The 55,428-nt window shown below is 41.5% G+C and overlaps 6 protein-coding genes across 8 annotated transcripts; 3 read left to right on the forward strand and 3 right to left on the reverse strand.

Moving 5' to 3' along the window:
• Nucleotides 1-17,758: 17,758 nt before the first annotated feature.
• Nucleotides 17,759-37,515, forward strand: LOC107227733 (glucose dehydrogenase [FAD, quinone]). 2 transcript variants are annotated; one of them, XM_015668952.2, is made up of 10 exons: nucleotides 17,759-17,790; nucleotides 19,506-19,686; nucleotides 19,944-20,066; nucleotides 20,204-20,447; nucleotides 20,769-20,932; nucleotides 25,682-25,933; nucleotides 26,145-26,325; nucleotides 35,408-35,723; nucleotides 36,635-36,960; nucleotides 37,063-37,515. In XM_015668952.2, exons 1-10 carry the CDS (start codon nucleotides 17,774-17,776, stop codon nucleotides 37,242-37,244), a joined length of 1,986 nt encoding a protein of 661 aa, XP_015524438.2. In that variant the 5' UTR covers nucleotides 17,759-17,773; the 3' UTR covers nucleotides 37,245-37,515. The 2 variants fall into 2 exon arrangements, with proteins under 2 accessions (XP_015524438.2, XP_046589485.1); XM_046733529.1 differs by lacking the exon at nucleotides 17,759-17,790 and having other exon boundaries at nucleotides 19,620-19,748.
• Nucleotides 37,516-38,157: 642 nt separating this feature from the next.
• LOC124293464 (trypsin-3-like) lies at nucleotides 38,158-39,938 on the reverse strand. Its single transcript, XM_046734340.1, has 4 exons — nucleotides 39,675-39,938; nucleotides 39,443-39,583; nucleotides 39,161-39,310; nucleotides 38,158-38,259 (listed from the first exon to the last, which is right to left on the reverse strand). The coding sequence occupies exons 1-4, from the start codon at nucleotides 39,936-39,938 to the stop codon at nucleotides 38,158-38,160; spliced, it is 657 nt and encodes a 218-aa protein (XP_046590296.1).
• A 1,049-nt stretch (nucleotides 39,939-40,987) lies between these two features.
• Nucleotides 40,988-42,680, reverse strand: LOC107227726 (prefoldin subunit 5). Its single transcript, XM_015668944.2, has 2 exons — nucleotides 42,351-42,680; nucleotides 40,988-41,823 (listed from the first exon to the last, which is right to left on the reverse strand). The coding sequence occupies exons 1-2, from the start codon at nucleotides 42,553-42,555 to the stop codon at nucleotides 41,537-41,539; spliced, it is 492 nt and encodes a 163-aa protein (XP_015524430.1). The 5' UTR covers nucleotides 42,556-42,680; the 3' UTR covers nucleotides 40,988-41,536.
• Nucleotides 42,681-44,066: 1,386 nt separating this feature from the next.
• LOC107227732 (AP-3 complex subunit mu-1) lies at nucleotides 44,067-50,114 on the forward strand. 2 transcript variants are annotated; one of them, XM_046733752.1, is made up of 10 exons: nucleotides 44,067-44,286; nucleotides 44,369-44,553; nucleotides 44,692-44,926; nucleotides 45,005-45,164; nucleotides 45,265-45,378; nucleotides 45,451-45,630; nucleotides 45,806-45,964; nucleotides 46,059-46,109; nucleotides 46,212-46,379; nucleotides 49,981-50,114. In XM_046733752.1, the coding sequence occupies exons 1-9, from the start codon at nucleotides 44,252-44,254 to the stop codon at nucleotides 46,344-46,346; spliced, it is 1,254 nt and encodes a 417-aa protein (XP_046589708.1). In that variant the 5' UTR covers nucleotides 44,067-44,251; the 3' UTR covers nucleotides 46,347-46,379; nucleotides 49,981-50,114. The 2 variants fall into 2 exon arrangements, with proteins under 2 accessions (XP_046589708.1, XP_015524437.1); XM_015668951.2 differs by lacking the exon at nucleotides 49,981-50,114 and having other exon boundaries at nucleotides 46,212-46,405.
• LOC107227727 (transcriptional adapter 1) lies at nucleotides 46,464-49,241 on the reverse strand. The gene is made up of 7 exons (XM_015668945.2): nucleotides 49,023-49,241; nucleotides 48,742-48,778; nucleotides 48,419-48,652; nucleotides 47,711-47,914; nucleotides 47,406-47,554; nucleotides 46,978-47,140; nucleotides 46,464-46,707 (listed from the first exon to the last, which is right to left on the reverse strand). The coding sequence occupies exons 1-7, from the start codon at nucleotides 49,091-49,093 to the stop codon at nucleotides 46,576-46,578; spliced, it is 990 nt and encodes a 329-aa protein (XP_015524431.1). The 5' UTR covers nucleotides 49,094-49,241; the 3' UTR covers nucleotides 46,464-46,575.
• LOC107227725 (mediator of RNA polymerase II transcription subunit 18) lies at nucleotides 49,268-51,799 on the forward strand. The gene is made up of 2 exons (XM_015668943.2): nucleotides 49,268-49,735; nucleotides 49,981-51,799. Exons 1-2 carry the CDS (start codon nucleotides 49,530-49,532, stop codon nucleotides 50,429-50,431), a joined length of 657 nt encoding a protein of 218 aa, XP_015524429.1. The 5' UTR covers nucleotides 49,268-49,529; the 3' UTR covers nucleotides 50,432-51,799.
• Nucleotides 51,800-55,428: the final 3,629 nt, after the last annotated feature.

Consider the following 55,428-nt stretch of genomic DNA (forward strand, 5'->3'; position numbering starts at 1 on the left):
GAAAGGACACCGCCGCGAAAGGGTGGATCGCGAGGGAAACCGAAAAAAAAAGAAAAGAAACTAATAAGAGAAAAAACTTTTCATTTCGCGGAAGAATCTTTTTTGTACATCTATTTTTTCCGCGTGTTTTTCTCTCCTCAAAGAGACGTCACTTCGCTTATATACGCATGCATTAATTATGAAGCAAGCATGGAAAAAGCAGCCTCGTCTTCCTTTCAGGTCTATGTAAGAGTCTGCAGGGCAACGATTAGATTTCACGGAAGTGAGTCTTCTTCTCTGGCCTTTGACCCGCGCCTTGCCGAATCTTAATCCCGACTCTTCCCCCGGCAAACCGGAATCGCTATCCTTGTTAATATCTCCTTCCACCCCCTTAAATTCCCGTCGCTCCTTTGCCCCAAAAATTATCCCGCTTCCCGCCTGCCGTAACGATCTCTTTTAATTCGATATACCTGTGTGTTTGCGCTGCAATAACGAACCTGCAGAGTGTGGATATTCTGGGGGCGATTTGCGTTTTGATTAAACCCTGAATCACTCTCCCGCAGGCAATTCCGGGTATTTTTTATTAGATCAGCGTAATTCGACGCTGCCTTGTACAAAGATCAGGGAAAACCATAACTCACGCGCATGTTGAGATTGACGCGGATTTTTTCTTCCTCTTCTTATTCTTCTTCTTCTTCTTCTTCTTCTTCTCCCCACGATTGATGACACTACGTATACTCGAGTATATCGCGGCAACAAATCAGGTTCCTCCGGTGATTTTCTTCCACATTCCTATAGAACGCCGCGGTTTGTCAAATTTCTCGAAAGAATTACAAACAATTCGCGGGCTTCGCGTCGCGGGTGACACGATTTGGCACTTAGGAGCTTGCGAGCCTTCGCTAAAGGTTTTTCCCTGAATTATCGATCGCCGTTCGGAAGTCTGTAATCTCGCTGCATCCCGGCTGACTTGGCTGTAATGTATTTCCGCCGCATAAGCGATCAGTTTGACGCGACGACGCCAGCAGCGAGTGCAGCCTCAAGAATATCGACGAATTGCGTGCAACGATTAATTCTCCGCTGCCGAAAATCGTTGGAAGGAAAAAAAAATTCGCAGGCTACGTCGCCCCGCGCTCAAAGTATTCGTGCGACGTTATATTTCATCAGGATTTTTATTCGCTCGGTGTTATATGCGGGTATGCAAGCACCGAGGTCGGTTTATTTAGCCGCGATAAATCTTTCCGCGAATAACGCCGCGAGGCCAAATCGTGAAACACGCTGGTCTCCGTTCGTCGGGTTCAATAATCCATTACACTCGTCTTCCTTAACCTGCTTTCACGGGACACGAGGTTTAATTCGCTCAAAATCGCGATTTTCCTGTCAGCGACGCGTCTGATCCTGCGACAGGAGATTCGCCTCGAGTATAAAACGAGCCGACGGATACACGCTGATAACCAATCGTAGGATCGATGATCCAGCCGCGAGATAGATAGCGTGCCAAATTCAATTATTATTGCCTTTTCCAACGCCCCGCGTGGCCCGATTAAATTTTCCGTATCCAAACAACCTTTTTAATTCCCTTTTCCCGACTCTTTCACTAACGAGAAAAGGGAGGAACGGTGGCTAAAATATAACCGGCCAAAGGATGTTAACCCGCGCAGGAGAAACGTTGAATAGCGATTGATGCGAAATTTCTTACCTGCGGTTTTATTTCAAGTTACGCGCATGAGAGAAATACGGAAAATCATTAGATTAAATGAAAAAATGAGACGGTTAAAAGCTCAAGCGTGTTGGCGGATTCCGTTTGGTAGCGACAACATTTCCAGCCTAGTTTCACCCCCGTTTCCGCACTCAAAATTGCATCCTATATCCTGACAATGAACTGTTTTAAGATTAACAGATCAAGAAAATACCACGTATAAAATCGTGTAAGAAAAGGGCGAGGATCGTCCCATCAAAATCGCATTTTTTGGCCAGAAAATAAAGTACGCAATAGAAAAAGAAAAAAACTTCGAAACATCAGTCAAGTTGAATCCGACAAACGAGAAATACATGACGGTTTTAATTCTGCGATTCTTTCGCAGCTCGGAAAAGAAATCTTCTACGCGATATTACGTAACGAGAAAGGAGAATAAAAAAGATTGGCGAATCGTAGAGGGAGAGATGAAATGGGCTGTTACCTGGGGAAAACAGAGGATATCGCTCATAAATACGACCCTCCTTATCTTTGGTGTCATTCTTGAAGCAGTTGGACATTACTCGTGCATAAGTGCGCCGCTCTGATACGCACGGAGAGTTGCAGGCAGCAGCCATAAAACGGGTACCTACCCTTACACTCAAAGTTTCCCGCACCCGCAGAATGGAAATTTCAACTTCTATTTCACGCGTTATGCCCGCTTCCTCTGGGGTGATTAGGCGCCTCGGTCGTTAGCGGCGAGGCTCGGCATACAGAGTTATTATCCACTTTTATACGCGGTCTTCCATCCTTTTATCCGCCCACTAGTTCCACGCCTAACGACGAGCAAACCATCCGATTTTTGTTTTTATTATTTTTACTTTATTCATTTTTTCATCCCTGAATTACTCGAAATTCGGCGACCCTTCGGTGACTTTGTGCAATATTTCGCGCAGCGATGATTGATTCGACTTTCTTCACCCAGTGAAACAAAAGGCGTCCTCGTAAACTGGCGAATTTAAGTCGCCCTCGCGGTGCTTGCGGGTCCGTTTTGCTAACAGCACTGCTTTAGTCTTACCCTCTCTGAAAATTCGCCAACCCGAGACCGCGAACTCTGACCCTTCGCACAGTGTCAAAGTTTACGGGCTCGAGGTGACGAAGTGACGCCGTCGCTCTCAGGTGAAGGAAGGGAACTCGGCTTCCGGACGAGCTTTCCTGTTCCTCGAGTCGTAACCCGTTCAAAATGTCACGACCCAAACTTCTTTTTACGACCTTCCCTGTCTCGCAGGGATCTTTCGGCAACAACCCGCCGCGGCAAACATTCCGCCATCTCTTATAGAAGCCGCGCGGAAAACCGCGAAGAAGATACGCCGAGAGTTAATATAACTTCCGCAACGCGTAGGGTTGCAGAAATATAATTCATCTCCTCTTTCCCTTCGCTTATTCGGTTCCCCGTCTCCTGTTTCTCTTAAAACCGGAAACCATCTCGTAACAAAGTCTTGATGGGACTCTTTTCTGACCGATACCCTCGTCATCGTCTTGGATTGCTTTTCACCGTTGGTTCGGTAAAGTATTAACTTCGTGCAATATTCAACTCGAGACACCGTATAAGGATCTTTTTCGAGAAAGCTTGACGTAAAAATTCTTCAATTTATCGCGAAACGATGTATTGCCGGAATATATTTCCGCCTGGGTGAGAACGATCTTTGCAGGTATCCTACGTTTGGAACGGCGCAAAGGCAGGAATGCACTTGAGCAAGGTGAAGTTCATAAAAGGGTAACCTGCATAGCCGCATTCCTCGTTTATAACGGCGAAACTTATGAGTACCATCCTCTGACCTCACGCGTCGCTGATTCCATTTACATAAATGCATACATGCCGCCAAGCAAAGAGTCGGCACTTTCCTCGCACGCCAAACTTAATCCAACGTTTCAAAGTGGAGGCCACACTTTTCGCACTTCAACGATTACTGACTTTTATTGGAAAGTACTCGAATGGCACTAGGAATTCGCTTAGCTGAAAGCTCGCTGGCGTCCGCTTCTCTCCAGCTAGACAAACACCCTGAAATTAAACAGATTTCACAATCTTTCAAACTGGGAAACGCTCCGCTCAACGCGAGTTGTTCCGCGAAGAATATCCGAATGGACATGTAAAAACCGTATCTCCTGTACGAGAGAACTTCCGCATTTACGACGCGCGTAGGTTTACGGCGAATTTTTACGAACGAGTCCTGATATCGAGAAACGGGAAAACAGGCAGAGGGATAACAGTCGAGCAGTGGTTGCAAGGATCATCTTTACCCGCCCGCGTACCTCCTGATGGAATCCTTAGGGTCGGAATTAAGTCGGGTCCGCCCCTCGCTATTTCTTCGCTTTTTACCCTCCTCCTGAGCTTCATCGTTTTCTATTAGTACTTGCGGAGGAACTTGAATATACGGTTTCGGTCTCTGCCGCCTATCGACTGCCAGCTTTGATGCTGCAGACATTTCTATTTCCATTTATGCCGCAGTGAAGCCGAATCAACAAATGACTCGATTCGATCGGATAACCCTTTTGGTTTTTCGGTTTTTGAAGATAGCGGGCACGGGAAACTGGTTTTTGTATTTTCCCAACGACAGAGTGTGTCCAAAATGGCTGAAAAAACGTACCTACATATTTTTGTTATTCAATATTTACGCAACTTGATCATCGATCGTTACACCCTCGGGATATAATTATTATAGGAATGAGGTAAAAAAATTATCACAATTCTCGAAATCCGCACAAAATGGACCGATAATTACTACGGACAAACGTTATTCGTTACACGATACGTAGTGGCAACCATTTCGAGCGTTTGTCAAATTTTCAGAAAAAGAACGTCAAGTGCAGCAATTACACGGGAATTTCTTTTCGCTAAGTGTGATGTCAATCTTTGGCTTTACGTTTCATCACGCGCTCGCTGTCGACAATGAATTTGTGAAATATTAAAACCAAATACCACGTTACCGAATTATCGTTAAACTCTAACAAAAAGAAAGCGTAAAGTGAAAGAATTAAGTGACGCGTGTTTTCCTCGCTGATTCGGCCAAGGGAATACAATATTAACCACATTTTGAAAATAGAGAGTGATTCGAATAAAGTAAAAAAGAGTTGAAACAGAAACGATGTTAATGAAACTGTGTAGCTAGGCGTGAGAGGTATAGTGAATATAATATATTATGTATAAATTAATGAACAAGTTTCCTAATGCAAAACAGTGAACGATCGCAATTGCAAAGCGTCTAAAATTAGTGTGTACAACGTAATATATTCGTAAAGAGGACTGTGTTGCCAAATATGTTTCAATATATATTATATACATAAGTTATACATGAATTATTAAGAAGGCCGTTACTATATTTAAGATGTAATTATATTATTATACTACCTATTAACTCGAGGGTATAGGGTGCAATATTTTACTTCGTAATCAAAAGGGATAAAACAAATAAATAAATGAATAATTGATCAAATCACACGGCGTATAGGCGCCGCCGCCAATTTTCTTATTATACATTGCACATTTCGATATTTTCAAATTCTTCTTCAAACATTCCGCGGCGGCTCCTAATCGCCGTCTTATCAACTCAAATCAATGTTATAGCTCGTAAAGAATAATGTTAAAGTATTTAAAAATTGGTCCGATTTTTAAATATTAATGTTAAGAGAATTTGTAACTGAATATACATAATTTAAATGTCGGACATCAAATGAAGATCTTAACCTGTACCTACGAAGGGAAGAAAAAAAAAAGAAAAATAATTTAAAAACAAGTTGGAAAAATTTGACGTGTAACATGAAAAGTCAGAAAAAAAAAATATCTGAAGATTATATTAAGAAAAATAAATTGAGAAATTGTTAATTAATTGTTATACGAATTCCAATAATTTTACTATTCATTGGATTCATCGTTTATATCACATAATTTTATCATCGCTACGGCCATTATCATCGTTTATTATTATCATCATTACTGTCATCATCATTATTATCATATTATAGTTAATATTGTTGGAGAATGTAAGAAACAAAATACACGTTTCCCTATTAAAGTTTCTCGCCGTGTCCGTCGATTAATCTTAAGTGATCAATAATTTAATACAGAGATAATGAGGTAAAAATCTTCGGTACGAATTAAAATTTTGGATCGTACAAATGACTGCCTATAGTGGTAAGCATTCATTGAAGCAAAAAGCGTCGAGTAACCAAGGAAAATCGGTATTTATAAATTTAACCCGATATTTGCTGCGAAACGCGATAATTTAATCGTTTGAAGTTCGTCGCGAAGTCCAAAAAATCCGACTCCTTGTGAGCTGCTAGTCGCGGAGATGCTGCAATGAAATTCAGAAGGAAGGCAGTCGCCCTTTTTACGTCCCTTCGGCATAATCGACGACGACGAAAGTCGCCGGCTCCGCCGCAGCTGCGAAGGATAGCGCGGGATTTTTATAGACTGTTTTATACTTAATAAGCCCTTATCCCCTGGCTTCCAAGACGAGACCATCGCCTCGCCAAATTAGCTCCGCGATACGGTTTCACCTTTTACCTCGTACCGAGAATAACGAAAGGACGATTCCTGCAGGCACGCCAAAGCCGGGACGCGACTATCGGCGCTCTTCGAACGAATCGATATCCACGACAGCATTGAAACACCAGATATCCTACACCGATGGAATTGTCGCCTCTCAGCAGCGACTACACGTCTAAAAAAGATGCAAAAAAAGGTGTAAAGCTCGTGACGCGCTTGCGTTTCACGATTATCGGTATACGGTATTTTACGTTAGGGTTATCACAGCAGAGCTACCTTCGATTTTACCTTCAGCTGCTGAGGGTACGGTCCCGAGGAAAGAGAGTTAGGAGGTACCGTTAGATCCTCGATGTTATTGAGCTTTCAGTCAACACAATACAGGGCATCGAATGGCCATCAAACCTCAACGAGTTCGGTTTAACCGACCTCACCTACTTGCGAAATGAAGTGGAATTACCGGCAGCGAATGTCGGCTGCAGTAGGCAATTCAAGAGTGATTGTTCGCCACGGTTATGACAGAGTTATAGTCGTATAGATATGTATACTCCCCGATCGAGCCGTCATCTTTATTGAATTGCGGCATCAAACCACACCGTAAAAGATATTTTTAACGCGGGTGATAAAGAGCACGCCAAACTCCGAATCTCACATCCGGTTAAACGGCCGCGTCTCTCCGCTGCAGCTGGCTGCGAAACATCTTGAGCGTGTGTTTATTGCCGGTTTAAAAAAATTCACGGAAACAATCGCACGCAGCTTTAATGCGGACTGTGAAAGTCAGCTCCCCTTCGAATCGTTGCCCGGAGACTTGAGGTAAGCGGTAGATTTCATACTTTTTTGGACAATGTTATAATCAGACGCGTACCTATAATCATGATTGAAAATAGATTTAAGATTTCGACGAGATGATCGGATATACGCACCTTATCTGGACTCTGAACCATCTTTAATCACACTTGCAAAATCTTTCCGAATGCTATAAATTTATTCAAGTATTCTTCGATTTCCAAACAAATTTCCCGACGTTTCAAAGCAGTCGAAACTGTTTTTTACCACATGTGACCACGCCCAAACGTACACGTAATTAATATGTCCGCAACCGAATCAATATAGATGGTCAGATATACGGCGGTCATCCATCTTAGGCGGCTTACATCTCCTCTCGTACGCGCGGATCGCCACTTAATTATGTTTTTTTTTTTCTTCCTTTTCTTTTTACTTCCTTTTTCAATCCTCGCAAAGAACCCTCCGGGCGAGTCCTTCGGTCCTTGCTCCTTGTCGTTAAGCCGGAGTTCGCGAGAGTGGCGGAGAAAACAAGGGTTGAACAAGAGGAGTCCGCGTTCCTTTAGCTCGAGGAAAGTCCTTCGCCGTCGTTACTCGTTCCTTAACGCTTAGATCTCTGATAACCGAGAAACTACATGCGGTATGCTTTAGTTGTTACACCGGTGTTCTTCCTCGTCAAAGTTTTCTCCCAGCCGTCTCGGTCTAACGTCGTTGGTTTCACGAACAGACTTAGCTGGTCCTTGGAGAAGGAACGGGATCGCCTCGGCCAAGTTCTTGATGAGAGCCGCGTTGCCCTCTTTAGGCCCTTTTCTCCGCCATCCTGGAAAGAGAAGACCCGTGTTCGGTGGTGGTGGTGGTGGGCCAATTGCCTACATCGCCGCGGCACATCCGGTGCGTCAGCTTGCTCCCTGCTTTAATTTACCCGACACGGATGCTCCTTGTATAATGTCAAGTGAGCAGCATGCCAATCGGGCCGCTGCTATATGGACAAGCTTGTCTCTGTATACGTAGGAATGTACGCCGGACGGCCAGGACACGGGCTAATCGAGGTGCACCTATGCAGATTCGCGTGCTTCACATTGCACGCGTTAATTATCCCTGCCAAAGTCTTAACGCACTGCCCTCCGCGTCCTTGATTTATGCGCTCTTAATTGCTGCGGACGAGAAGACCGATTTCCACTTTTCGTCAAATTTGGTACTCTCGTGTTGAATGCTGAGAAAAATTTTCATTCGTTTCTATTTGTTTTATTCCATGAAATGTTTTGTTGCAAACACGAAGTAACGAACTACGCAGTCAAATTGAGAAAATTTAAGCGTCAGTGTAATATCGGGTGAGTTTAACGTGTACTTAATAAGCAGGTAAGATTTGTTGAATTTTTCCCTCAATCAAACTAAACACCTTTTTATTTCACAGAAATGTAAGAGAAAAAAAAACAACACTGAGTGAAAAATAGAAATCGTTCAAAGTATACCATTTTAATAAATTGAACGAGTCTTATTTTTCTTTTTCTCATTCATCGTGCGATGCTAGAGTTACACGTTTTTTATACTCGAGGTTTTAATAAGATTGAATTAACGCAACTCTGATGAAAACGGGCGTTTTGATAGTCGGGAATTACGAAAATTTTCCCACTAAGCTCTCCTATTATTGCACTTGGCTAATGCAACAACCTGCAGCTATCATAATTTACAATTAAGAGGGGAAAACTTCGTTTTGTAAAGCACAGGTGGTATCACACCCTGCAACAGCAGCTTGTTTTCGCCGTCTGCTAAGTGCATTTCGCTGTACTCGGGCTTCATTATCATACCACTGATGACGTTCGGTGTGTCAAGCACTGTAGCGAGGGTGATTCCGTCGTAATTTGTGGCCAACTTCCCTCGGCTTTCGCCCTCCAACCACGGTATTAAAACTATCTATCAGTGTGTCGTGACGAGAATCCGTCTTAGGAATGATGGACAAAAGATTTCTTTCCCTTTCGTCACAAAAATATCGAAAACATCGGCAAGGAGAGAATGATTTCTCGCTAATACCCGTTCGAACAAAGCTCGCGGATCGAATCCCCGTTTTCAAACACGAAGAACGATTCGGGCAGGGAAATGTGAAAAAAAAGGGAGGAAGCACTAACGGATAGTGGCATTAGTTCGGGTCGTTTCCCGGAGGCGAAACCGCCTCTTTCACATGACGTATTTTTCAATTTTAAATCTGGATTCCAGACTGGCCGGCGGTCGAACTGCTATTCATATGCAGACGTAAAGACTCCGATATTTTACTGGCTACACGTCGGACTTGTGGAAACTCTTGCAGCCCGCTTAACTATTGGCGATATGTCACGGGAAAACTACTTTGCTATCCATTCCGGGAACTTTTATCCGTATATTTTCAACCTGTTCCTAAAAATCACACACCGAGCGACATTCCTCTTTCCCGACTTTTGTTCAGGTTCTTCCTCCGCGAAGTGACGAAGTGCTGCGGGAATTTTGCCAGGCTGTCATTCGCCGTACCTACAAGAATTTTCCCATTTCCCACAGTTTGCAGCTTCGCGCTCTCTATGGAATCCACATTCGTCATTCCACGTCACGTTCCGAAAAATCAACGACAAAAGTGAATTTCCTGATTCCTGAAATATTTCAATCATCAACAAGTATATTACGACAAGTATATCGACCAGTTGATAATTTGCATCAAGTTTTCCGTTTGCACGGATTTTCAGGAGAAGATAAAAATTCTCCCTATCGTTTTATTGCGTCTCTCTGTTGACGTCTCGGTTTAAAGAAGCGTTATTCCCACACCTGTTTGAACATATTTCACTCCCGCATTCACGGAATTCCGATTCTGAATTAAATATTCGCGGTGTGTCAACGTGGAAAATAAACATTCTGGACAGCGGTAAATTTCTCCCTACCCATTAATTTCCCTTTTCTCGCCTTTGGTACGAAATCGCATCCTAAAATGTACGGGACTCGGATTACCTTCCGTGCAGTTTCGGACCTCAAAATAGCGCCTTTGCCAGCGGAAGAACAAAGCGCTCGCGTATCGCACTCTTCGTTACGCTTTCTCTGATAACGCTTTGAGTTTTACGTGCAAAATTTCGACACCTCGGCCCGGGTCGTTCTCAAACGGCTCTCTGCGCAGCCGCATATTTATCGGAGAATTTTGCTTGTGTCCCAAACCCACCGCCAAGTATCATCCCAGTCCTGCACGCCCTCGGATCAGACGATTGTTTCCACTTAACCGGAAAGCGGGACAGTTTTGCCATCCAAATCGGGAAAAGGCCTGTCGACTCGGTATCGAAATAAAATAACCAAACTTTTAGGCAGCGAAGATATTAAGAGATAAAATTTTTTAAACGTTCCCCCGTGGAACTTGAGACACAAATGCTCACGAGTCTTTTCGGCTCTTTGTTCCCCCGCTCTTTGGCCTGGTTCCGCTTTTTCAATGTCGGAATTTTTCCGACGGTATCGATCCCCTCTTCCATCCCGTTCAAACACCTCGTAATTTAAAATAATCCGGTTCACTGATCTGCGAGTTTATACCAGCGGCTTTTGTCCTTATGTTTCGTTTTTTCCCCCTTGTAACGTTTACCAAAGTATAAAATAGAAAATAAAGCGAATATGTGAGAGTCGGTTTCAGCTTCGTTAACTCTTCTGCGGCGAACTAATTTTCTTTCTCAATTGTCTCCGAAAGTAAAAACGTATACATTCAGACAAATTATTATTCTCTTCCCCGGTCTTCCTGACAATTCTTCCACTTCGGATAGCACGCGAAAAAAAAAAATATCTCGGTGCCCTGATTCAATTTTTTTCCATCATCCGGTAGCACCCAATGATACAGAATAAATGCGGTAGAAACAACTCGCCGGGTTCTCCTTGAACCTGCAGCTTGCAGATTGATCGAGAGGCTCTCGAGAAGAAGAATTGATATACAAATATATATATATATATGTATGTATGTACGAAAAGTGGAATAGGTCGGCACGATTCTTCCGCTATCCGCAGTTTTTTCTTCGTAACTCTGAAACAACAGCTATCACAGATTGCGTGATGCGTTAAAGCGTTTGCTTAGCGAAACGACCGGCAGGAAAAATGAAAATTAAAATATTACAGGCACAAAGATCTTGAAAGACGTGAGACTTTTGGAAAAAGTGATAAGAAGTTGTGATAATAATGATGATGATTGAATTTTACGAAGATTAAAATGAGAGTGAAAAATTATAATTTAGTCGCACTTTGAAAAAGACTGTGAAAGTATTCTGGAAAATTAACAATTATCAAGACGAAGCTGATTAACTCTCAGGCCAAGCCTGAGAGCTTAATTTGCGGGGAATTGCTTCGAGATAATTGAGTGCCTCGATGGAGGAAGCGACGCGGAACAACTTCCGCCACTTTTGACTTCCCCACGAATCGGCGCTGCGCAAAATTGCGCTATTTTAACGTTTGTTCAACGCGTTGCGCGATCGTGCCAGTTTTGGGAAAATAGCGATGCTGGAATTGCAAAATTGGCCAACTCATAGCCCGCAATGACTCCCCTCGTTTATCTGCAGTTACACTTTGAACGAAGCAAATAATCACAAATGCCGCCGCAGTTTGTGAACACTGAAGTTAAACCGATTCGAGTGATTTTTTTCTCCAATCACCGGCTAAATAATTATTTCCCGGAGTAATCCTTCCATTTGAGCAAATTTCCGGCGAACGAGATATATGTAATTGATTCCTGCACTGTTTTAAATTAGGGCAAAGCTTTTTTTGGTGGAAGAATGTCTAAACATTGGTTGTTTCTGGACGAGAATTCCTCCCGAAAGGAGAAAACGAAAAAAAAATATGTTGTTGTTCATATCAGCCAATCAAACTGTCAAACCTTACGATACGATTATTTTGAAAAATTCAGCGAAGGAACTGGAACGATAATATTTTTTCACACTTGTATTTAGGTTTGGATTTGCGGGAAATATGAGATTAGAGGGAATAATATGCTACTTTCGTGCCGCTATTCAGTTCAACAAAGTTAACATTATGATTGAGTCGGGAATAAAACTATAAGCCTTGGAAAAAGAAAGGTTTCTCGTAATCTAAAACACATAATCCGATCAGTATGCGATGGATATCCTAAGGATGCACGTTTTCCCCTGAAGAACACTGGCAGAGAAAAAGTAAATGAAAATGCCGTAACAACAGGTAATGTTCGAAGAGATAGTTGCGTATGGAATGAAACCGATGACCTTCTTTCTCAAAAAATGAACCTACTGGAACGTGAAACGCGACTGCAGGTACGTTATGAGCTAAAATGAAGCAAGCCCGCGTCGATATCAAAAAGGGAATAAACGCGCTTGAGGCAATAACCAGACAGTCAATTTCGACGCAACGCCAATACCGCACAGCGACAGTTTGCTCGTCGCGATAACGTTCCCGTCGTTCAGTGTAACATGGAAATTTATATCGACGCAGTAACTTTCCTCGGGATCTTATTTATCAATCAAGCTTGGAGGTTGCACGCGGCAGCCGCGTGCAAACTCCGCGGACAAAGTCCTGCCCCAATGTCGTTAAACACTCGTAAATATCCGAGTCTTTTCCACAGGAAACTACCACTATCTTTCTCGTTGTTTTGCGTAGGTAACTGCTTGGCGTAGCTAGGAAGCACACTTACGCACGCATGCCTGCCGGGTGCATTATACAGATGTGGCACAAAGTGTCCGCGGAATAATGAATGATCCGCGTGCATCGCGCTCCGACTGACGTTTCGCTTGATCATTTATAATTTCGAATGTAGTTGGGGATTGGAATTATTCGTGTGAAAAAAGTCTTTGCATTCATCCGTGGAGATTCTGTAATGTACGATTCAAATAATGAGCCGTTGATTTTGATTTGTTCGGTTTTTATTGCTCTTCTCGTTACGTAGCTGCTGAGAAGAAGAATGAGGAAAAAACTAGAAAGATAAAAAAACACACCTAATCTATCCTCTGGTACAAGACTTTCGCTCGCTATAACTCATCGCTTACTCCAGAATTTTCCATCCAGCTTGCGTTACAGCCAAGCTCGAATAACATGCTAGAAATGAAAGATTGGGCGAGACGTCACTGACGTTCAGAGGTCGGATTCAGAGCGTTGGGAGAGTGTTTTAAATTACACTTCTGGTCGAGTGTTCGCTCCCCTGATTTGGAAAAATTAATTCTTGTCTCCGCTAAGCGGAGCGTAACGCTGGTAGTGGAAGGAAAAAATAAGGGCTGAAATAAAATTGCTTTTTGCTTTTTTTCCGCCGATACAGTTTCGTCGCTCAGGTCACCGATCGAAAAGAGTGATTACCACCTTGTCTCAACAATTGTCTTGACTCGCGACGAGCGATGGAAAGGAGAGAAATAGCGGTTTCAGGTCAACGAGGTAACGAGCAATTCATTGCATAAATAATTACAGGTTGAAGAATAAGCGGCGGAATTGCGCAGTTTCTGCAGAACTGCAGGACAAGAGAGTGCTAATTATCAAGCGTGTAATTCAGGCGTCAGGAAGTGAGAGGGACTAATTGTTAAGAGGCGAGCGGACTGCAAACGGCATCGAGACTCGGTTTTCAGAGAAAACACAAGGTGAAGGTGTTAAATGTTGAACCACGTTAACGAGGTTAAGACCAACCACTTGGCCAATCTGACAGCCGAGGGAAAATGGAGAGGCGCGGAAGCAACTGTCGGGTTACACTTAACGGCCTGAGACCTTTGCAATGAGGAACTCTACTCGAATTGCATACTTTTCTTGACAAATTCACCCACTCAAGACGCTACTCTCTTGGATCTCCTGGTTTTATCACCACGGCTATAACGGAAGAACCGCCACTTTAGATGCCGCACCTGAGTGTCTCGAAAGAGTTAAGAGAATTTCGCGGTATTATTACAGTCGCCAGTTTTGAAGAGGTAATATTTTAAGACCTGCGTATTTATGCCACTCGTGTAAGCCGAATAAATTAATAGCGGTTGAATGTGCGCGGGATTTCATTCCGTGTGAGAACTGTTTGCTCTTCAATAAAAGGTTCTTATTCATCTCCGATCTTTTTCAACTTAGTAGGCACAAGTACACCTTATTCGCAAACTTCCCTGGCACTCCAAGACAAACGACGGAATAAAATTATTACGACAGGTGGCAAATAAAAGTGACTTTTCTCTTTAATACTTTTCATCTAATAGGATCTCACAAAGCTCCACCAAGTTTATACGTATGAATGACTAAGGTATCTGCTCTTCTTCCGTGCCCATTTCTTCTTATGTACCGAGTTTTAAATTCTGAAAGGGTTCCGTCCGCGTAAAGTACTTCCACTCGTTAGCAAGCGTGGAAGGAGGTCAACTTCTTGATTATGTGGAAGGTGAAAATTCATATTATTACCTTAGACGTGGCAAGTAACGCGAAATAATTGTGGCTTTGGAATTAGTGTTTATTGTAATTAAATGGGCATTAGGTAAACGTTGATCTCACCAAGGTCACGACGCCCCTTCTTTATCCCACATTTGCAGACAGACTCGAAACTCTAGGAGACAAAGGTTGTTAACAATATCGTTCGGCTTAACTCCTATAGCGCCGGGCTAAATTATCATTTGCATTTACATTATTCCGTCCCATTGTACCCGACCGACGAACCGCACGTGTATTAATCTGTGTGGAATTAAGACATTTCTCAAATTGTGTAAGATTTAACTCGGTACAGTCAAGAGCGGTGAGTCTTTTTTTTTTATGACACCGCTGATGTTTGTTGGAACTCTCGTAGAACAACAAGACAATTAAACAAGAACGCGCGAAAACTGATCAACATATTCAAACGCGAACGCAGCCCTAAGACTACGCGAGATTAAAAATCCCAAAATAAAGATGTCGGGAGCTGAAATATTAATCAATTTTCTACTCTAAAGATCGAGCGGTGACTGCAAAGCTCCAGAGATTCTACACTCGGCAAGCTTTCGAACAATTCCCAGCATGTACGCTCAACAAAAGACAAATATTGTACATCGACGGATGAATATTCCGAAGCGAAATCGCGGATGCCGGAAATTTGCAGATCAGTCCACTTCGTCTTCGAAATACATACCCGGTTTAGCTACGAGTTGCGATCGGGGATCGTAATATTTCCACAGGACAAAGAGAGACCACGCCGGTCTTCTTTCAGCCCGAGCCTTGTGCCGTGGAGAGAAGGAGATCGACGCAGGGTCGAGAATAGTACCGAGCAAAACAGCCCCGGTCGGTGGCCGGGTCGAGCGACGGGCTTGTTTTGTCACTCAAGTCCTGGAGGAGATTATACGGGATTACCGAGATTTCCCTATCCCGGCATGTACCTCGTAATCTAAAGCCACGTCGCACTCGAACACACCGGAGGTGGTACCAGGGAGGCAGGGCACACACAGCGAAGAGGCGACACGCACCACCCCCGGCAACACAACCGCATTCGCTAACCGCAAGTCGCGACGCTGTGCAATTCACCCTGGGAAAGGCAAGAAGCAGGAATCCTCCACTTGCGGTCGTAATCAGGTCCTGGAGGATGGCAGGTCGCTCACTGCCTGTGGATCGACGGAAAGACGAGCGGATGTTTCGGTAATTTCTAAATACGGAGTCTCGCTGCTCGACGATTCGCCGCTCGGTAACATCCTGATTTAGCAGAGCGCAGGTTCATCGCGAAAACGTGCAATCGAGCAGCGAATCGATGCTCAGTTTCGACCGTCGTGAACCGAAGCCTCGTCGCGTCGTGACGTTTCGAGAGGATCCGGCCGTCTAGCGAGGCCGTAACTTATCCGGGACAGGTGCAGAAGCTTGAGTACCTCGGTTCGCCGTGCAAACTGCAGACGGGAATTGCATTTAGAATTTATCTCTTGCGGATGTCGGCTTCTCCGACAGTCAGTAATTCCTCAAATTTCCGCCCGACAACGGCTTCTTCGGCCCAACCGGGGCTGCACGGTTCGGGCAACAAGTTGGTATAACCAAATGTCGGATGTCTCTGCAGTCCTGATCTCGTTGTCGCTTGTACACGATCAAACTGAGCTTGCAGAGCCAGAATATCGGTCCATTCCACCGTTGAACTCCCAAAGACCGTCAAAAAATTACCGAGCGTTTTGTCGAAGACTGCACCAACGGATAACCGAGTGACATACCATGGGTTCGTGTTACGAAGTGTTCCTGAAACCAACGCGGAACATTGATCCGGCAGAAGATGTTCCGGATAATAAGTCTTCCTAACGGCCCGAGAAGAACGGAGTCCATATTTACATGGGGCCAGTTGAGACCGCGAAACTAGACAGCCGACAGTGTGAGATCATGGATCAGATTAGTCAAAGGTGATCTAGCGCGGATCTGAGGGCCGGGGATTCGGAATAAGGTAGACGATAGTTCGAAGGCTTTGGTTGAGCTGACAATGAACCAGGACGACGGGAGGCGGTGTTCTATAGCCCTGCAGTCACTCACTTGTTGAAATCTTATCTGCGATCGTTGCCACCGCTGGAGAGAAACTTATACTATCCACCTGACAAAGACAGGTTGAGTACGAGACGGAAGAACGTCGCTTAACTTGCGGCGACGTTTGCGGTAATTCGGTGCTAACTATTCTCACGATTACCGCAACTTCTCGTTTACGGTTCAGTTTAGATCAAACTAATTGTCATTCGGAGTCTCAGGGCGAGGCTAGGCAAGGCTCTTGGCGTTTAACTTGAGATGAGGATCTCGGTCGTATGAGAAAATCAAATTTAAACATCGATCGAGGAAGAAATCTCCTTCAAGAAACGAAATAATTCGCGTACGGTGAATCTATCCGTGAATACCGAACCGTTTATGCTCAGACCATAAAAGTATTTTATCCTCGTTTCAATCCAAATTTTTCTTAGGGTAGCTGTTTCATATCCACTGCTAAGCTTGTTGAGCGTGTATAGATAATCGCGCTGAAAAAGCCGGACCTACAAAGTTGCTTGAATTCCTCGCTAACTTCAGGAGGGGAGAATTCGGTGTAAACGGTACAACTGTTAGGTACTTTTTTTTCGGAGTAAAGCTCAACCGGAAATACGAACGAGGAGTCCCCGATTATAGAATCGATTTCACCATTGCGTTGTCCGTTATCCTTGCCTCTTGAAAAAAAATAAATAAATAAGGTTACCAGGGACTCGGCGTTTCGCCTAAATACTGAAGGAGTGACATTGGCGTTAGGGAGCTTGTAATTTGCTCGTGACAGAACTGCTGAACGGCGTATTTCAAGCTGGTTGACCCGGCACGTTCGTTTAAACAGCGGTATTTCTTCAATGCACATCGTATTACACGTTGCGAAACACGGAAATGTAATAGCGTAAACACGATACTCCAATTATCGCGAGTTGCGAAATGCTGAAAAATAGACCCACACGAGTGTGATGTGTTTATTCGAAACACCATTCGATTATCGACGTTTCTTTTCCCACCGTCTGATACGAATAACGTACGAAATGAATGAATGCTGTCTGTGGATATCGATGAGAAAAATCATGTACGGCAACCGTACAATTTCCGTAAATCTATTCCTAGTTGTAAAAATTTCTAAACCCACGATTTTGATAGGAAATCTCAGCACTTCACCCGGAAATTAAAACTCGCAAGTGAACTTCTGTATAAATATTCAAGTTCAAACCCGTGAAGAATAAAATTTTGCAGTATGTTATTAATTTTATGATGTGCAGCTGGCAAAACCGGCATGGCAACGACTCGTATTTCAACAAACAATCAACAAGACGACGTGCGGATATCATTCCTTCTCGGTATTATATAACAGTGATGCTTTAGTGATCCTGATTCTTAGTCGAACCAACGGCGTTGCTGCAATGATGCTTGTACCAAGGTAAGATCTGTTTTTCATTTCAATCTTGCACTATCTTTCCACTGGACATTGTGAATGTCGTTCGATAATTTATCCTCTCTTTAATTGTCAATGAAATTTGTTACACTTTAAAGCATACATACAATTACACAAGACTTGCCGTTGTTGAATGTTTGGAAGTATTTCTCTTCGGCCACAAATATTTTAATAATACGAACAATTTATCATTGTAAGTTGGTAAATAATTTCAAGCTTTATATCAGTCCAGATGTATGCTGTTGCTTCATTTACATCACGTGAATCGCGCAATTTTTAAACTTTACGCTCACACCTTTAGTTTTCAAAATTTGGTGACTCACGTTATCCGGCAATTCCAAGTTTCACTCATCCTTATCGACACTGCATCGTAGTTAGTTATCACCTCTAACGTTCGCCCCGATCAAACGGTAAATGCTTTGGAAAAAAAACAGAAAATAAACAAAATCGAACAATTCCGAGGCATGTAATTTCAAATCATAGCAGACACCCCACGCTGCGATGTCCCCGTAGGTACGGTTCAACTGAAAACAATATCACAAGTCGATGCGCAGCCTTGACTATGCGGTTATGAACACGTTCGTTAATGGGTGTTCCGGGTTACAGCAACGGAGGAACTTGCCGCGTGATGTATGGGCTTAGTTTCCTCTTTACGCGTGTCCTGCACTCAGACGGGGTGTGCAGAGCACGATATACGTTATAGGTTGTAGGTGGAAGTATATACGGTATAGTTGTAAGGGATAGAAACACGGCGATGCAGAGTGTTCATTGGGTGTGTGTTGCTCGGTTAGGAGGGGCTACTTTACCTGCATGGAGTGCCGTAAGGGCTGCCATGGGATTTGCCTCTGCGTAGGTAATCCATTTAATTCCCCATAATCAAATTAATGCCCGACGTTACTCTGTTTACTTACAAAATTTATGGCGTACGCTTTATCTCTTATATTCAAATTTATCGAACAAGCCGCGTGCCGACCTGACATCCTTCCTGCGGGACCTCATCTACGTATAACAGCCGCGATTTCCACTCAGCTCGTAACGGCTGCGTGATTTGTATTTTTCACAGGATTTTGCTATTGCATGCGCGTAGCAAGTTGTTCGCCATTTATTTCCACGTCGATTAATATTTATACACAAATCTATAAGCGCCAATACGCATGAATGAGGTTTAATGGAAATCCCGAGAATCTTTCAACCGTTCATTAGACTCGAAGTATACACTCGGTATTGTGTCGAATCGAAAAGCAGATGTTGCGTGATTGTAGCACCTTTGATCAGCTTTTCATCGAACGAGAGTATATTCAAGGGCTGAAACGCGTTCGTTGCCACTCGTTTCCCCGTTTTAATTCATTCCAACTCTTTACTTGACCATTGCCAATCAATTACAAAGAACTTCGTTGTGGACTCGAGTGTTGTATGGAAAATATTTTCCAGTGATGCTTAAAGTTTAGAATTGATCTGTTTCTAAGGCAACTTTTCGCACGATCTCACGGCTCGAGCGCTGGCACAAAAAATACAACGACTCGAGCTCTCGAAGATAAATACGTGCGCCACAGGTCTCGGAACCCTTCCAGAATTAATGTTGGCCAAACAACCGGTCGCAAAAACATCACGACAATCACCCCTGTTGCCAAAAAAAAGTGAACAAATGGATACGTAATCGTTGTTGTTGTTGTTTCATTATTATTCTCATTTGTTGATAGATCATGGACAATCTTTCTGATATTATCTTTATCCACATCGCTTACCAGCCTGGCCGTTCCTCGAGTAAGCAACGAAATCAATGAAAATTTCAACACAGATGACGAGGTTCTTCGAAAGAATGAAAAATTGCTAACCGATCTCCTTGACAGCATGGAACCAACCGCTACCACAGCTGATGAGGTAAAGGGAGACGATTTCTGCAAATAATAGCAATCATCTGCCGCTCTGAATACGAATTATGGGTGATTGAATAAATTTACCTATCTAACAAGTCGCGAGTAGACAGAACCAATTGAGAAGTTGGAGGAGGAACTTCCCTTCGACTATTATGTGTGTACAAACAGCGTCTCCTTCTTTTTTCGCAGAAAGATTTTAGGAGGAAGCCGGTTGAAAGCGGCCACTTCAACGGAGCTAACTTTGTTAATAATCTATTCTAGGCGGGTTCGCTGGCGAGTACCTGTCCCAGAGAGAGCGAAAAGTTCATGACTTTTCTCGAGGATATTTTAAAGTGTAGAGACGACCTGGGGGACCGTTTAGGGACGATCGTGAGCAACCATTTGGTAAGAAGCTCCCTAATAAATATGCAAATTTCAATGTAAGACCTGACCTAAGCGAGCCTGGCCCAGCTTGCCAGGCAACGGCGTGCCTAATTCCTGATTTACCGTAAGCCAAGTCATCGCTATTCTCGGCCCCGCAGGACGAAGTGGACTTTGTCGTAGTTGGATCAGGGAACGCGGGCAGCGTCGTTGCTGCACGTCTCAGCGAAATCCCAAATTGGAAGGTCCTGCTCCTGGAGGCCGGAGGTCCGGCGCCAACTGCCACCGCCGTTCCAGGAATGTACTTCAACTATCAAAACTCCTCCATTGACTGGAGTTTCCGTTTGGAACCACAAAGTAACGCCTTCCTCGGACAACCGAACGGATGCGCTCAATGTCCCAGAGGTAATCTCAACGACGCGTCCCAATCTTACACGCCTTAATCGAGTCTCCTCGAGTTGGATTCCCCAAAATTATTCGAATGCTTCCCGGCTCTGGGAACTTCACGGAATTTCTGCTTTTCCTCTGTAGGCGACGTACGGTTGACGAGCCTGCAACGACACCACGGATGCTCTGATCGGCTTCCGTCATTTAGCGCTGCTCCGGAATGAAAAATTGCGATCGCGGTAGCTTGATTTAATTTCATCCAAAAACTTCTTGAGTGCACTTGCAGGTAGAGAAGAAATATTTAATGCTGAAAATTATTGTGATGCATTGCTGTTTCAGGAAAAGTTTTAGGGGGTACAAGCGTCCTGAATGGAATGATGTACATGCGAGGCTGTGCCAAGGACTACGACGGGTGGCGTCTGCCTGGCTGGTCCTGGGAGGAAGTGCAGGAATTTTTCCAACGCAGTGAGAATAATAAAGAGGTTGGCTCCTGCATCGTAGAGGTGAGCTCATTATCGTGTGTTAACAAAAACCAAATTCGTTACGTCAGTTTGACATTGCATTTTTGCGCGTCGCGATATAACTTGTGAGAACGGCCATGAATCCTTTTGCGTATTTTCACACTCAATGTGAGTCGAAATGTGAAATAATCGCTGTATCAAGATATAGCTTACCTTCATCCATTTACTCAAGAGTAAATGAAAATCAAATAACTTTCACTGTCTTTTGTGATGCACATCTAATGAAGGCCTTGGCCCATTCAAGTTGACTTCTTTTGTCTCCGCGTTGGTTGAAGGTACCCAAAGTAATCTAAAAGAAGCTATAGCTTCACCGACATTTCCAAAGACCCGATTAAAAATCCCCTCACTAACGGTGAACCGTGACCAGATGTCTGAAACTTTGTACAAGATCCGTGCGAATTTTATCGAGTGTAAATCGAGTCTTATTATCTCCAGGCAAATCGTACGCTGTCACCTATTTTATTTTTCTTTTCACCGCCTGCTGAAATTGGAGAAAATGCTTAGAGTTACTCCGTGATGATATTTCAAAGCCGTCATACTTGTGAATTTACTGTCCCCCGAAGGTTCTGATACAAGTTTACTCTAAGCTCGATGTTAACAAGTTGTCGTCAAAGTTATCTGTGCCAATTGCGAAACGCGTGTGCACTACCAATATCTCTGCCTCAGCTTGTTTCGAAGTTTACACCGAAGCCACGTCATTTCGGCATAATGCCGATTGCACTGTCTGAGTACAATCGCCCTGGTAGTTTTGCCGGATTAGTGCACTATACTGGTTCATTTATAAAATACGTAAAGTTATCACGCCTCTGACAAATTACCGTGCAAGCTATTACATGCACCGTACCGTACACCAAAATAAAACACCAACGACTACAGTGCGGAGTGAAATGAAGCACTGGTCTACGGTCGTGGCAGGAAGCATTTGGCCTGAACCACTAGCCCTGGGCAAATGACAAATGATGCGGTGGCGTCACTTTTATTATTTTAATTTTGGTTGACGCCCGCGCGAGGTTTAACGAGGCTATTTTGTTACGTTATATGTGACGTCATTCAGTCGTTAGTGCCGAAAAATGTGAACACTTTTTCAAAGAAATTCTAGCTCCAGAACGGCTTGCACAAAATGCGAGAATCAGTCGAAAAACGTGTTCCAAGTCCGATATGCCGCGTGGTTAACTTTCTTTGGTTGAAGAAACGTTCGACGTCTAGTCAGTGTTAAAAAATAAGCCAAATTTTCCTGAATCTATTGTACTTAAAACGAGGATTATTGAGGACGGTTCCATTTAACCAGCGTTTTAAATCTCAGAGTTGGTACCAGAGTGAAAATGTCGTTGAATGAATGTTTGGTGCGTTACGATATTCGGACCTTGGAAGAATGCAGATGCCGTCACAGTGTTCAAAAAACCATCAAGATGTAATCTGCTCCTTCATTATGCCAAACACAGGGATTGCTCATGAAAAAATTTTTTTGGAACGTCACTTTGCCTGCCTTTTTAAAATATTAAAACCACATCTGCGGGCTCGAGTGTCGTCCAAAGTTGAAATCCTCGGCAACATGAAACATCTATTAAATGGAAATTTTACTCACTTTTAGAATCCAAGTAGCCATCGACGATAAAAAACAGTGAAACCGATGTCTAGGAAACTTACCACGCGTAATTTTGCGTATCAAATGTAATTGTCACACTTGGAGAATATAGTTACTACATCGAGTCACGAATATTAGACACACTCAAAAATCATAAATTTATTAAGCATATGGACTGTAATTTCGTTTAGAAATGAAAATTTACAATACAGTTAATTCATACCGCATCCTTTCACTTGACGCACGTTCCTGAATCAAAATGGTCGTCAATTAACTTTCAACGGCGTGAATAAACACGTCAGAGCAGAAACTGAATGCAGATTACGACTGTTCGTTCGTCACGGCCCATCAATCGGAGGGTGAAAAACGATAATTATGCAGGATTGAAAAAAGTGTTACCTATCGGACGGCTGTATGATGAATCAGAAAAACAGACGCATATATGCAACGTTACTTTTCTTCTGGCGTATAATTTTTATCTTTCTTTTTCCCAGCCCCTGCTCCCGGGGTTTTTCATCAGCAAATTACGATCTATCACGATATCGAAACGGGAGAATGTCTGAACCCTCTATAAACGGACTGATGGAAAAGCTCATCCAAAGGCTGGTCTCGTTATGTGGCCGGTACGCTCAGGGCGGATTGATTCGAACGGCACGACTGCACGTTGCGAGTATCGAGTGTCCTACATTTTCTGATTCCTTGGAATACTTCGTTTTCAAAGAGTATGCACCATCGTCGGATGAGCGTGATGCTTTCGAACTAAACTCAAACGGCCCCATCTCGAGGTGCAGCCTTTCGGTAATCGGGAAAAAAATCATAGCAGATAACAGTACGAATAATTATCTTCCGAGATATCGAAAGCCGGAAAGATTTTTCCTCCGTTCGACCGAAACAAAATTGATTTTTGCTCTCCAATCAAGAAGGAATAAAGAGTGCCGAAATGTGACGTGAAACTTTCAAGAATGCCTCTTGCGATTTGGTTCAATGTCTAATCTAAGATCGCTTGGGCTCAGCCTGGTGGTATGAGAGAAGATCGGAGGGGTGTAACATATTGATAGAGAAGGGGCAGGGGGAGGGGAGCCGGTACGTGCATTCAATGCTGCAAACGAATCGGAGGAGAAAGGTGTGGGCGGCGATCGGATTTTTATTTTATTAGCTCCATTGATCTAACGAACGATGAACCGTCACGTGCAGCGGATGCGGAGAAAAGCGCATTGCGCTCTGGATTTCCAACCGAGGTGAGGAAAAATGTTGCGGAAGCCGAAAGGAAACTACAGCTGGAGAGTCGACGAAATTCCGAGCATTTCGTCTGTACCCTGAACGTAAATTTCCCTGATCCGAACATTCGTCACTTCTGTATAAAGGATTTCTGAAAGTTGAGGATTGTTTGCTCCTGTTTTCCGATTGAATTCGAGTATGGAAATTTTCCCGAATCGTAGCTACCATCGAAATTCGATCAGCAATACATTTATCCACTTTTTCAAACCCATTTCTTTTCTCGGTACATGGAACCCGCGCGGATCCCGAAAGAGCCGAGGGAAAGCCTGGATCTAAAATCATCCCTCGACAGCCCCGAACACGAGTGAAAATTCCTTCAATTTCTATTTATCGGCCAGAAGCGAATTTGGCAAACTCGCAAATCGTACCTACGGCTCTTCGCATTTACACTTTAATCAATACACCACTCGCAATCAGCTCTGTTCGAGAATATCGCGCAACTTCCAACCCATTTTACTAGAGGCGATTGACGTGCAGTGCGTGTTTACACGCGTGCAATTCATGCATATGCAACCGTATAAAAGGGACAAGCCGTATAAAATTCGGCCAAATCTTTCGAACGGCATATCGAAAAATGGACTTGAATTTCTCTTAAAACTTTGGCTACGCAAGAGTCCAAAGAAAAATAGTGGCTACGTACCGTAAAAATATCACGGTTTCAGCAAACAGACCTCTGGATATTTGCGTTGGACTGACGAAAACATAGGATCAGAAATTTACATCCAGACACGGAAAGGATATGAAAACCTGTGGAAACAGTATGCGCGGAGTATTCAAGGTTGTAACCCTCCTTTTTATCGAGAAATCGAGAAGAAACGACAGAGTCGCCTCTGATTTTTTTTTTTTAATCGAGAATGCTGGTGAACATTTTTCTGGAAATCACGAAAACTGAGATTTTATCAGAAACGCTACTTTCTCAAACTGTAATGCAGACGAGCATCAGCTTCGGTTAAATCTTGCTGAAAGTCGAGTCGATGGTGTTTTGCGTAGTCTCGAATGCACCGCGGACCGTTTACCTGGCAATAATTTCTGCGGTTGTGGAATATTTTACAAAGAACGGGGCTACGATGGCGATTCACGAAACTAAACCAATCACAGGAGCCGGTTTTTTCCCTACTTGACAGTATTTTTTATACACCTACCAACCAAAACTGCTGGTTCGGAAAGATATTTCTCCACCTGACTACGGTTCTCAGATGTTTTTTTTTTTTTCTCTTTCTCATCGTTTGTTTTATTTTCCTGTGTCTCGGAACAATATATCACGCAGCGAGGCATCTTCACTCATGCGCGGCTCATATAAATGAAACTCCTGAACAATAGAGGTTGATGTAGGACCGACCGAGGCAAACATATTTAGTCTTATATATGAATTAAGCTCTTCGCAATATTCGGACCACCTTTCTCCCATGCAGTCATTAATTCTCGCCATACTCAAGCGAACGTGCCCGTTGGTGTGTCACGGATGTCGTCGATGGACTACAAATTCGGCTCCGTTTTTCGTTCGTTGATTTGCTTCTAAAGTAATCCCACCCAAGTTCACTGTAAAGTTCTCAGCTGCGTAGTTTGAACAAACCCAAGACCTTTGTAAAATGAGCTATCTGCTCGTGGAATGATTTGAATATATAGACGCGAGATATGAATTTCCGAGGAATATAAAAAGCCCGTGTCTTTTTCTCTTTCGCCAATGCTAAGTAAGTTATACATCGTAAGAGAGTCGGGTGGGAAAGATGGTCGAAAACGGACGAAGCCACTCTCGATGGTGATGAGGTATAGCTTCGGAGGGTCCGTCCGGAATAAGCGAGGAAAAGGATGAAAGCGGCATCTCGTGTAGTGGCCGCATAATGCTCAACCTTGTTATTTCTTCGCAGCCGGGGCATCACGCAACCGGAGGACCACTTCCGGTCGAAAGGTTTCCACACCAGCCTAAGCTCGTTTGGGATATTCTTGCGGCTGCGAAGAGCCTGGGATTCTCAATTGGCGAAGATCTGGGGGCAGGGGTCAAGCCTGGTTTCACGCTGGCGCAGACGATGCAGAACCATGGAATCAGGATGAGCGCCGCCAAAGCGTTCCTGGAGCCGGTGATGGGAAGAAAAAACCTTCACATCATTCCCAACGCGATGGTGAATACGGCATATTTTATTTTTTATCGTCGAGATCAAAGCAACTTTCAACGCGGAAAAATATAGATCCCTTAAATCCGAGGGATATCATTTGCTTGGAAATCTAATGATCATTCCTGCGATTTGGTAACATTGATTCCTTTTTCCTTTTTTTTTTGTGATGAACATGCACGCGCATGTTTTCAATCGATCGACAATCCCGATGATTCAGGTACTCAAAGTGATCGTTGACCCGAAATTAAAAAAGGCCGTCGGCGTCGTCTACGAACGACACGGAGTCACGCGAGTGACTAAAGTCAGGAAGGAAGTGATCCTGTGCGCCGGTAGCGTGCAGTCGCCGCAGCTGCTGATGCTTTCTGGCATCGGACCTAAAGACCATCTCAAAGATCTAGGTGAGTCCAAGTTGGAGTGAATAAATATTTATTCATCCTCAGGCTGACGTCAATATTAGACGACGTTGAAGTTATGATAACGTTGAAGTAACGAAATAATAAAGTCAAATTAACTGTTTGACAACTTTCTAATAACTTCAAAGGTGTTTGATTTTCAAAATTTTGGTATGTATTGGACGTTATTACGAATTCCTGAATTTCAAACAAACCTGAAGTTGCAAAATAACGATTTTTACCAAAGCCGCATCGTTACAATAACTATACAATCCGCTATATCCTAACATTACTAGCACATGTATTGTAACGGTCCCAAATTGCGTATTCGTGATCTCGTGTCCCACGTAGATTTCCTTACCCGCTAATCGATCCAAGAGATACTATAATTAAAATATTTGGCATAAATCTTGCCAAGTATTTTACCCACTAAATTCAAAAACGTTTCACCCCTATTCAGCCCATAATCGCAGCTGCCGTGCTGAAAACGAGCGATTTTTACTCGAATTATTACCGCGTGACATTTTCCCAAAAAGTCTGAGCCCCACTTCTATCGATGTCAAACGGAAACACGGTTCGCCGCGTAGCATGGCAAGCTTCCTCCTGGTCTTAACAGCACTCCTCCTTTTTTGCCAGTTGTAAGACGAAAGAAGGAAGAACAGAGGGCGAAGCAATGCGTTCGCAAAGCGATCACAAATCACTGTCGTCGACAGCTCCCCCCCTCCACCCCTTTCCCACCGTGCCGCCGACACTCGGCAACCCCTTTCCGTGCATGGTCACCCGATCTACGAGCCTCGACCCCTGACATTTGACCCCTTGGACCGAACCGTACTAGGAATATACGTTCCCAATGCCACACGCTCCGATTCGCTATCTCGACCCCCACCCCCCACCCCGTGCTCCTCGATGTTTCTCTCCCCTTTGCCACGGTCTTTGGCTACCGTTACATTATTGTTAGCTAATTGAATTCTAGCCGGACCCTCGTCCCTGCCTCACTCAGTTTGCCTAATCCGTATTTTTGGTCCCTTTAGCGGTATCAGACATTTCTACATTTGTGTGTTCCAATGTGTGTTACTGTGATTGTTGAGCACAAATTTGGTGTTTGCTTCTTCGATGATACACGGAATTGCATTACCGTTGTGTCGCAGTGCAGAATTAAAAAAAAGAAAAAAGGTTCGATTGGTTTTTTGGAACTGCACTGATTTCGAATTTTGGGACAACGTCGCGAGATTCAAGATGGTATGTTGAAATCTGGTCTTCCAAAATTGCGGACCGTTCACGTATTCAGATGACATTTATCACGTCCGTTATTATGAATTGTGCATTTTCAACGTCAAGCCGATAACACGGTAACATTCAATTTATCCCAGAGACGTTCCGTGATTCATACCAATTTCTCTGGGATTGAATGAAAATTATGAGTTTCCCCAGTGCAGTGGACACTGAAACGTATGTGTAACTCGTGTCTGTTCTTGGACTACGATTTCGCATTGGTATGAGCGGAAGAACGTCTAGCCGTCGACGCCGAGGGCGAGCATTTGCTGATTCAGTCAGCATCCTGGCGAGATATCGTTGTTTGACAGTTCTATTAATTCCTATCCAGGTCAAGATGCCGAATGAAATCCGAATGAGATTCGAGACTATTCTTTATTCTCGCACTCTCCCTTCTACTCTCGATTGCCATTATGATGCATATACGCGATACGTCTTGAGCGATGAAGTGGAAAATAAGCAAAATATCACTAGTCTCGTGTCATTGCGTCCAAGTTTGACCACAACATTCAGATGCAGTCACGTCTTGCTAATTTTTTTGTCCTAGCTACAATTTTGATCTTCAAGTTGGCTAAAATAAAAACGTTGCACCTTCGCATGAAATGAAGGAAGAAAATTACTTGGAATTGCATAACGACGATCTAACAACAAAACCCTGCATTTTTATGAATGTCGTATGACTTTACGCGCAACGTTTAACATTGCTGTTTAAAAATTATTCCAACGTTACTGCAATGCATTTGCGTATTTCAGATCCCCTATTTTTTCGTCACCGGCTTGATACAAATGTTATTTTTTATTGGTCAAGTTTTTTTTCGCCCACATATATTGAACGCGCGTTTGACGTTATTAGCTTCCACGCGAAGGCCGTGTATTGCGCGTTTTATTTTCCAAATCGTGGCATCTACTGGGCGTAAAAAATCCGCACGGTTGTCCATCACGAACACTCGCATGTAAATCAGTAAAATTGTGTGGTTATATACGTGGCACATAAATGCAGCAAGCTGCGGGGAATATCGTGCATTTCCTCGGCAATATGCAGGGCGAAAACGTCGAAATATGGTTTTGGTGCAATCGGGTTTATTCATGCGTGTATTAACCACTTTCCCACAGCGGCTGCAGTCCATTGCCTAATATGTATAACAATTTTGGTTGGCATTTGCGTTCGAATCTAAAGCTGTATAATGCAACGGCTTTCAAGTAACGGTTACAAATGGCGACGCTTGTTAACGTAAATGTGTAGTGTATGCATGTGTATAATGTATATATATACATGGCGTCGAGGTCAACGTTTGGCCAGAACAAATGGATACTAAAAGAGGGTGAAGAAAAGTGGTCATCGAATTCGTTTGCCTAATCTATCGATTTCACACAACTCTCGCGGTAAAGTTTCTTCGTGTAATTATAAGCGACAGAACGCTCACCGTTTTTCTATCACAAGGAAATAGGAGGAAGCCGATTTTTGCACGGAACGTCCCGGCTGTATCTTGCGATAAATTTTCCAATTCGGTAAAATTCTCCGATCCGATTATCGTCAAACCGCCAACCGCGAACGACGCCTTTTATCTCTGATTATGATCAGCTTTAATTGCGATTCGTTTCAACCGATGGATCTGGGCTCAAAACCAAACGACTCAACTGAATTTCAATCTTGTGCCAAGATCTGCTGAACACCCTACGGATAATAACACATTATGCTCTATTCTGATGGTCTTCTGGCTGTACGATTATCCTTATCTATACGGTAAAAAAAAGGAATATCGTAACGAACAGACACGCAGGTTTAAATAACGAATCTCTGAGGAGCTTCCAAAAGATATCACTTAACGAATCCTGTTGCACACGGTCAGCTTTAACCGGCGATATATTCCCAGTGCAATGTCTCAGGGGCTTGGACGCGAAATCAGATAAAACACGTGTATCAGATAGCGGCAGCCGAAGCTAAACCAGGACCTAAAGGAGCCGAAACAGGACAAGGGCGAGAAACGACAGAGTGGGAAGTTACCCTGCGGGATGTGTATACCTCGGCAGCAGCGATGAGATTTTAATCGTGAGTGGAAAAAGATATTCACCGCGTTATTTTGATTAAAAAGTTTGTCAAGTACGTATAAACTTTATCCAAACTTCGCTTCCAAAGCGATAAGAAAATATGTACACAGCGTGCATGTCTGTCAGCGTTTTTGTCCGTATCGCGAGAATTCGGCTTCTGGATCGACCCGTCTGATACACAGCTCTAAATCTGTCCAACTCGGCAGAATTTCAAAGGCGTTTATTTTTCTGTGAGAAAAAAAAAATTGTTGAAATAAAAATAAAAACTCATCCGAAATGTTTTTTTTAGAAAGTCTCCTGACAGTGCACACCGATTCATACCTATACAGGTTTAGTGACCGTCGAACAACGTTTGACATCTGGAAATTCTCTCCGAGAATTTCACCGATATATCGTGACTTTGTACTCGCGCACTTGCAGCGGGTTGATATGATAATTAATTGACCGATGGACGCGGAGATTCTGCGCACCGTCGCTAGTCAACGAGGCGTCTAGGACGACTAGACTCCGGAAGTTCGCCGATGGGGAAACAGAGTGCAGGGTATAGCTATGCCGCAGTATCGTGTTGTGTTGTCACCGAGCAAACTGATCAGAAATTAATCGAATTCTGTTCGTCTAGCGCCCATTAGCCAGAGCATAGCGAGCCTCGTTTCTCGCGCCATTACTTCCTCCTCCGCGAGAATTCGGGGAGAGCAACGAGGTCTAACTCGATCTTTAACGAGTGGGTTCGCTCGGCCGAAAAGAACTTTTTGACCCAGTTATTTGCTGCCCGTGAAACTCGGGGGATTAAACGTCCACCGAACAGAGAATCGGGCAGCGACGACGAACTCGGGACTGGTGAACGTTGTCAATCTATAAGCGGGAAATTTCGGTGAAACTGCCCGGCCAACGCCGGCATGACGGCGGATGTGGGCGACCAAAGGAACGCTTCAAACACGACGAGCGGTGAGTCTGTACGAGAAGACGGGGATGTATGCATGTCATAAGTCTTGCCACGGAGTACCATTTATTTATCTTCTTTCCGCATCTTTATCCATAAACTCCTAGGTGAAATAGACATGTATATGCATATATATACCCCGAAGCTGAGGAAGAATTGCTGTTTTCGCAATAGAACGTGACTACTCTTCCGTATAATAGGTACAGATAAAAAAGGATACGGGAAAAGGAGAGAGAGAGAGAGAGAGAGAGAGAGAGAGCGAGAGAGAATGAAAATGAGACAACGATACAGGGTGAGATAGAGAGGAGAACGGAAGAATCGAGAGAAATTTTCCCTGGAGTAATTGGAGGAATGGTTTATTCGTTTCTAGGTAAATCGACAACTTCCGGTAGAGAACCATTAGTCGCAGCTAAAACAAATGACTGACTTAATGGATTTTCCGTTTTTTTCTCAGAAATACTCATCTCGACAAGGACGAATCGTGAAAAAGCTTACACGTACCTGCGTCGAATCGCTTTCAGATTATCGCCGAAAGACACCGTGCATCTGCATAATCCGTTAACGGTGAAATTCGTTCTTCCTCTGAATTAAACTATGAAATCTTCCACGTGTTTACAAGTGATTGAAAAAGAAAGGGAACGGTTTGTCAATTTTTCCGCCGGTTGTGTACCAGCCCTCTAAAAATGAAGTCGAAATTACAACAGGCAAACTTTTATTTCACGTTCAATGCTTACGTTACAAGTGATTACACAGACTGTGGGGCAGATTGAGTGTTATGAGACTGATAATGGAAAACACCAAACGACGATAATAATATAGAACTCATAAAAGAAATCGCGAATCTTGGCCTTGGATGATCATCGCTGTGCACCAAATTGGTGAGCCAAACTCGCGGATCAGAGTCTGTTGCGTCTCGGATTGAAGAAAAGAACCCAGGACCGATTCAACCGACGCTATTTCTTATCGTCCATTCTCCTCATCGTCGTCCTGGCAGTCATACTCGTCCAAGTCCTGATTCGGAGATATCCAAGCCCGTGAATCGGCCGACCTTGGGTTGCGGTAGGGCGAAGAGGACTCCAAATCGGACTCGCCGAAAAGGGACAAACCGATCATGCCTGCGAAACGGGAGTCAATGAAGAGGTCTTACGATCGGTGACCTTTGCTGAAAACTATTTAAAAAGTGACAGTGCTTTTTGACCCACCTTTGATTTGACTCACGAAGGATTTGCTCTTGCTGCCCGATTTCCTTGAGCTAGATTTTAGGAATTTTTGAGTCGTGCAGTAAACCGACGTCGCCAACGGAATGGCGAGCAAAACGGTGAAATAAAATACTCCAAGAAGAATCGGGAGACAGAGCGCTCTCTCGAATTCGTCCAATATGAGGTTCACGTTCTCCGGCAAGATTTCGTTGCACATCTTCGGTCCCAGTGCCAGTCAGGCTTTCGATGGTACGAAGATTTTTATACTCTTGTCTCGGTGGTTTATAGGATGGTTTGTTGCGTATCCGTTGTCTATGCAGCTTTATAAACGTAGCTTAACGCTTTGAACGTATGATCGCTTGTCAAAATTATCCAAGAGATCTAATTAAATCGTGAAGTTATAGGAGGTAGTAGCTGGTGTTTCTAAGTGACTGGTTTTTCGGTTTTTAAATTATTGTCAACTCGATCAAATATTTTCATTAGTGTTTTGTAGAGACTGACGCGTCTTCTCGATGTCTAAAGGTAACTGAATCTAGGCTTGGTTAACTGTTAATTTTGTTCATGAAATTTGCCGAAAAGTTTTTGCAAGTTGTAATTTCTTGACGCTTGAAATATGGTCGACTTGTCAATTTTTAGAGAAGAGCATCGCGGTGTGTAAATAAATGGCTCGTCATTTTCCAGGGTCTCTTTTGTTCTAAACTTCGAATAAGTTACGCGCGACGAAATTCCCCCTCGGTTCTTGTTCGTTGGTCAATTTTACGGACCAACTACAGAAAACTGGATTACGCAACCAAACGACGACGAAAATGACTTCGAGCAGCAAAGCCAATAATCCAGCGGGCTGTGCAGATCCTTAAATTCGAATGCAACGGAAAGAATACATTCCTTGCAGATTTGAATAAGGTAAAGGACTTTCTATTTCCTTACAGGTATATAGAGTGTATGTGGGAGTGAAACATTGACAACGATCAATTCACGATCAGAGGCAAAGAGACCCAAAATTCAATTTTTTGTCTTCCTTCTGTCACTAGCAACAAATTGACAAGCACTATAATTATACGCAAGAAATTAGAAAAAACCAAAGTGAATACCAACACTTATGATTGTAATTGGCAAATTCCTGCGCAAAGATCCATTTCCGTAAATAAGTGACACCACCTATGAAATTGTTTGACAATTGGTCGAGGAGAAGACCTATGACTACTTTCTATGGGGGTTGAAGTTTTCGGGAGAAAACCATCCGCGGTAAATCGTCCCGCGCTATAGAAAGGTAGAGAATTGGAGGAAGCCAATATTCGGCTACAAGCGATGAACTGCAGTTGACCTTTGATTCCCCGGATCAATAGAAGGATTTTAATAGTCTCCTGACACTGCAAAGCGAGTCAACAACTGGAATCGTACAAATCGCTACGCAGTATGTGAAAAAAAAAATGGCGGTGGTAAATATTCGGCTCGCTTTGTGTAATATAGGTTGGAAAAGCGCTAGAATTTGATGGAACTGCGATCGGAAAATCAGACCAAAAAATATTCCAAGAATTTCATTCAATCTCAAGATAATATTTCTAAACACGATGTTCGTTCGGGAAATAGGATTCGGAAAAAATTGACCGATGTTAGGTATTCTCCGGGTAGATCCTGCGAACACGATGAAAAATCGGAAGAAGTTGCGGATAGGGCATAAAAAAATATAAGCGATCTCATAAAGCATTCTTCGTATGGATGCTAGGAATCGTAAAAGAAATCTATGCGACAGCCCGACACCTTGCTCAAGAGAAATAAGAGCAAGTAGTCTGAAACCTACCAAATACCAGAACACGCATCACCAAAAACATTTTTTCGGTTTTGAGATGTTTCAAAAACAAGAAGTCTGACGAGCATTTAGTTCTATTGAGAAATGCCGGACTTGGCAGTTTCACCGGAGGCTCCCCTAAGCAAAGTTTGATTGCCGAAATACATCCTCGAAGTAGAAGGCGTCGCTTGTCTTTGTTTTTCCTGCATTGATCTGGAGTGGTTTGATGCTGGAGCTGAAGCGACGCTCTCAGTTGCCATGAAATGAACGAGAGACGCGTAGTGAATGAGGAAGGCACGAGTCTGATTTCTGCGCAAATTAAGCGAACCCGGTTCTATGGCGTCAAACAAATCCACTTCCCAAGTAAATTAATGTAAGTAAAAGCAAAGAGTTGACTCTCGGCACGGCCTACAGTTTCCCTCCCTGGAGATTTCTCGTTACATTAGCCGAATAATATGTAGAATCCCGGGTCGTTTCTTGCCATTCGTAAATTATACACTCGCAAACTTAAGAACATTTCATTACTCTCGCTTCATGAATTTTTTAAATCGGTCTCTAACTGCGGAACAACGTAATGTAATGAATTGCCCACGGTTAGTTTTCCTCATTTAGTCGGAATCGGTGTTTAAGCCTTAAGCTTAGTTCAACCGAAACATACCTATTTATAACCACGTTTCATCGTAGTAAACAATTGTTATTTTTGAAATTCAATATCACCAATTGATTTCTAACAAAAAATGTCAACCTAAATAACATCTTACAAAATTTATTACAACTTTTATTGCGCTGTAACTTGACTGTAAAATTTATGTTTTTTTTCTTTTTTGCTGCTGATATGAAATGTACCCCATAAAGTTTATTCTTACTCAGTCGTTCACTGAAAATGATAACTTGCGCGTGACTCTACGTCAAAATCTTCTCTAAACGAAAAAATCGTTCAACTCGTATCGTGTAAAAACTTCGAACAACAAACTCTTTCGAACAGAGTTAAAATAATAACATATGTGGACTTTCCAAGCAACGGCCACGCAAAAGAAACCATATCAGCTTCGCGCAAAATGCGACCGTCTTCTGCACCCTCGCGTAATCATAAAATAATTAGTCCTAGTTTTTGCCCACAGCAGCCGCTGTATCACCAGCTAATAACTGCTGACCCTCTTCACGCCCGCTGAACAATAGGGAAGTAGCTTGCGGTTTAGAATCGAAGCCGAAGCTTTAATCTGAGACTCGTTCCAAGTGGACGGCTGGGTGCGAATTCGTGGGAACAGGGTCACGGTCATATTCTGTGCCTGGGTTGGGCCTGGGACTGGCATAAATATACCGTCGGTTCCGTGAACCGAACCTTTCGCCCCGTGGGCAACAAGAACTGCGATAAAACAACCCCTAACAACTTGGGCTGCAAAACACGCTCGCTAACCTGGCCTGATCGAGAGCTGTATCCCGTTGGAAGCTTGCTATCCCATTACGCGAAATGTGGGCTAATTGTAATCGCATGAATCTCTGCGTGCAGTGACAATCAACGACGTTCGATGATTGGTTTTTACCCTGTACCTATAATGGGACACGGGGCGCGAGGCGCGTTGATTAATTCTGTCGATCATTGGTCTGTGACGCAATTTTGAGAAATTAGCAAATTTCACAGGGGCAAAAACGTACCCTGTTTTCAAATTCGATAATATACATTGTTCGCGATTCATTATCACGGATTTAATTGGCGGTGATAGAGTCAGGATTCCTCGAAATCTCTCATCCTATATTCAATATTCGTTCTACGACCCATCGTCCTTTGATCACCTATTCGCCGAACGTTAATACCGAGCGCCATTTTTGGTATTCCAGGTATTCCAGTGATCAAAGATATTCCAGGCGTCGGTACCAATCTCCAAAATCACGTCTCTGTCTCTGTGAACTTCAAAGTGGCTGACGAGCCGGCGACGAATTTACTGGACGTTGATGCCGTGAAGGAATACATTCTCGGTAGACGCGGACCGATGTCCTCGACGGGATTATGCCAAGTCACGGGATTTTCTTACTCAACCACAGGGGTTCGGGACGGAAGACCACACATACAGTTTTTCTTCGCAGGTTACAACGCGAACAACTCACGGACCGGTGATCCGGACGAGATAGCATATCCGGGCGGACGACGATTCAAGTAAGCGACCTCACGCTTGTTTCTCATGTTTATAGGACAAGCTGGAAAGCAGAAAGGGTAAAAGGCTTACGATACAATTGCGCGCGGGGCATTGAAGAGTTGGAAACTGGTCCATTACAGACGTTTGAAGCATTTTCTAGGGTAAACCATGAAAACGTAAATCACTGCGATTTATCCTTTCGCGCGAGCTTACGACGCGGTTAATGCCATTGATTTCAATTTCACTTGGAACTTGTTCGATTGATGAAATTGCCGCAGAGAGGAAACCTACCGCAAGTACTTGCATGTCGGTGAATAACCGTTTCGCATGGCATAAAGAGCCGGGTTAATGTACTGTATCGAACTTCTTTCGCACCTCGCCGTATCGTATTTTGTAGAAGACGAGGCGATGCGACTCTGAACCCAAAGTCTCGTTAAACGGACCGCGCGTGACTCTTGGTGAATAATCTAGATCGTAGAATCTCACGGTGGTGAGGCAGTTATTTTCTTTCGGAAAAGCATTACTTTGCACTTCAACCTGGTGATCTGGTTCGCTGAAATATAGCGTGTACTGTTAACTACCTGGGGTATTGGTGAACCTTGGTGTCTGACTGGTTGCCTAATAAAGCTGTCGATTCAAAGCCAGCTTCGAGCAGCCGGCTCGAGAAGTTTGATTAGACGAGTCGGGCTTCATAATTAGTCGAGTCGCTTGGTTCTTACACTTGGCATTTGAACAACCCATTAGCCTCTCTTAACATTCAATTAACCCCATATTCGAAAAACCTGTAATTTCTGATATTTACTATCAAACAATTGAATGTTCAATTATAATGCTCTCGTCTCAATGATTACCCGCGCGAAAATCATCGATAGGAACCGTTCGTCTTAATAATTCTCTATAATATTCTATTACTCGCCTACATTTCTTACAGTATCGTCCCGACTCTACTGAGAACGCGATCCAGAGGCGTTTTGAGGCTGCGAAGTAAGAATGCACACCAGGCACCAAAGATCTATGGGAATTACTTCCAGGATGCCAATGATATACCCCGACTCCGAGAGGGTATTCGCATGGCGATTTCCCTCGCTGAAACGGAGCCCTTGAAAAGGGTTGGAGTCGAGCTGGACAGAACTCCGGATGAGAACTGTCTTCATCATCAATTCGATAGTGACGATTATTGGGATTGTGTAATTCGTCAGCGAACAAACCCGGAGAATCACCAATGCGGCACTTGCGCCATGGGAACATCAGCAAATCGTAAGTTGCCGCTGAATGGGAAGAATTTTCAGCCGTAAAATAAATGCGATAAATTTCGAAAGCTTTCTAAAATAAAAGCTTCGGATCATTTTTACCTTCCAGCAATGGCAGTGCTCGACCATAAATTACGCGTTCGTGGAATACGGCGACTCCGTGTCATTGACGCCTCCAGTATTCCAGACATTGTGTCCTGCAATATGGCCGCACCTGTAATGATGGTCGCTGAAAAAGGTGCTCAAATCATCAAGGAATATTGGCAGCCTGATAAAAGATCAATATGCTGAAATTCGTAGATCTACTGTTTACGTGAAACTTTTCCTTTGTGAAAGGAAAATTAGATCAGAATAACTCTTCGTCAGAAAGCTCGCAGCTTTGCTAGCGTAAGGTGACTTATAATACGATTAATTATACTTGCATATTGTATAAATACGAACTTCTCCACACACAGCGAGTGCAAAAATGTTCTTGCGTATTACGCTACTATTTACGATAGCAAAAAGAAATGAACAACTGCATGAACGATAGATCTATACTAGTTATTATACCACAATACTGTGTCATGCTTAAATAAGACTTATGCAGCGAAGTTACCATGTATAATAATATCATATCATACATAGTATTAAAGTTCGAACCCAAATTTTGGATGTCGGATGTTCGGATGTTCAGAAAGCGACGCGACGTCACCCAAAATTTTTTTTCTCTAGACGTCATCGGTCTATATAGACGAAAATCTGCTAGCCGAATTCCTCAGTCTGGAAACAACCGCGCAGTAGAGCGGACGTATGAGAATCGCGCTCCGCAGTTTTCGAGTACCGGGTTCTCTACCTCCTGGATCCTGCGCTCCGAGTCCGCTTCCTGGTGCAACTCGAGTTGCAGGACAAGCGCTCCGTAATTCCTGCGCTCCAGGTCCGCTACCTGGTGAAACTCGACTTCAGGGACAAGCGCTCCGTAGTTTCTATGCACCAAACCCGCTACCTGATGAAACTTGACTTCCAGGACAAGCGCTCCATGGTTCCTGCGCTCCAGGTCCACTACCTGGTGAAACTGGACTTCCAGGAATAGCGCTCCATGGTTCCTGCACTCCAGGTCCACTACCGGGTGAAACTCGACTTTCGGGACAAGCACTCCGTAGTTCTGGCTGTCCAAATCCTGGACCTAGTGACTTTCGACCTTCAGGACTAACTTTCCGTAGATTTAGCTGTCCAGGTCCTCCACCTGGTGGATCTTGACCTCCAGGACAAGCGCTCCATAGTTCTGGCTGTCCAGGTCCTTAACCTGATGACTATACCTTCCGGACTAATTTTCAAGTTGACAGGTTTAAGTATTGAAACGGCATATTTTGTACTATCAAACCAATATGCATACTTCAGATAACATTGTAAATCGGAAAAAAACCGAACGCCCAGGATCAACAAATTGCAATTGGTGAGTAGTTGGCATAGTATACATAGGAATTCATGACAAAAACGTCGTTCAGCTGAAATTGCTGAGCGTAGTGTTTCAAATCTGTCAGCACTTAGCTGATTGTTCTATGGTATTTTTTGACGAAATTTTTTCTCATAAAATCACAATACGTTATACTTACATGCATGCGTAAACGTGATTTGAAGCATTATATCGAAAAAATCTTACGGACAGATTCGGTTTGCGTCACATGCACAAAGACAGTGTTTATTCTGTATACCGTGAAGCAAATACCAAATTTTTTTGGGGATTCATCGTGCCCCAGTCTCCCCTACAACTATGTCATCTGGTAAAACACTGACAACGAGTAAGCGAGCGCACGAGCACAAAAACCAGTTACACTAGGCATTCGACCCTGAGAGAGCTTTAGCGAGCGAGGGCTTTAAAGCTAGTGTGTGATTTATTTTGCACATGAGGATATCTCTGTAAGGTCATTGAAAACGATCCTGAATCGTCTCACAAGCACTGATTTTTTATTTGCAGACAATCATAACCGAAATTCGCTACAAAAATCAATCACTGCAACGCACGTTTCTAACGACAGCTATTCGGCGTGTCAGGCATGTACGATAAGTTGCTTTCAATATGGTGCATCATGGATTGATTCTTTCTGTGTAACGCAGGCAGGTACTTGCTTACTAATACAATGTTCATTTTAATAATGTTACAATAAATATAGTAAAACTATTAAGAGCACACAGCGAAGCGAGTTGATATCAGATTGACCTGTCACAGTATTTCTTGTCACGGTACTGTTAATCCAATCGAGGTAGTAATCAACTCTGCTGTATATACCAGGTGATTTTTTGTTCCCACAGCCTATGCCCCATGAAACTACGCCAACTTGAACGTTGTCGCACAGCATTGGACCGCCGCTATCACCCTGGTGAGAAATGGAAAAAGATGAATGCTTAAAAGACCAAGTCGGAGTTGATTGATGTCCCCAACAAATTATGGAATTTTTCGCATATTCGAAAGTATAATTTGTTTGCGGAGAATCTGAAAAGACTTTCACCTGGCAACTATCAATGCCCCCTTCGTCAACACCTGCGCATAGTTGACTGTCTCTCCTGACACCCGAATAAACTTGGTGCCTACATTTTTCGACTGTTATCAATGGCACTCGAACCTTCCTTAGCACATCACCGTAGCCTACCTGTATATAAATATTGAGTGTCTTTCAGCAGGTACCTCATTCTTGTACAAAAACGTAAATTGAATATACAATACGGAGAGTGATAACGTACATCCGAACCTGGCTTCAGCCGCCCCCAGCCCACGACGGTACAGATTGGAAATTTGGTTTGGGCAAGCGTATCGTCAATAGAATTTGGAATAGGAGATGGATAGACAAATCGGGTTATCCTGAAGGGCTCCGTGAGCTTGGGATAATGGACAATAATGCAGGTGAGACGGTTGAAAGAGCGAGAAGGTGAAAACTCGTGTAACAACGATTCGGAAACGTGGCAAACGAACAATAAAATAGAAAAAAACTTTCTTTCGTGAATCATTTTATCACTGTATTTACGTTCAAATTATGCTCTATAGGTACTACTTATGCACTTCGTGAATGCAATGAAATAGAGTCCGTCAACGAAATCTTACTCGATAGAGGCCAATATCGTGATGCATGGTTCTTGGGTTGTACAACGGATGAGGTATCACTAAATTTATCAATTTTATCTGTATTGTACTGCCGTAAAGATTCTTAACTCCAGTGGAACCAGCCACGGCTACAAACACTCGTGGATTTATAAGTTTAAATTTTCCGCGCCTCAATTTTCTGCAATGTGAAAAGGGGATAAAATTAAACCTCAACGGCGTTAGATAAACAGATTTTCATTATTATTTTCGTCCCACAAACTAAAGACGTTAGCCAAATTTCGAACTCACTTACGAAACCATACAATGTGCTGCTGATAAAATGAACTTTGGAAGGATGTAACTGCCACCGCATAAATGACGCTGATATCGTCGTTGAATCGAAACCTAGACGAACAACACGCATCGGAATCGATAATGTCTTATATATATATTACATGTGTTGACTGCTTAATTTTATTAGATTTTTCCAACAGTTTCTTATTCACGTATCCAGAGTATGTGGTTTTGATTGAGCTGACGATTAAATAAGAAAACACGCATGCATACTATGAATGGAAAGTCTTCTATGCTGGTTCGTTTTCCGCCTACAACACGGATGTCCAAACCATGCCCTTTGAGAGCTGCAGACTTTGATCCCGTAGGCTTTAAATGGATGAAGGATAGAAAATCACACAGGTGCAATACCGTTAAAATTCGCTTCGCATTCATACTCGAGAGGCCAAGGGAAAATTTGGCATGAGGTATCTTCTATTTGCAAGTATGGCCATGATTACTTTTTGACACTACATAAAAATAAACATCATACTTTCTATAATCATGAAGTTGCATCTACTATGTTTACCTATATTACTTTAAAATGGGCCAGTAAAGTGGCTAATTTCTACACGTTGCTGCCAGATCTTGATTGAACAAATTAAACGCAATCAAATGTTTAAATTCAATGAATCTCGACTCGTTTCAAACATCAAAATTACGGAGGATACTTTATTATGCATCAATATACAATTGTATTAAATACGCTATGAGATCAAAATATAATATTCTCAAAAAAAATTATTCTTGGTGAATAACGAATATGTAATGCCTGCATGATAATATTCCGCATAATTATTCACACAAAAAAAATCACTTTATTGGTACAGAATAAAATCAACGTTTAATATCGCGCATCAAATTCGAATAAGGTCTTTGCTATTCCCTCGCTGACTGTGGAGTAAAAATATTTTGTAGACAAAAATTGGGGCATAACGATTTTGTTATTAGCAATTATTATTTTACTTGTGCTCTGTGTACAAACAAAACTTTGTATCATTTTATGTGTAAGAAAATGTATAGCTCAATGACTTGAAGCAGTGTTAAACAAGTTGATAACGTAACACCGAATGTACAGTGAAGATATATTCTAGAACAATTTTGAAGAGTTAAATTAAAAATACAGACAAAAGGCATAAAATTAGGGCATGAATTAAAATGAATGTAACTTAATTATGTCACATAGATATCTCTATGCAGTCTCTGCAAGTTCCTTTTGCGTTGACATCTGTCCTTGTATTTTCATCTCCATTACATCCATAATAGCTTCCCTTATTTTACTCTTTTCAAGTCCAATTTGTTGAATTTTCTCCATCTGCTCCGTTACATAATTCACTCTTCTTTTGAAATAATCTTTCGCACCTTGGATATCCTTCTGCGCGTAATACCCAGTCCCAATATCAACTATCACCGTCTCTGTATCAGCTAATTTCCCCGTAACGTACATCGAACCTGTCAGTGGCACGAGTATCTCTTTTCCTGCAAAACAAAATTGATACTGATCAATATTTTCAAGACTTGAACCTGCGAGATTAGAGATCATACAATAAACTATATATTGTTAAAAAAGTAGATTGCATACCAGTCAATCAATATTAAAAAATCCTAGATCAAATGTGAGACAATGATAAGGAGCTTATAATTATCATGATCCATTAAGTAAATAAAGTAAGTTCGTGGATTGAAATTGTTACTGGCATTGCAAATATTGCAGAAAGAATACCCTGCAGATAAATAGGCACAGGGAAACCTAGCTCAGTGAAGAAAAAAAATCTGAACACAGTGGTAATGGGATTGGAATTCAGATCAACTTCTTGTTGAGGAAAAGAAAATTTGAGAAAGTTAAAAATCTCAAAAGGGTCTTGCCTGATTGACTGACATCAGGAATAGGATTTAAAGGTAATGGCAATCTTAAAGACGCGTGAATGATGCATGGCTCATAACCTCCAAATTATAATCGGTTAGCTAGGGATTGGAGAAAATGAAGTGGTTTAAGGAAGGCTTACCCTTAGCGGACGGGGTAAGCTTCTCAAGACTAGTTCCGGACTCTTGGAACTTGTTTTGAGCGATTTTTAGGGTCTGCAGCGAGTCCTGGAAAACACCAAGTTCCTGATCCAATTGTTGCTTCAATTGTGTAAGCTGCTGGAGATTCAACTTCGTCAGGTCAATCTGCTGTAACATCGGGCCCTCGGTTGCAGATATTTGCGACATGATTTCGACGTTATTTTACGCTGTTTGTCAAGCGAATGATTGAGCATATAAATTCTGAATTGCCGCACGATTCGACTGCTCGATCTATGACCATACCGGGATAGGCATTGCTCCCGTTACGTAGATTTCAGCCGTGGAGCATGAGCTTGGATCCGGTGATCGTAGATGGCGCACCTACACGTCTATGTAAGCGACGTCCAGAACAGCTAAGAATATGGAGCGTGTAGGAGGGAATCTTGGTGTTATAAGACGTGTGCCGATTTTGGCTACAAATAGTGCTCGCGGTGCTAGCGCTGTGAAACGTAAGTTGCCCAACTGACTATGGTTTAAAATGTAATAAGTGTAATTATGTAATTAATTAATATCGATCAGGGCCACGTCGGTTATTTTATGTACCCTTATTTGCAGTCCATTAGAGAGTGCCCTCCTTCTGTACACTGCTAGGCTACAAAATTCGAAAAACCCATGGAGCTAGGAAAAATCGCAAAGACTGCTAGCCTTGGGTTTTGTTTCGTAATGGTTGGCCGAGTCTGGGGGGATTTAGGGATAATTCTACTAACCTGCACTTACCTACTCCTCTCTGCCTACTCGTCTTGTAGGATCTGGACGTAAAATCAAGTCGGCATAGCAGAACACTGCAATATTCTTCCGCGAAATACCACTGCAAATAATTGATTCTAGCGATTTTTAAAATCGCCCGTAATTTTTCGAACAAACTGTAAGGCCTTAGTGTTGCTTGCGATTTCTGGGAACGGTAAACTTTTTCAGTCCAAAAATGATAACCAGAACTCTTTTGGATCAACAACTGCAAATGTGCGCCAAAATTTGGGAGAATTTCTCCGTTTTTCGCCTGTGACTTTTGATCCACAGCTCCTAGCAACTTTAGACTATGCATAATCGATTATTTTTACTTTATAATATATCGAAACAGCTTCTGAAATCATTAATTTTAGTGTTTTTTGAACAAAATCCAGTGAGCAACCATAATTTTTATAGCTGTCATTTCAGAGGCAACAAGTTTTTGGGTCCGAGATTTTTTCACCCGCCGCCCGAGCTTTGCATCACTTTTTGACAAATCAAGATTTTTACATGATGAACTCACGCACAATTTTGCTGTCCTGCCGTTTACGTATACAAACGAGATAACAAGCTTTTGCTGTAGAAGTAATTTTCAAGTGTTTTCCAATTAATTGGGAGAACACAGAAATGATGACATGAGCATTTTTACAGTAACTATTGCGAAGTCATAATAAAACCAATTAATGTATTCGTACATATCTAGTATCCTTACTGCAATTCGATAAAATGGATAGTTCATCAGTATCAGCAAGTTTTCAAATACTTGCTGAAAATATTGTCAATTTTGGCTGGAAAAGTGCGAAAAGTTAGGAACCGTTCTCGCATCAGTCACTAAAATTCACCAATATATCAAAGCTATCGAATTCTTTACAACAGTCAATGAACCGGCGCATTTTGTTACCAGGATCTACATATTGACTTGACCGTTACGAGACACGCCAGATATTCATTTGCTGCAGATATCTGTACTGCAAAATGGGGGTGTGAACGAGGCTTAAGAATACGAGATAAACTCACCGTGTCTCAAACCATCCAAGTGTCACTTACCTGTCAACATATTAAAGTTTCCTCAGAATAACTCCGAGTTGAGTTATTCTTCTCAGCCATCAAGGAGAAAATGATTCACAGTTTATTTATAATAAATTCATCAGGGTAAGTTTGTTTCTATATAACAAGTTAGTTCATAAACCTGAGAAATAACCGTGACATAGCCTAAAAATTTGTCACCTTTCAGAGATGTATTTATGGAAAAACATTGGAAAAGTGCGGTCGCGCGATCCCTGTGTGATTATTTTTTTGACCAACAACGTAGAGTTTCTTCACCTGAAGACACGCCACCAGTTATTGCAACACCGCATCATTATTTGATCAGCATATATCGCTGCAATATGTTTTTTGTCGCTGTGTGTATGACGGAAGGTACGCTGTTGCTAAATGCTTCATAGTATTATATCTTTGCTAATTTTAATGTGATCTCATCATTTTTGTTACATTGGTTAATTACAGTTATAATTCTCACGCTGCTGGTAAATATTACATACTTATCGACTGTTTCAGTTCCGCCACTGTTTGTTATCGAGTTTTTACACAGAGTAGTAGACACGTTTGAAGACTACTTCAGTGAATGTACAGAAACAATAATAAAAGAGAATTATGTTGTTGTTTATGAATTGTTGGACGAAATGTTAGACAATGGTTTTCCATTGGCGACAGAATCAAATATCCTCAAAGAACTGATTAAACCACCCAATATTTTAAGAACGATAGCTAATACCGTAACAGGGAAGTCTAAGTAAGTAAAATAACATTACTACTACTGCTATGAGTACAGTAATACTGACAGTCGCTTACCATATTGTACAATTTTCAGTGTGAGTGCAATCTTGCCAAGTGGCCAATTGTCAAATGTACCCTGGCGAAGAACGGGTGTTAAATACACAAATAATGAAGCTTACTTCGATGTTGTTGAGGAAGTTGATGCTATAATTGACAAAACTGGGGCAACAGTTTTTGCAGAAATCCAAGGCTATGTATGAATCGTAAAGTTATATTTTGTAAAAGAAATTCTCATAAACCAGAAATGGAAGCTCTTAATGAATCATATGATAACAAGGCAATATTAATTTTCAGATTGATTGCTGTATTAAATTGAGTGGCATGCCTGATCTCACACTTTCATTCATGAATCCAAGATTATTTGATGATGTCAGCTTCCATCCATGTGTTAGGTTCAAGCGATGGGAGGTTTGTGTCTACATTTATAACATAAATGTAAACAATATTGACTCACAGGCAGAATAACTTATACTATTTTAGTCCGAGAGAATATTGTCCTTCATTCCACCAGATGGTAACTTCCGACTTCTGTCCTACCATATCGGGTCGCAAAGTATTGTGGCAATTCCTATATACGTAAGGCATAATATAAGCCTAAAGGAATCTGGTGGCGGCAGATTGGATATTACAGTTGGGCCTAAACAAACTGTTGGACGAACTGTAAGCAATTTTATGCAATCTTTTAAGCTTTGAATATGTTTGAAAAAAACTGTAAGTGACTTGCAGTTCGTAAAACTATTTTTATGCTGTGTTAATTTCATACATTATATCTGATATTTACGGATCAAGATAAGGACAAGGGTTGTGATTGATATTGCTTAATTCTCTTTTTTAGGTAGAAAATGTTAATATCGAAATTCCCATGCCAAAATCAGTATTAAATTGTAGTTTGGTACCCAATCAAGGAAAGTACTCTTTTGATCCAGTCAGTAAAGTACTTGTGTGGGATATTGGAAGAATAGATGTTGCGAAATTGCCCAATCTTCGAGGAAGTGTAAGTTGCAATAGAAAAAATTCAACAATACTAATAATACTACAAAAAACAAAATTTTGACTGACTTCATTGTTGTCATTTCTTAATTTTCAAGATCACTATTCAAAATGGGGCGACCGTCACAGAATCAAATCCTGCTATCAATGTAAGTCTCATTATCATAACAAGTTTATTTTAGCATTGTCTCAACTTCGTATACTCGTAATGACGTCTAATAAGGAATCGTTCTAAACGCTTTTACTTTTAGGTTCATTTCACAATCAACCAGCTTGCTGTGTCTGGCTTGAAAGTAAACAGGCTCGACATGTATGGTGAAAAATATAAGCCGTTCAAAGGTGTAAAATATATTACAAAAGCTGGTAGATTTCAAATCAGAATGTGAATCCCCACCGCTATCAATTTTAATATATCAAAGGTAGAAAATATATTACTTATTACAAATTTTTGTGAGTTAATACAATTCTGGTACCATCAAAACCTCAATATTTTTGCTCCTAGATTTACCAATAATTCTTCCACTATCGAAATCTGCCATTAACTTACAAACGAAAACAACAGAACAACTTACGTTTAACAATTATTTTGCACTACTCTAAATTCTACTTCTTTTGTCACGTTCTTAAATTTTTACACAGTATTTTCCTTGCCTCCAAATCTTCCCAGGTTGGGTGCGTAGCATATGTATGTAGACGTTCCATATTAGTTGCATAAATTGTATGATTGTTGATGAGATTCTTGTGGATCTATGGTCAAATATTGTCAAGTATATGCATAATGCAACAGTGTAGTGATGCAAATATTTGGTGAAAAACATTGGAGAAATGTCCTATATTTTCACTAATTCAACGTATTTACGTAAGATTAATGATCTCATTCAAGACAGTAAACAGTTGTGAGTTTCAAAATTTATATCCTGTTATTTTTTCCAAGAATTGGTTTGTTGTTATACTCATCCGAATATTTAGGCATATTTAATTAACACACCGTAACAAATATATTCATCAAACTCATACCTTCAATGCTTTTTGAAGATTAGCCACATTAACAGGATCGGGAGTCGGTGAGGTAGTTTGTGTTGAACATGCCAATGCAAATGCATTTGCTTGTTCCGCTTCTTCGAGTGTTTGCTTCATTGCAGGTACTTGTCCTTCAGGCTCCACTATATTTGTAGCCATACTGGATAATTCATATATTATTCGTTATAGACGCACACATGAAATTTACGGAAAATCTAGCACTATCCTTTTACATACTCTATCAAATTAGAAAATAAATAGGAGGCTTTAAACTATGATTGAAATTCGAAGAAGTCAAATCGGTACAAAAAAATTTCAGAAATAAGGGAATAAGCACTAAAGTAACGATCTTATGCAAAATGTAACATTAGTCCCTACTTCCAGCCTATTCCGATTTTATTCATAAATATGAATCTATGCTGTACCTAAAATTTGACGTGTTGGTTATGTAGGATGTATTTCTGGTCCATGAACTGGGTACTGGTTCACCTATGTTATGAATAAATGATCCTTCTCGCACCGAGAAACCTTTCCGTCGAGTTATTACGGCTGTGAGTATATTTTTGAGAAATACCTGTAAGTATGAGAATTGGGTTGTTATTTTTCACTCACATCATGGGTAAAACCGACTGAAGAATAGAATAAACAATGTACTTTCCCGAATCCAGAACATTGCACAATCTGATTACTTCAGTATAGCAAAATACTCGTAGCTATAGCATATTCGTACCTGAGTAGCAGCTATAATTATTTGAGCTGTATTTTCTTCAGCTCCATCCATATTATTCTCCCATGCAGCAAGCATTAGTCTAGCTAAAACGAAGGTACGATCTGGCAGCAAAAGCTCTTGCGCGCTGGAATGATTGGCACCTATAGGTTCGTCTCCAACCAGCGACGAACTTTGGCCCAAGACTTCAACGTAGACATCTGCAGGCTGAAATATGCAGCTTTTATATTCTTAACATAAATTTTCTCAGGTTGTATTTGCTTTTTTTTCATACAAAAATATCTGCTTTCAAATATTTGACACAGCCTTATGGCCACTTTATACATATTTCCAGAGACCAATAATGAATGAATACTTCTATATGTTAGCAATAAAATATCAAATTCCTAACAGATACCCATTTAACACTATAGTGCCTGCTATCGCACATTCACTAATTTGGCAAAATGGCAATTTTTATTTATGAGTTCATGAATTTTAATCAAACATTTTGGAAGAGAGTTACAGGCTCTCTGGTATCCTAAGGTCTTGAAATCATAAGTTCATCGACAGGTAATTAATGGCAAAAATGTTTAAAACTAAATTTTTACAAAATTTTAACTGAAATATGTATAGCAGTTTTAAAAAATAATATTCTTCAACTGAATCCGAGTACTGGCACTATATGGTTAATCACGGATTTTTTAATATTATTCCAAAACAGCTTCTTACTTCAAAATTTGATTTGTCTGTTTTATATTTTCGTTTCAATCGCAGCCTTTTCTCTAGCATTTTTTCTTTATCAAGATGAGCATTTGTATGATTGTGTTTGTTAGTTCGGACTGTTGTCACAGACGCTAACCCCTGTACTTTGTTGAACAAGCAGAGTAGAAATTCATTGTGCAAATGGACTTGATCCTCAGTCATAATGTTGCGCGCCTCGCAGTCAAATTCTTCTTTAGTTGTCTGAGAAAATCAAATAAGTGTATGATTAAAAAAAAAAAAGTAGCAAAACGATTCTTGGATATCAAGACTCAGGTAAGATATTGGTGTACCTTCATCTGAAACCACAGCTTCATTTTTTCAAAGTACCTGTAACCACAATATGATAATTAAGTATGTGTACACCCAAAGTCCATTGCGATTCCAAGGAAATCAGTAAAGGGTGAATTCAAAGTGACAGATCAGAAAGGTTTTTAACCGCTGTATTAGTATAATCAGTTATTACAGTATCATACCAAGATCAGGTTGTCGCAATATTTACAAAAGGTAATTGAGCTCAAATTGTATACACACATTGCACACATAATGTTGAGTGACATAAAAACAAACTTACAGTTTTGCGTTATCACCTAGCGATGCGACAAGGCTTTTTCTTGCTACGGTCAACTCTTTCGACGATGTCATACCGCAATCGAACCGTTCGAATTTATTTTGTGACAATAAACAGACATCTATTTGCACGCGACTCTTACATTGACATTTCGACACCTAACAACATAAGCGAACTCACTAACACGATCGTATAAAGTTGTTATATTGTTCCTCTTACATCGTGACATTGTTGCGTGCAAACGAGAAAGCAATTTTGTGCAGATTTGTGAACGTTGAGTGCGTCAGATGCGCGCGCATCAAAGTTTAATAAATTTCAATCACAAGGTTGGCGACAATGATTGTTGACAATTTGTTGGGAACAGGGAAAATTGACTGTATGCAGGCTGCAGTGACTTAACCTCGCAAAGAGACCAAATACGACGATCGGACAATGACAATTTACCCCATTCTGTAGCGACAAATCCATTAACATACCGCAGTAGAAAGTATAATTAAATACTCTGCCAAAATGGCAAGTCAAATAAGTACAGCGATGGACAGCTTAAATGCTGCTGTAAAGTCGAATATAATACCAAACCAAGAATACCTTCTGCAAGGTTCGGTTATGGACAGTGCGGTGGAAGTCTTATTGCAAAGATTGAGAGGATTGTGCGATAACGTTGATAGTAGGCCGGAGACTTTTCGTGATCATGAAATGTGTTTCAGTATCAGGAGGTAAATCTCATTCTCTTTTTGCTGGTATACATTGTCGTTATTCACCCAGAGTGCTTAGTACTTCACATTGTTTGCATATTTTCTAGGTTTCAGATGCGGCTTTAAAATTGTAACTTGCCTATTGTGACAATTTATATTTCACGATAATAATATAATGAGCCATTATTTTCTTCCAGCAAAATTTAAAAATTTACTTTGTGTTTTAAAAAAGAAGAGCATTTCAAATATAAATTTTAACCTTTCAGAGGTCCTCCGCCAGAACAACCATTGTCGCTGAGGGTGAGAAGAGCCTTAGATCATCAGGATATGCCTTGGCAGCTACGTTACATCGGACAACCCGAGCTAGGTGACAAGTCTAGACCGACAATAGTGCGAAGCAGTATAGACATTGCAACAAGCAGTACAGTTGTTGAATTCCTCACAGAATTGGGATGTAGAATAGATTTTGAGTATATTGTACAGGGATACATGTTCCGAAAGGGTAGAATGAAAGTAACTGTAGCAAAAATATTTAAAATGGTTCAAGTGAAAATACCGGATAATGTAGAACCCATATCTCAAAGCTACTTGGTCGAATTGAGCGTGCTTGCTCCACGTGGACAAGATGCAATAGCTGAAGACATGAGAATATTCGCCGAACAGTTAAGACCTTTAGTTCAGCTTGAAAAAATTGATTATAAACGACTGAGTCATTAGGGGGTTTAGAATCAGTGTCCATAAATGAATCACTGATGAATAGTTCCTAATATACAATTGGGTACAATGTTGTCTTTTCAGATTTCAGTGTGCGAGAACTATATAGCAGAAATGATAATACATCGTAGTTCTCTTATTGCGAATTTTCAAGAGGAATCTTTATGCAAGTATTATTTCAATATTTCCTACTGCAATGACCCATAGAGATTTTTTATATTGTACTATTGGATATTTACATTTGAATCAGATCCATAAAATTAGAATGAATTTGTAAAGTATTGAACAAAGTCCAATAAAGATCCGACATCGATGCTACAATTAGTCATGTTATGATACAGAAACTACTAATTTTTAACTCTTCGAATGAAGTAAAGTATTTTAAAATAATGAATAAGTACTCGCAACTGAAATTGAACTCAATCTCATTTTTAAATCTCCAACACCTACCGAACTCAATAAATATGAACTCTTGTGATTATTGCAAAAGTGTGATGAGCATGATAAAAGGGATACTAGAAGATACGTGATTTCCTGATAATCTGTTATGATTGTCAAACACCTGCAGCATGTAATTTGAGGGATGGTTGAAAGTTTGTACTATGTCTATGATAAGGCAGGACTATACCAATCATTTGCTCAGGGATGTAGGACTAATGGATGCAGTATGAGATTGGCTGGGCAGCAAAATAACAATGTGAAGAGAGATAATGAGTGTAAGGGTCACTAATTGTAAGCCACATTGGATCGTACCTTTCAACCGGAATTTTAAGGATTAGGTAATGGTACTTGATATCCTTTTAATATTGACTAACCATTTCCTCCCAGTTAGGAAGGCAGAGTGAAAAAAGTACTATGAGGTAGTCTAGCAATTTGTAAATGCTGGAAGGTAAATAAAAAAATTAGTTAGTATTAAATCGTTTAGTAAATAATCCTTAATGGTTAAAGAAAAGAACCGATGCAAAATTCTCGGGCCATTTTAACTAGATTAACTGGGAATGGAGAGTCGAGAGTTGCGTTATTGAAAATGAATCCGTGGATATTGATAACTCAAATGGCTTCGCGTTGTCGATCAGGTAACGATTATGCACCCACATCAATGTTTCGAGTATCAATGTTTTTGATTGATGGGTTTTAAAGTCGATATATCGATAATCGATGGAAAATATTGGACTATCGACATCATTATGTCAGGAATAAATTGAATTTCTGTGCCAACATCTGTCGGTAACTCATCTATAGAACTTTTCTATTAAATTTCTCACTGTTAATTAGAATGTTTCAATAATTTAATTTTATCCAATGTAATTTATATTTAGTTCTCATATTTTATTTTTATTTTGAATAATAATGATAATTCAAAACTTGAAATTTCTGCGTTCATTATTCTGTCTACAATTGTATCTAAAATTTTTGAATTTTTCGCGCTTTTATTCGTCACCGATGATAACAATCGATGTTCCGATGTTTTTAAAAGAACATCGATAGTAGACTGGTAGTAGAATTAAAACAATCGACAATAGGATGTCGCTATTTTATACTAACATCGCCCATCCCTCTGAACTCGTATCGTGTATACAGCAAACTCGGACGTAAATTGTGGATCGAAAATGCGGATGAATAATGGGACGCGATCCATTTTTTCATCCGCGTTTTCGATCCACGATTTACGTCCAAGTTTGCTGTATACGCGATACGAGTTCTGGTAACTTTTTTTCGGTCCGAGAAATCGGTCCGATTTCTAGCACTGTGTAAACACGTCTTTACTGAACTATAAGGAGACAACTCCACGTAAACAAATTCCTGCCTGAAATAAACTGGCACTGGTGTTCTGTAAACACCGAAGACAGTGAAGGGAGTATAACTTTCTATGAATTACATTTCAAGATCGCCGATCGATTAGTGGATCTTGGGCATCCCTGCAACCAATCACGCATAGGTGTAAAAGGAACACTGACGACGCTTATAGTGAAATTTAGTGGGCAGATTTTGTACCAACAACTATCCAGTACTGATCTTTGAAAAAAATTATTATATATCAATGTGGCTATTACCACCGGTATGTCGCAAATATGTTTCTGCTTGCGGAACTATGCGAAAAATCTGAGAAACATCAGAAACTCGCATCTCGATTCATATTCTATATTACAAGAAGGTTAATATATAAAACTCATTCTTCATAAAGTTCAACCCCGTTTATTTCCTCAGTTACAATTACTCTGGAAGAAACGATTCTACCATTCAGCAGACCTCAGGGTCGACTTTCTAGGAATAACAATTTTACACTCAAAAGTGTTTTCTTGAACGTTAAAAGTAATAACAATTGTTATTAATTTAAACTATTTTTTCCCTTTGATACTCATTCTTCTGACCGTCCATTCTCTGCGTAGGGAATTAGAGTATACAAATTTTTTGCTCAAAAAAGTAAGGCTACTTCCTTTAGGTTTTTTTTATAAAAGTTCGATGATTTCGGATGATGCTAGAATCAATTCTCTGATCTATTATATCAACATAATTTTTCCAGATGATTCGATTACGCTCAGTCTCAACTCGCTGCGAACAACGGATTAGAAGGAATGGTCGAACAACATGAAATTTGCACCAGGTTGTTAACAAAACGGCAAAGGCAAATAACGACTTCATAGCGAGAAAGTTTTGTTTCAGTTTAGTTTCGGTTCATTTATTACGCCTTAATCCTAGTATAAGTGTTCGGGTGTCAGTTTATAATATGTGAACAAGTGACCAAATATTATTAAAGTACACGAAAGGAAATACAGAAGAATGATTGAACATTACATAACAAAGCTGACTATTATCTTAGGGTGAAGCAGTACAATACACATTGTCTTAAGTAACATCTGAAGAGTAGTATATGAGATAATGAGTAATGTAGTCTATATGTATACATATATTAGTTACAGCCAACGTAGTGTCGGTAGTGTCGGCTATTTATGCACGGTGAGTAAAACATTTTCATAATATTTAATGGCAATTTTGCAATGGTGGTCGTTGGAGGTGATTAGCGGTGGTCGTAGGTGGACGAGAGTGATGAGGATTTGTGCACTGTGAGTACTTCGTTCGAAGGTATTGATACAAGTAGGATCAGGATCAGGAGTAGGGGTGGTAGTGGGAGTGGGAGTAGGAGTAAAATTAGGAGTAGGATCGGAAGTAGGAGTAGGAATAGGAGAAAGATCGGGAGTAGGAGTAGAAGTAGGAGTAGGGTGGGGTTGGGGGGGTGGGGTAGGGTAGGGCCCTAGCCCAATCGACTTCTGTCGCAAAATTACGTCAAAATAGTGCATGAAAGAATTTATTCCAGCAATTTTCGAAATCGCGAAAATTTTCGCCAAAGATGCAGTGGGGTTAGACTTACTTTTTCTTCATTCTTGGAACCCAAAGTTTTTGGTCTCAGATTCAATTTCAATGACCCTTACCTGACTAATTGGATCCTCAGGAACTCAGAAAACGCAGCGAAAAGAGCGCAGGACCAACAGGACAGAAACGGCGAGCGAAAAAGCACCTGCTGAAAAATATCGAAAACACAGGATCGGATTTTTTGGCTGTAACTTTTGATGCGTTGATCGCAGCGTATTGGGACAGCGCCCAGTCGACTTCTGTCGCAAAATTACGTCGAAATAGTGCATGAAAGAATTTATTCCAGCACTTTACAAATTGCGGAAATTTTCGTAAAACGTAAAAAAGACGTTAGAGAGAGCAAAAGGCAAGCATTAGAGAAATGACGCAGAAAATCTTTCGTTTTCCGGCTGTAACTCTTGATCCGTCACTTGCAGCATATTCGGGTTGCAGGCAATCGATTCCTCTCGCTAAATGCATGACCTCGGAACAGTGCATCAAAGAATTGATTCCAGCATTTTTTTAAATCGCTGAAATTTCCGTCAGAAGTCTAAGGTGGTTAAGTTGAATTTCTTTCGTGATTTTCAGAGCAAAGAACATTTCGACTCGTTAGCTGAGGCTTAGAATCGAAACGTTGTTTTAGCTGGTCGCAAGTGAAGTATCTGCGTACGGTGGAGGAGCAGAATTGTTTATCGAAAAGTATTCGGATGGAAAAAAATTCAGAGTAACTGTCATACATCACGGATGCGCTAATTTTGAACGAGATGAAATGGATGCTTCGTATATGAGACAGTATTTAACGCTGCGTAGTGATTTAAGGACCTAGAAAGGTGATAGGGAGAGAAAGAACGACGCTTCTTAACACTTAAAGTGTATTTTAACACACATTTAAAAGATACGAGCGAAATTTTTCGTCATCCAACTGTCGCAGAACGGCAGCGTTATTAGCCGACCCGTTCACTGAAGAATATATCTTCAGTCAACGGCTGACCATCGAAGGGCCTGGCCGCTTGAGTCTGGAATCGGCAGGAGAGATAAAGTGTGTATTTCTTGTATGAAATGTGAAACCTAAAATCATTGTACATCATATCATATCATCATACATCATACATCGTACATCATACATCGTACATCATACATCATCACACATAGTATTAAAGGTCGAAACCAAAGTTTGGATGTCGGATGTTCAGAAAGTGACGTCACCAATTCAAAATCAGCTAGCCGAATTCCTCAGTCTGGAAACAACCGCGCAGTAGAGCGGACGGATGAGAGTCGCGCTCCGCAAATTTCGAGTACCGGGTTCTCAACCTCCCGGATCCCGCGCTTCGGGTCCGCTACGTATTTCGAGTACCGGGTTCTCAACCTCCCGGATCCCGCGCTTCGGGTCCGCTACGCGGTGAAACTCGACTTCCAGGATAAGCGCTCCGTGGTTCCTGGTTCATGTTTACAATAAATTATTTCAATTCGTTTTTCGCGCAACCCCAAATTCGGTACCTGTCAGTCCGCTAATAAAATTTCTCGACTTCCAGGATAAGCGCTCCGTAGTTCCCGGTTCATGTTTACAATAAATAATTTCAATTCGTTTTTCGCGCAACCCCAAATTCCGTAGCTGTCAGTCCGCTAATAAAATTTCTCGACTTCCAGGA

This window comes from Neodiprion lecontei, chromosome 3 (genome assembly GCF_021901455.1).
Source record: "Neodiprion lecontei isolate iyNeoLeco1 chromosome 3, iyNeoLeco1.1, whole genome shotgun sequence".
Classification (NCBI taxonomy): domain Eukaryota; kingdom Metazoa; phylum Arthropoda; class Insecta; order Hymenoptera; family Diprionidae; genus Neodiprion; species Neodiprion lecontei.

Excerpts from the sequence above, each read along its gene's own strand:
- LOC107227733 (XM_015668952.2), top strand. Across the intron at positions 20,933-25,681 it reads TTGGCTCCTGCATCGTAGAG|CCGGGGCATCACGCAACCGG; the intron begins GTGAGCTCATTA and ends ATTTCTTCGCAG. Across the intron at positions 36,961-37,062 it reads CATGGGAACATCAGCAAATC|CAATGGCAGTGCTCGACCAT; the intron begins GTAAGTTGCCGC and ends TTTACCTTCCAG.
- LOC124293464 (XM_046734340.1), bottom strand. The coding sequence starts at position 39,938 with ATGATTCACGAAAGAAAGTTTTTTTCTATTTTATTGTTCGTTTGCCAC. Across the intron at positions 39,311-39,442 it reads GGGGCATTGATAGTTGCCAG|GGTGATAGCGGCGGTCCAAT; the intron begins GTGAAAGTCTTT and ends ATTTCTCACCAG. Across the intron at positions 38,260-39,160 it reads GTACCGTGACAAGAAATACT|TCCGGAAGGTATAGTCATCA; the intron begins GTGACAGGTCAA and ends CTTGAAAATTAG.
- LOC107227726 (XM_015668944.2), bottom strand. The coding sequence starts at position 42,555 with ATGTCGCAAATATCTGCAACCGAGGGCCCGATGTTACAGCAGATTGAC. Across the intron at positions 41,824-42,350 it reads GCTTACCCCGTCCGCTAAGG|GAAAAGAGATACTCGTGCCA; the intron begins GTAAGCCTTCCT and ends TTTGTTTTGCAG.
- LOC107227732 (XM_046733752.1), top strand. The coding sequence starts at position 44,252 with ATGATTCACAGTTTATTTATAATAAATTCATCAGG. Across the intron at positions 45,631-45,805 it reads AACAAACTGTTGGACGAACT|GTAGAAAATGTTAATATCGA; the intron begins GTAAGCAATTTT and ends TCTCTTTTTTAG. Across the intron at positions 45,965-46,058 it reads TGCCCAATCTTCGAGGAAGT|ATCACTATTCAAAATGGGGC; the intron begins GTAAGTTGCAAT and ends TTAATTTTCAAG.
- LOC107227727 (XM_015668945.2), bottom strand. The coding sequence starts at position 49,093 with ATGACATCGTCGAAAGAGTTGACCGTAGCAAGAAAAAGCCTTGTCGCA. Across the intron at positions 47,555-47,710 it reads TAATTATAGCTGCTACTCAG|GTATTTCTCAAAAATATACT; the intron begins GTACGAATATGC and ends TCATACTTACAG. Across the intron at positions 47,141-47,405 it reads ACCAACACGTCAAATTTTAG|TATGGCTACAAATATAGTGG; the intron begins GTACAGCATAGA and ends TGAATTATCCAG.
- LOC107227725 (XM_015668943.2), top strand. The coding sequence starts at position 49,530 with ATGGCAAGTCAAATAAGTACAGCGATGGACAGCTTAAATGCTGCTGTA. Across the intron at positions 49,736-49,980 it reads ATGTGTTTCAGTATCAGGAG|AGGTCCTCCGCCAGAACAAC; the intron begins GTAAATCTCATT and ends TTAACCTTTCAG.